The 58752-nt window shown below is 48.2% G+C and overlaps 1 protein-coding gene across 5 annotated transcripts; it reads right to left on the bottom strand.

Moving 5' to 3' along the window:
* Positions 1-542: 542 nt before the first annotated feature.
* Positions 543-57621, bottom strand: KCNQ2 (potassium voltage-gated channel subfamily Q member 2). Of its 5 annotated transcripts, none has more exons than XM_042884757.1 (17): positions 57326-57621; positions 38106-38196; positions 37523-37649; positions 36270-36445; positions 35504-35629; positions 33080-33190; positions 32406-32501; positions 31498-31592; positions 28924-28953; positions 25145-25213; positions 23199-23228; positions 18304-18357; positions 11363-11586; positions 10541-10649; positions 9931-10062; positions 1948-2071; positions 543-1262 (listed from the first exon to the last, which is right to left on the bottom strand). In XM_042884757.1, the coding sequence occupies exons 1-17, from the start codon at positions 57619-57621 to the stop codon at positions 543-545; spliced, it is 2610 nt and encodes an 869-aa protein (XP_042740691.1). The 5 variants fall into 5 exon arrangements, with proteins under 5 accessions (XP_042740691.1, XP_042740690.1, XP_042740692.1 ...); XM_042884756.1 differs by lacking the exon at positions 18304-18357 and adding an exon at positions 7517-7624; XM_042884758.1 differs by lacking the exon at positions 18304-18357.
* Positions 57622-58752: the final 1131 nt, after the last annotated feature.

Genomic DNA, 58752 nt, shown 5'->3' with positions numbered 1-58752 from the left:
TTTCTGACTGTTAATGGCGAACCACAGAGTAATATCGCTCCAGCAATTTTCATGCGACCTAAAATCTAAGCTAGAAACTGACACGTGTTCATTCTGCGACTCCAAAATACTGAAAGGTGTAATCACCAGTGCCACAGTTTGGCAACTGCCATGTGACACTGCTCAATACCACTTGATGTGACCTTCAAAAGCCCTGGCCGGGTGATTTATTCCTGCCCCACATCTCTAAACATTCAGAAGAAATGCAAATTGCCTATCCTGCACCATGAAAGAATTTCACCTAAGGATCTTAGAAAGAGAGTATGAAAGAAATCCGGACTTCACGGCTCCAGTTCGCTCACCACCGTGACCTCTTCCACTCCCGCAGGCTTGGGTCTGCTCATTGCCCCCCCAGAGTAAGCTGCAAGAAAGCATCCGGCAGCTAAGGATGTCCTAGATGGAGGAAACCCTTAGCTGTCCATCTCCTTGAGAAGTTCGACACGAGGACAGCTGGAGCGGGCAGCTGCCGGGACTCGGCCATGGCTTGAGGCTGCACGGGGCCCTCACTGCCGGGGGGCTGACCAGCCCATGTCACTGAAGGGTCCCTCGCCCGTGGCCGACCTGGGAGGAGGGCCACAGGGTGTGCAGAGGTCAGAATCGGTGTCCGATTCCCCTTCCGCAATGTAGGGTCTGATTTTGGCCACGGCCGCATAGCAACCGTTGTTAAGGATGTCCAAATTCTCTTTGGACTGGGAAATACTAAAGCCGCTGAAAGAGCGCTCCAGTTCCTCGTGGTCTACCGAGGGGATGGAGATGGACGTGTCGCTGTCTCTCAGGGCGCTCTCGTGGTGTTTGGTGGTAATGTCTTCGTTCCGCAGGTACTCTGCGCTCGCCCTGTGCCCGCCGCTGTAGGCTGACAGGGAGCGCTCGTGGGAGGGCGGAGGTGGGATGCGGACGAGCGAGCCGGGGTCTCCGACGGGCGAGGAGCCGTGACTCTGCCGCTGGTAGGGCTGCTGCTGGCACGACGTCGAGGGCGGGCACGAGTTGGTCGGGGCCGGCGGAGCTGAGAAGTTCTTCTGACCCATGGAGCTGGTGGACCTGATGATCTTGATGATGCAGCCGTTCTTGTCGATGTGCTCCCTGCTGTCCTCGGGGCTGTGGTAGGGAGGGGCTGGGTCTGGCTCTTTGGAGCCGAAGTAGGCCTCCGTCTCCGTCGGTGGGATACCCATTCTCTGCATGTAAATGTTCACCAGGAAGTCCAGCTTCTTCTCCATCGACTGAACCTGCAAAACACCACATTCCAGCACTACATCCTGAGGATGAGCAGCTTCCAGTCCACCAAGGTACAAACGTGGGCCTGGACTTTACTGCCTACCAACCTACACCAACGCGGAACTTTCAGTACATATTTGTCATATTCTGAAACAACCTTTAATTCTCCTCCTCGTTACTGTGACTCCTTCATCTCCTGTGATCTCTCTGTCACGCATCAAATTCCAGGAAAGCTGAAGGACACTTAAATCCTTCCCCCATCTCTCACTTCCTTGCTGCATCTGGCCCTTGCCTGGGCTCAGGTGCTCAGTGGGATTTCTGGGTCTCACTCTCTGGGAGGATTTCCATGCTCAGCAAGGCTGGCAGCTGCAGCAGCCAGGCTCATGGGCTCGTCTAACAGAGTGGCACCGTGCCACCTTCAAAAACAGATTTTTGGTAGACTCTTCAAAAAAGAAACAGAAAGCCTGTAAGAAACAGACTTCTAAATGCCTGAATCTGTTCTGAGGCTTTGAAGACATTTCACGGCCTTTCATAAAACCCATTGCTTCCTTTGCAAAACATTGTTTGCTCTTAGTTTTGCTTCCAAATGATCATATCCAATTGGAATGAAACAAACAAACAAACAAACCCAAACCCCAAACAACACCACAATGCAGGTAATACCCATTGACAGGAACCCTTCACACCCCAACGTACCTGTTTTTCAACTTTCCCAAGTCTGCCCATCATGCTGGGGTCTTCAGGCAGCTCCCCCTCGGCTGGGCCTTTGGTCCGATCCTTGTCGGTCATGGAGGATCCTCTCCCAACGATCTGGTCAACTCTACCAGGATCAGAAAATCCCCCCACCCCCGGAAAAGGACTGGAGTCAGTCGGAGGCAGCAGGCGAGGGGGCTTTGCTCATCGCGCCTCTGGGGGATAAAGCAGCAGCCTTTCTCCCCGCTAGCACTCCAAATTACTCACAGACACGCAGTGGCACTGAAGTGTTAATTCAGATGCAAAATTCAGAGCAGTATTAGCAGAGTTTGAAATTATCCGTTTCTGTTTATACAGATAAAATCTGGCACATTATGCACAGTAAATTTACCCGCTGCAAAGAATCGCTGTAGCTGGCTTTCTTCCAAATCAATTAGCTTTTTATTTGCACTGAGGCCGTATTATTTTGGGGGAAGATCAAGTTTTCTGTCTAGCATATGTTGGTGGGATTGTTTTTCAGTCTTTGCAGAAGTCTCTTCTCCTCGATGCAAATGTAGGCGCGTAATTCTCATGTCCATGAAAACGAGCCCCTTGCCCTCAGATCCAAACAAACAGCTGTGGTACTGTTTTAGTGGAATTATGCTGAATTTGGTCATAACGCACCAAGCAATACCAAATTGCCTCCATCTCAGTGCTGCTGCAGCTCTCACCTGTATCATTAGATGTTTTCTATTAGCAGGGCTCCACACTGTCAACATCAGAGGACGTTCTTGCAGCATGTGCAGCTAAAGCTACTGGGCACACTGTTTGGTGACAAGTTATTCACACACGTTACATTTGCACTTTCTCCTTCCCAGTCCAAAAATAACTGGGTTCATAAACACCTCAGGAAAGAGGAGAGCAGAGCCAATTTGGAAGCTGGAAGTCAATTATCTGATCCCTCCAAAGCCAGGGAAGCAACCCAGTTTTGGAATGGGTTCTTAATGGCAGCCTGGTTCATAATACAATTCTATGCCAGGCAAACTTTACTCTTGCATAATGCACCAAAAGTAAGGGTGGCAAGGGAAAAGAAGGGTTAATTAATCTGACTGAAATCAAGTTGAGGTATCTTGAGTGGAAAACTCAAAATGCTTCTTACGCAGTTCTGCTGTGTGGGCCATGGGTCCATGCACCAGGAGGAGGAAAAGGAAGGAGCTGAACACAGACAGACGGGAAAATGAACAAACAAAAAACAAGGAAAGGAATGAGATGTGAGGCTATTTCCAACACAAGAGCCATCTGTTTTCTTCACACGTGACAGGGACTTAGTATGTATGTTAGCTGTTGACGTAAAGGGACAGATATCAGTGGGAATAGACCAACGCAGCTCCCTTGGGTTATATCAAAGCGACAGCAGTTTGCAGCACCAGAAGATCTGGCTCAAAGGGATGAAGTGGGTGAGCACATCACACCAAAGACAGAAAATATAAGCCAACCATTGTTTTGGAGTTTATCTTTGATCCCAGAACATCCTTCATTTGGGCAAGGATGCGACAAAATGCCATTCAATTTAAAAAGTCATGTTTGATCCTTTGCTTAGCAACATAAGCACAGCAGTGCAAGGAGCACCAAGTGCTGTAATTACAAGTGTGAGGAATATGCATGCCTTATTTCTCTCTTGTAATGGGAGAAGCAAATTATTGACACGTACAGGAACTCCCAACAAGGGATGCAATTACTGACACGACATACAGCACAAGAAATCCTACAACAACGTTGCTACCATGTAAGCAAAGAGGTATTAAATCAGATACCTCGGGCTACCTTGGTTTGGAATCACAAGTCAAGGCGTAGTACAGCCACTGTATGAACTCCTGTCCTGTATGCACAAGCAAGTAAACTAGTAAAGCAATGAACATGCATTTTTAAGAGGCTCAAAGCCTAATTGCTACCGAATACTGGGGAAGGCCAAGAAAGATCAGGGTACTCTGCCACATCTAGCACAATGCTAACACCAAAATGTGTGTACTAGTGAAAATGAAATGTCCTTCAACAGCTGGGGAGTAGAGCAGGGAGGCAGGACAGTAACACCGAGGAAAACCAAACACGGCCATCTTACTGTATATTGTAATAGCAGAGAGAGTCTCTTGCAACCTTATTTCTAATTTGGCAGAATTTGAGGAAGGACTTCTGCTTTCTTTCACATCTTTAAAAGATAAGCTATCCAGTAAGTGAGCCTCACAGGACCCAAGGGAAGTACAGGTTGGGTGTACTTCACAGATGGAGTGATCAACCACCCCACACAGAGAAGCTGTGTGGCGGGATACAACTTCCTATAGACCTGCTGTGATTCGTAAGCAGAGCTTCACAGAACTCATCCATAAGGCATTCAGAAGCCCTTGCATATCCTTGATAGCAGAGCCTGACAGAACTCCTGTCAGGATCATTCCGTTCCCAGCTATGCCACGATCCAGCCGTAACATCTTCTGCAGCCCTGAGAAACCAGAGCCTGATGTCACCTTAGTCTCATGGACGTTGGGGTGCTGGCAGCTGTGGAACACTGGCTTCAGTGCAGAAAAAGGTGAAGTGAGCCCTGGTGCCTGGTAGGAGAAACCAGGCTCAAGATCACTCATTCCTTTGCTCCTCATGGCAGAAGCCAGAAACCTGTGGAGAGTGCTCCTACCCTCAGCAAAATGGGGAATTTTCCTTCTGCCTTGTCTGATAAAAGAGGAATTTCCTCTTGAGAACCCAACGGTGCTAAGGCAATCTCATCTGAGCACTGCAAAGGCACAGTCATTAGCAAAGGGCAGGTGGCCCTTCTAGCCACTCTGAAAGAGTTTGTCTTATCCAAACCGGGCAACAAAGCTCAAAAGACCAAGAATGGATACATTTCACCTTTGCAAGCGGTGAGGAATAGTGTATATTCTTATGGCATGACAAGGGACCACGTATCTTCCCAGAGATGCCAAACCCCCTTCTGCACTACATCTCACGGGCAACCTTGTGCATTCCCAACATTATCTTGGCTGTGCTGAAGACACGTGTGCAGAGGGAAGCCCTCAGCTGGGGCTTCAGAAGAGGCAGACCCACGCTCTTCCCTTCACAGCAGAAGATGATTCCAAGATTTCTAGCGATGCATGACAAGCTGTGCCATCTGCTGCCTGTGACACGCTCTGCTGGGTCTTAGTTTGGGAGGGGGAGAGAAGGGCGGTTGCTCTTTGAAGTGAACTTTGATATCTTTCCTTCTTTCTCATGATATAAAAAAAATGTAAATTCTTGCATCAGCCACAGTGCAGGTTTTCTCATGCTTCATTATGCTTCCATGCTGACAGTACATGCAAAGAGGTGTAATATGTCACCCTTGGGCCAGAAGCAGACATCAAAAGGTCAAACGGCTCAAATGAGATAAAAATGAAGTGTTTGGGAATATATATTCAATTACTTTCTGTTTTCTTTATCTGTTTTAATTATATTTCTTTTAACACAATCCAGGCATTGAAGCCAAACCCCCTTCATCCATGTCACGTGACTGCTCCTTACCTCCCCATTTTTCAATCAAGTTCGCTCTAGACGCATTTTGACCAATATTCTGTTGCCTATGAATTCCAACTGAATTGCAGCTATTTCAAAACAGGTCTACCTTAAATCAGCCACTGGGAGGAATTAAACCCAATTCTCTGTGTGGGCAACATTTGGCTAAAACAGGGATGTGCTGAAAAGGAAGAGCAACAGCTAAGCCTGACCCAGAGTTTGGACCTCCCCGCCTTGCGCCCATCCTACATGCAGAACATTCGTTTCCACGTGGAAATCTTGCCCAGCCCTTCAAGGCTGGTTGCATCTAAAAGGTTAATGGAGCAAAATCCAGTTGAATCCCTATTTTTTAATTTCATATCAAAACATTGGTCCAGATAAAAGATTTATTTTGTTTTTAAAGATTAGTTTGGGCCTCATCATTTGAGGGAGGGAGAACTGGAGAAAAAATGCTTTCCTGAAAGCATCTTTCTTTTTTTTTTTTCCCAAGCATGAATTTTGGGGCTCCTGGAAAATTCTCTACTTATTTTACTTTATTTTTGAACCTGCTGAGTGGGAAAGGTAAGCTTTCAGTATTCTCTTTACTCACATCCTGCTTGTGAAGATTACTCAGAGCAGCTTAAATAAAATTCAAGAGATTTGTCATGTATTAGCACTTCAGGAGGGCAAGTATATTTAGAAAAAAAATACCTGAGGCTAAGCTCACTGTGTTTGAAAATCACCTACTGTTTGCACATGGAAAATGGCTTTCTAGCAAATATTTCTACCTGCCTTGAGCTCTAGCAGTCTCAATGGTGAAAATGCAGCTATCTGCTGCCCAGACATGAGAATGCCCCAAAATGAGTGGCTTGGTGGAAAGATGGTCCTCACAGCATCAGCTATGAGCATAGCTCTAACTAATGTGAGAACTTAATAAGGGCAACAAAAAAAAGTATTTCACTGAGTGGCTACAGGCTGGATTGGGCTCTTTTTGCAGACCAGAGCAGGACCTTTTTCTGAATATGAGTCTTATGGTGGTAACATTGCAACAGAACTTCTACTTCCATGGTCAGTAGAGCTGCATCAGCAAAAAGAGATTGCTCGGCATGAAACACTTCATTCTTAATTTGCCCACCAAGATCAACTCATTTCACAGTCCAAAGGGCCGCAAACAGAGGCTCCTCCGCTTGATCTTTCAGAAAGTAGATGGTTTGGGTTGCACTGGCTTTGTGGGTAAATATTCCACCTGTTACATTTGAAGATAGTCTGATAAAATATGAGATTTAAAAAAGCTAAATGTCAGCACCAACTTGGAGAGCCATCATAGAATCGCAGAATGGCCAAGGTTGAAAGGGACCTCAAGGATCATGAATCTCCAACCCCCCTGCCACATGCAGGGCCACCAACCTCCACATTTAATAGTAGACCAGGCTGCCCAGGGCCCCAACCAACCTGGCCTTGAACACCTCCAGGGACGGGGCATCCACAGCCTCTCTGGGCAGCTGTTCCAGCATCTCACCACTCCCACAGTAAAGAACTTCCTCCTGACATCCAACCTCAATCTTCCCTTCTTCAACTTAAAACCATTTGCCCTTTGTCCTCCCATTATCTACTTGTAAAGTGTTGACTCCCTGCCTGTTTGTAGGCTCCCTCTAGGTACTGGAAGGCTGCAATGAGGTCACCCCCACAGCCTTCTTTCTCCAGGCTGAGCAAGCCCAGCTCCCTCAGCCTGTCTTCATAGGGGAGGTTCTCCAGCCCTCTGATTATCTTTGTGGCCCTCCTCTGGACTGTCTCTAACAACTCCTTGTCTTTCTTGTACTGGGAGAAGACTGACAACAGACCAGCTGAAGAAACTGATGGTTACCAATGATGGTAGGTATGTCCTTTTTTTTTCCTTTGGCTTGCCTAGTGTGAAAGCTCATTACTGCAAGTAAATCAGATCATACTCAGAGTAGCAAGCCGTTCTGAGTCACGATTTAGCAAGCTGCTAAGTGATAAATGCCGTCATATAACTGGCATGAAAGGGGTTTGACATTAAGCAAATGAAAAATCCAGAGAAAGCGGCATTTTGGTGAATCCTAACCTAGGCGAGTATTGGGGAGATTCTTTGGAAGAATACATGGGTCCTTTGGTTGGATACTTCTTATGCCGGGGAGTTGAAGGGGGCGGGGGACCCACAATCATATCTATCCTGGCAAAGTAAATAAGAGAAAAGACACCAGCAAAATGCATAATGAAGCAACACGTAGAGAAAAGTTGGTCAGAAAGTTGCAGAAAGAAACAACTGAAAAACAGAACGACAGAGAGAAATTGAAAATATATTCCGCTAGAAACAGAAGTTGCTCTCCTACCGCCTGGTTGTCGGTGAAACATTACCCACCCTGGGGTAAGATTTGGAGATTTTTGGCACCACTGCTGTTCAGGAGAATAGCCCCCACCCACCCCAGATTTAACAGATAACATGCTTTACCCTCTGGAATATATTTGCAGCGCTATTCCATCGAGACGGTTGGACATGAAACAACATACATTCATTCTCCTTTCAGTTACACTGCCAGATGATGCACCCTCAGCTAGCTCAGAAATACACGAGCTGTTGGAGTCGGTGAGATACACTGTGGGACTGTGGAACTGAATGAATGGGGGACATCCGTGGTTGGCAAGAGATGAGACACGAGACAGCATGAACACAACATTGAAAAGAGCACATCACAGACACAACACAGTGACAGAGACATTTGTGATTAAAGAGGAAAGTGCAGGTAAACCCCCCAGAGAAGTGCCTGAATGTGCTTTAATCCCCAGCCCTGGCTGTGGGACAACACAGACAGACCCATGGAGCTGAGCAGGCAGGAGAGCACTGCAGTTTACAGGACAGGAGAACAAAAATAAAAGTTCTCCAAGCCGACCCAGGACAGCCTCGCTGGGCTCCACCTATGGGCGCACTGCATTCCTAGATCCAGCTCACGTCCCAGCATTGGCCATGGCCACCAAGGCACATGCCCTGGCTACAGGGTGTCCTTTCCAGTTGGACTGGGCAGGTCATAATAGGGCATCTCTTGGTGTCCTAAGGGGCTACGCTGCCATCTCTATCACTGTTCTAGTTGGTGGGAACAGGGAAACCAGTGAAGCTACTCATCAGCTCTAGATCCCAAATCCAGATTCTTTACACGTGACTTTAAAGAAGATTCTGGTCCTCCTGACTTCCCTGCAGTGGGATGGATGGCAGTCCTAGGCACTGCAGCCTCACTGTCCCACTAGTGAAGTTAAGGGACAATTCAGTTTCATCTTTAAATGCTTCAGTTCCTTATCTCCCTAAAAAACAACAACTTTGTCTTGGCAACACACTGGGGAATGCCAATAGAACTGATGGGGACAGATGGCATTGTTTTGGGGGCTGAGCACTCAGGTGTCCCACCTGGAGCCAGTAGAGATGCCAACCCAATGGCTCACTCCCCACTGCAGAGGCAGTTTCATGTTCCAGCTTATTCAGATTGGGAAATATCAATCCCTTCCTCCTCTTCTTCCCCCTCCAGATTCAGCTGTGCATCTCAGATTCATAATCACTGAATTTGTACTGAGTGGGGGCGAGAGGCTCAGAGAGAGGAAATTCTCTGGGATATTTTAATTTTCATTGCAAGGGAGAATTTACCTTCTGACAGTAGAGCTGGAAATAGGAAATGCACAGCATGCAGCAACACTGAGAAAGTTAGCTCCACTGCGTGAGCATCAGAAATAGCAGAGTTAAAGGGTCTTTGAGAGATTAGGATGAGAGAGATTCCTCTTTTACATAAGACAAATTTCCTATTCTATTCTATTCCTGCATGCATATCTGAAAACTTTTTTTTTTTTTTTTTTTTTTTTTTTTGCAGATTTTCATAACCAAAATGGGCTGGAAATTAAAGGAAAAATTTCCCCAAGTGGCTTCCAGCAGAAGCTGGGCTGCTGCAGTCAACAAGGGAAACGCTTTCATTATACAACTGTTAAAGTAAATGGTAAATGACTCTGACCACAGACAGCTCAATGCCAAACCCTGTTTCCTGCTCTGGGTGTCCTTGTGATCAGCAGAGCTGTGACCACTTCTGCTGAACCAACAGACCTGCCTGGGATAGGGGTCTGATCATTGGCATGGAGCACAGGGGCCTTGGAAGGTGCAAATGGATGAAACTCCTAAAGAAATACCTGCAGGGAGGTGAGCTGTAGATGTCATGGGTTCTGTGTGTGGGGAAAGAGAGAAATCCAGTTCAGAACTGTCAAAGCTGTCCTGAGGTGGACAAGAGGCAGATGTAATGGCATAACCCCAGTGCTTGCTGTGCGTGTGCTCAGTCCTGCTCATCCCCATGGGTCCCAGCCACATGCAGCGATGCTTCCTCTGAACTTTCTCTTAAGGAGGAAAAAGATTAAGGTGTAGCTGCAAGGGAAAGTGTCTCTCATGGCAACATCTGTGTGATGAACAAAAAGCAGGGGCAAAGTGAAGCAAGCAGAGGGGTCTCTTGCCTGGATTGGAGGTTTTTAATCCGGGAGAGCATGTCCAGGTGGCCAGCTGAGTACTGCTCGATGACGTCCATCACATCGTAGGGCCGAAGGCTCTCCTTAAACTTGCGTTTGGAGACGAGAAATCGCATAATGCTGCAAGAGAGGGAAGGAAAAATAAAGTCCCTGACTCGTCTGGTGGCATCTAAAACCCATTGGGAGCTGGAAGGGAACCGGAGCAGATCCACACACTGTGCCCAACATGGCAATAGGAGAAGGGAAGGGGCTGGTGGGGGCTGAAGTCCTGTGAGCACCAGGGGACACCGATGACCTCCAGACTATCAGCTGGGCACGTCTCCGCTCCACACTGCTTTTGTAAATGTCAGCATTAAATCTCAGAGCGAGTGAGAGCAATTGCTTGGATGCATCCCTGCAGGGGATTTTCCTGTTTCTGCATTTTTAATTTCCCTCAGCAAAAATTCCCTTTCTGGCAGAATTTTCTGTGAAGGAGGGCAGGCCACCCAGGGGAAAAGCAGCCTGCAACACAGGCATTTCAGCATTTGCTTGGACTTTGTATTTCATTTTATTCTATCGCTTATGTTTCCAAACCTCTTTCCCCTTCTCCCTCTCTTACCACACTGCCCTGATGCTGACTTTCAGTCCTGGTGTTAAATCTTCTGTCACAAACTCACAGTTGCAGCTTTTATTCTCATCAGGAATGTCTTCTCCAGGCAGGCTTGCTTCTGAGTTTGGAAAAGCAGGAATAAAGAGCAGTGTGTTAGCATTCTCCAGTCGGGCCAGGCAGGGAAAAGACCACTAAAATCAAGTCCAACTGTTGACCTACTTCTACCATGTCCCCAAGTGTTACATCTCCAAATTTCCTAAGCATTTCCAGGAATGGTGACCCCACCACCTCCCTGTGCAGCTGTGCCACTGCATCACCGCTCTTTTGGAGCAGAAATTTTTTCCAACACCCAACCTGGCCCTCCCCTGGTGCAACTTAAGTCCATCACCTCTAGTTCTGTTGCTGTTACCTGGGAGCAGAGGCCGAGCCCCAACCTCCTTTCAGTCACTGTAGGGAGCTATGAGGTATCCCTGAGCCTCCTCTGCTCCAGACTGAACCATCCCAGTTCTCTCAGCCCACTGATCCAGCCTGTCCAGATCCCTCTGTAGGGCCTCCCTACCCTCATGCAGATCAACATTTCCTCCCGACTCAGTGTCATCTGCAAACCTACTGAGGGTGCACTCAATCCCCTCATTCAAATCATCCATAGAGATTAGCTGAACATACCTGGCCCCAATAGTAACCTCTGGGGAACACCACTAGCATCAGGTCACCAGCTGGACTTAACTCTGTTTGCCACCAAATAGGTCTGCTTAACAGGATTGCTTAATGTGGGGTGGTGAGGGAGAGGAATGGGGTTTTGGGATCCCACAGAGCACCCCAAGGCCACACCTTCGGAGTTCTGCCGCGATGCAGCTCCCTTGATGCGGAAAGCCTGCCGGGCTCTGCTGCGGTCTCCGAAGCTCCAGCTCTTGGGCACCTTGCTGGGGCTGTCCTCGATGCTCTGGTCAGCACTGGGGGACCTCCGGATGCCCTGAGCCTGTGGAGAGCCTTTCCCTTTGGTGCCAGCACCGCGGGGACTGGAGAAGACACGATCTTTCAAACTGACCTTCTGACTGTTCAGAGAAACACGTTGAAACAAAGACAAAAAGGAGACAGCAGGAGGAGTCATTCTGGAAACCACGCAGTCCTTCCCCACCAGCCATTTAGAAACCAAGAGCACTTCCAAGCAGCAGTGAGATGTAGTTTTGCTGTTGGCTTTTTAAAAAAATATATATTCATTTCGTTATTGCTTTTTTTTTTTTTTTTTTTTAAATAAAGCGTTGTAGAAATGTTTCCGCCGTAATGAGTGAAATGGGAATGATTTTTAAGAGAGAAAAAATAATATGGACTTAAACAGAAGCCCCTCGTGGGATGCCAGGGCTGGCGGGACAGAATGACGTTAACGATGAGGTCATGAGTCCTTAAATCACTGATCGGCTCCGATCATGAGCGAGGAAGCTTTTCTTTCACAACTGCCTTTCGAAGCCCTACATCCAGTAAGAGAATACCAAGAAAAAAGCCTTGGCCTTCAGTGTTTAGCTTCACTTGGAAACACTTCATTCCTGGTGCTCAGATCTGCCCCTCTTTCACTAGACTCTGTCTTTCCCCCTCCTAAAACAGAAGGTGCCCCTTATATATCTCACAGAGAGTTCATCTTTGCCCAGTCACATATGTAAATACTGAAACATGCAAGTCCTTTATATCCTATGAAGATTTAATCTACAAGCTAACTACGACCTAGCTACAGGTCTGCTACAGGCACCATCACCAGGAAAACACACAACCTCAAAATACGGCACTTAACTGCTGTTTTTCTATCAGAGTCCTATTCTGTTAACAAAGCAAAAAGATCACTCTGAGAAGAAGAGATGATCTCACCGAGAAGCAGTCTGCTGAGCCAGCTTTCATTATTTTACACATTCCGAGATCGGTAATTAAAAGCTTCAATCCAAGCAAAGAGGACAAAATTCTCACATCACGATTTCAAACCAAAAAGCGAGGATGGATCCTTACGAAAAGGCTTAGAGACAACCTTGGGGGAGCCAAACTGCAAACAGTTTGGGATGATTTGATATTCTCTGAATAGCAATGCTTATTCAAGTATACAAATAGAGGTCAGACAACCAGTGCAAGGCATTTTGCATGGAGCTCATATTTCATAAAGAAGCAGTGCAAAACTGAATAAAACTAAGGATAGCTTTTCCAATACTCTGTACCATTGCAGCAGCCACTTATCGCGCTGCAAACACTCGGCCTCTGTTTGCAGGCAGAACACTGCTAGAATTTTCATTTTCTCACTGGGTTTCTAGGGCACCAACCAAAGGTCTGTTTTTCTCCTGTCTCTCCACAGCACCACCTTGAAATTCAGAAGCAAACAGCCCTACTTGCCTTCACACCTAGCATAAGGTCCTGTAACCAGAGGATCTTTAACCAGAACTTGGCGGCTGACGTTTGAAGCAAAGCAAATCCCAGCTCCCTCCCCAGCTGCAGCACGAGACACGTGGCTTTGTCAGAAAAGGAAGAAGATGTGACTTCAAGACACGCAGGGAGCAGATTTGTTGAATAAGAAGGTGCTATTTTTACAAAGTCACTCCACACTGTGAGACACGGAACACAGACCTGGGCAGAAAGGTGCTTGGGCAGCAGTGCCCTGTGCAGGATGGGGCTGCAATCTCAGGTCGGGAGATGCAAACAAAACACGTTCACGTCAAGTTTCAAGTAGAAAAGGCAGAATTAACTCAATTAATGATTCATTTTTAATTCTGTGAAACTGCATAGACAGGTACAGGAGAATTCATATCCCTCATGTGGCGCACCTGCAAAGTGCACCTAAAAGCCAGGGGCCCACAGATGCTGAGTGCAGCTGAAAATCAGAGCGGAGCTAGGACCCCTCTGGGAGCAAACATGTGCCCCAACACCTTTCTGTTTGTAAGCCTAGATTCCTGATGCTACTGATATCATCGCACACAGCCAGACGTCAAAAGGCAGTTCTGTGTTTCGTGCATGAGAAGCCAGATTGAAACCCTATTTGCCATTCGATCCTAAAAAGGCCAATCGGATTTTTGTTTCTGTATCATGGTTGATTTTATGGAGGAACGTCCCTGGGATCTACTGTGTTTCTTCAGTAGTACCAATGCTTCGACCTATGCGGTCCTTTTTAGAAGAAGTTTTACACAAATGAGTCAGCAAAGCACCAGCATTCAGCACTCAAAGCGCCTCACTGAGCCGAGCAGGGCCTTTGCTTGGGGGCTCCTCTTCTATACCCACGAAACAACACGAATGATTCACTGAAGTCCTCCTTCTGCCATGCAGTTCCGTGACTGGGAACAACCCCTGCAATCTCCATGCAATCACAGTCTCTGCAGAGCAGTGAGAAAGAGCCCAGGAGAAACACACCCACACAGGGAGCTGCGAGCTGCCAGCCAGCCCAACATCATCATCTTCAACCTGAAAGTCATGCACGGTGACACAGCATCCCAGAGAAGTGCTATTCAGGTGGAACTCAGGCAGATGGCAAATAGCTTCAGTTCAGTGGCCAACATGACATGAACACGGGGAAGCAGGAATCCAGCCCTACACAACATGAACCAGAGCTTGTAAGGATGACGGCTAAGAGCAGTGTGAGCACACAGCACTGCTTGTTGCAGGGGGAAGGGAGAGAAAATTATGGCTTTCTGATCAGGGATTCTGGAAAGTCGTAACAGCAGCACAAGCTGTGCTTTAATTCCGGGATCTTCGCAGTAACTTTAGGTTGACATTCATTAAAAGCATATTCAGTGACCAAAAAAAAAAAAAAAAAAAAAAATTCCTTTCTACCTTCAGGGAAGATTTGTAAGACTTTCAGCTTTTGGCTTGACTTGAACAAAATATACAAACGGAACTGACTTTTTCTCTGCTGCCAGACAGAAAAATAAGAGCCCATGCTGGATGAACATGTAAGGACCCACCCCAGAGGCAGGACCCACTGCAGCCCCAGCAGCCAACAGGAGGATGCTCACTGTTTTGGCAGGCTTTGCATTTAGGCTCAGTTGTGTCCAACGCCCTCAGCAAGAAAATGCATGAGAAGTGACCTTCAGATGAGTTGCCATCCATCCTCCATAGGATGCTGGGGGCAGGAGCTCCTGCCCAAAACCCTCTGCTAAGGGGTTCAATCCACAGTATTCTATGGTATTAAATCAGTAGCTTTCAAAATGTGGATTGTAACAATAGCAGTAATTTTGGATCAATGTAAATAATCACCTATAGCTTCTCGCTGTTGACTTTAAGCTATCCCTGAGCAATTGTTTCATTCTCTTATTTCATTCTGTAGGCAGCAAACACTAGCCAAGCTGAGTTAGGCTGCCGTGGGCTCAAATCCATCACTGCATACTAGCTCAACCAGTAACAGGGCTCGTTCTCCTGAAAAAGCTATGGCCAGGAGAAAGAGGTCATCTCTTGCTGGGAAATGAGACTGTTTGTCAACCCACAGCTTGCACTGAGCTCATGGTGTCTGAAAAGAGCTTGTTAAAAGCAGGCAGCAGAGCCCAGAGTGAATGATAGCCTTTGTGGATCACTGGGGACTCCAGCAAAGAACACGTCTGTGTGTGCAATGCTCTCCATGGCTTGAGCAGAAATATCAGAGGAGCAGGCTCAAGCCTGATTCATACCCAGTGATTTCAGAAAAGCCATGGCAAAGGTGAATTCAGCCCCAAGAATGGAATTTCTAGAAGCAGAGCACAAAGAAAAGAAACAAACCAAAAAAACTAATCAGCTCATGACCAATGCCTTGATGAGTAATAGAACAGAATAGAATCATTAAGGTTGGAAAAGACCTCTAAGGTCACCTAAGTCCAACCATACGCTTACCACCAATACTGCCCACTAAACCATGTTGCTAAGTTCAACATCTACCCTTTCCTTAGGGGCCTCCAAGGACAGTGACTCCGCCACTTCCTGCCTCTCTTTCTGAGAAGAAATTCTTCCTAATAGCCAATTTAAACACCCTCTGGCACAAGTTGAGGCCATTCCCTCTTGTCCTATCAAAAATAGGACTTAACCTCTCTTCTCTTCCTCATACAAAACCACAGTGTTAGACTCGGGTTGCAGGAGGTCACTGAAATGACAGCTGGAAAGGCTGGAACCACCACAAAGGGACATCAGCTCCAGCCACATGCCATTAACCTTGGTCTTTGGTATTCTGCAGCATCTGCTATACTGTCACCCCTCTCTTTCTAAAACAAAAAGGGTTTTTTCCCAAACTGATGCTGAGCACTGGCAAAAGTCAAACTGCTCGCGTCCTGTGCCTTCCAACAATTTGCCAGCTCAGCTGCTTTGCATTTCAGGAGCAGCACAAAACAGCTAGATTGCATCTTTGAACCTGGCTGATTACTTCTTATATAAGACTTTAAAAAAAACACTGCACCAGACCCGCAATCCAGTCAAAGGCTCTGCAGATTCCTTCCCTTCCCATCATTGCATTTATTGACTAAAATCATTGGTTCAGCACATTACAATGCCCTGGCTCCTGAGGAGCTTCCTATTAATTTACCTACACCGAATTTCCCATGACTGCATCGCTGTTCACTGTTATTTTGTGATATGTATCTCAGGTTAAGCTCCTTAGCACTCAGCCTTAGATGCACTGAAGATGTGCTGGTGCCTGCCCCTAGCAGCGTGCAGCCCTAAGGCTGAGCAATCCAGACATGAACATTATTTTTACATCCCTCCAGGGTTAACATATAGTCTTACTAAAGCACAGAGTGCACAACGTTATACTCAGGATGGATGCAGGCAGTAAAGATGCCCTTGAGGCTACTCCAAAATTCAAGTGTCCTTTGGGACTGGAAGAAGCACAGTCTGTAATCCCCCTCTGCAGGGTGTCCAATGGATTGAGAAGATCCTGAGGCAACAATTTGTTTCATCCTCCCTTACCCTCACAGAACTCAAGATGGGGGAGATGAAATGAGGACCACAGCAGGAAAGAATTCAGTAGAAAATGGAGAAAAAAAACATATACTGGCTTTACCAATTCAAAATTCATGCCTAGAAAGACATGCAAGGAAGATATGAAGATCAGAGTGGCTGATTTTCCAGAAAACAGAATTGGACACAGACAGGTGAGAGGACAGCATTACGAATATCGCTGCTTGTTTTAACCATCGCCAAAACCAACCTGAGCACTGAGCAATGGAAGGAGCCGTTCTCTGAGGGCAATCCCTGCATTATGGTTCGTCCTCTAAGGATAAAACAGCCTTACCTGGCAAATGCAAGCAGCATGGAAGGTAGGGTACATTTTCCAGGTGGACTATTAAGCAAATCTTTGCCTGTTTGTGCATCTGATGATCACCCAGTATTGAAACCAGTCGTTTCAAGGATAAGCTTCTAGGAGTGCTGAAGTACCAACCAAACTCGTAGTGAGGCTAACTCAGAGATGCAGGCTATATACCCAGGAACTGCTTCCATGAAACTAAACCATGCCCCCTGACTCTTCATTACCCATTCAGAGATGGGATTTACCACGCTACTTCTGGGCTTCTGGTACACGCAAGGCTCAGGCATGCGTCTCACTTAGCCTCTAGTCTGACACACAAGAAGAACAGCCAGCAGCAAAGAAAAGAAAAGGAACAACAAAAAACCAAAAAAACAGCAAGGAAGGAAAAGATACAAGTTGGAAAGATTAATGGAGAAAATCAGAGAGACATGTATTTTGGTTTTGTTTCTTTTAACCGCAGTTTGTCGGCTTTCTGAAGGAGACAGAGACTGGTGATTTTGAGAATTAAAACGGACTCCAGAAAAAAAGCATGCAAAAATCCAGTTTCACAAACATGCTGCATCACTCAGTGCCACTCCTGGACTTCCGCCTGCCTGGCCTGGGGGGAAGAGCTGAGGGGGTTCCCCTGCCAGCATTCAAAGCATGCAAACTCTGGGCAATTCGAGAAGGTGCACGCTTGCTGCCAAAAGCAGTGTCTGGGGCAGGGAAAGAGACTCCTTCAGTGCAGGTGTGAAAGTAGATCTATTTATACGTAAGGAATATAATACAGAGATCTGTGTGCCCTCACGGCCATCAGATGGGTGCACTAAGGGATGCTCATTGGGAATTCTCTGAAGCCGCCTAGCAATTGTCAACTGGATGGAAACGATGAAATCACTGCTTGTACCAAACGCTCTGCTCTAGCTGTCTGTTCCCCACTGGGTCTAGAAACCATTCACAAGGTCAATGTCAACACTAAGGAGAACCCGTATCCCTACATCTGGTGGGACAGGCTGAGATTAGTCCTCTAGCTGCGTAGTAGAGGTGCTAGATAGGCAAGCCATGGCTTCCAAAGGCCACATGACTAGGCAAGGTCAATTTGCAGTGATCAGAAAGCCAAAGGAACGGTGATCAGCTGAAGGTGGGAAGCTGGTATTTCTCATGCTACTAACTTCATATTGCTATTCAGTGTAATGTAATTTGCAAGGATTCTCTGGACCCTGAGGAGGGATGAAGAGATAGGGAGGAAGGGGTCTCAGCACTTTTTAAAATTATTTTTGTTGTTGTTGTTAAACTTCAGTTCCTGGCTTCCTTCATTGCTGAGCAGCCGCTGGCTTGCTAGCCCCGACCAAATTCCCCATCCTCATCTCTTTTTGCTCTGCACAGTAAGCAGACAAGGAAGCCTCTGATTTCTGAGCAATGGGGAGATTCCTCCGCCTTATTTTACTCATCTAGTACCTCTATTAAGCAGAGAAGTGATCAGAACGGGTGGTAGCAGGGTAGAGGGAGAATGAGCCGTGCAGCTTTTGATTAGTTCCGTGCGACGCATTTCCCGTGGTACCTAGAGTTTCCTGAGCAGCATCCGCATAGTGACTCTCTGCACGGTTTGCTTTTACTGGAAATGAGGGGAGAGTAAAAATTAGACCCAGAAGCAAATGCCAGACAGGAAACTTTTGATTACTGACTCGGGGTTTAAAGACAGGTGATCTGAGGGCCAGGTCCATGACAGGATTGTTATGCTTGAGCATTACATTAAAAAAAGACATCAAGGGCATTTCTGAAATTTGTCTTGCTGAGATCAATCAATGTCATTACCAGACGTGACACATTCTGCATTGAATTGGTGGCATCAGTTCATCTGCAATTGAACGAATCCGGCAGGAAGATCTTTTTCAACTGCACTGGAAACAAAAAGTACTCTCTTCTTCCTCTAAATAGATTTTTAAAAAATACCATATTTTGATTATCTAAAGTATGGAGAGCCAAAAATTTAACTGATTTCCCCCAGCAACATCTAAAAGATTTGAATATATTAGTTTCTTTTTTCTAATACACATACATGTACCACCAAGAACACTAATTCATCTGTGGATTATTTGCACTTCTCATACAGCTAATAGTATAAGCTTAAGCCTGGCATTAAAAAAAAATACACAGATTAAAACAGAGGGCGGTGCAGTTCCTTATGGGAAGCCATCTGAACATCAGTGCTCAGCACCGAGTTTTGCCCACTCCTTGGACGTCCCCTGTCACTTCTGGGGAGCTCCTGGCTCTGTGGACCCATCCCAGTGCTGCCCACTGATATCCCCACCACCACAGGGGTATTCGTGCCATGGAGCAGCCCTCTGCCTGCGGCAGGTTGACGAGGTGGCCCTGCACGCAGCCAAAGCTGATGTCCCAGCTGAGCTCATGGGCAGTCTGAGGGAGGGAAGGGCACAAAGCCCCACACTCACATCAGCCTTGAGCTCAGCAATGGGCACAGGAGGGACGTGCAGGAATTCCTCCCGCATCCCGCGCGAGCTCAGCCCTCTCCTTGCTGAGGGCTCACAATAGGACCCCACGTCCCCAGGATGCCCCAGGAGCTCACAATGGGTCAGCATGTCCCCATGGAGTGGTGGTGCCACCAGGGGCTGAGCATCGCGGCACGGCTGTGGGGCGCTGAGCATGCAGAGCCTCAGGGTCCCTATGGAAAGATGCCGTTCCTTCTGTGCAAATAATCCGCTCCCTGAAAGGCAACTGATTATTTCCAGATTACTGTCGGTCCCAGCATGAGTCTCCGCCACCAGTTTAACAGGTTAAAGTCAGCAACCCTGGGTTGGCAAGAGCAGGGGTCCCCTGAGTCAACCAAAGGCATCCTCTACTGCGTCCTAAAGCCTGAATCATAGCCCTGAGCAGAGCTATGGAGGTAGAGTGCATCTCAGACAGACACGTACATACACTGATAAAGAGAGATATACGCACAGATATACATACACATTACAGAGTGGCCCAGTCCAGCGTTCACTCAACGTGATGGCCAAGATCTTGCTGAGTTCGTTAGGGCTGGGGACAAACCACCGCTGAGGACCACCAAATGGGGTTCTGGGGACAAACCACCAATGAGGTTCCTCTCATTGCCTACAGAACTTAACTCATGCTGGACAAAGTAATCTGACTTTCAGCTTCCCAGCTTCCCAGAATTTTTCTGTTTCTTCTTCTCTAATATTAATGGATTATTGTGATCATCCAGTTCTTTCATCCTGAGTTTCCTGCCCAACAAATCTAGTCATATACGCTTTCTGATCCAAATCATTTGGAGCACACCTCTTCCACAAAAGCCTCTGCAGCCCTGGCTAACCACCCATCTGCCTTTTGAACATTACAGTCAGATGACAAAATCAAAGTGAATTTTCAACATGACTAGGAAAGGAGCAATCAAATTTCTCCTTGCATGGCATTGGAGAGCTTGGATTTGTGACCCAGACCCTGTGGACTCAGAGGTTACCATTGGTGCAGAGCCCGAAGCAACTCCCAGTAGAGGAGGCTCTGTAAGCATTTCTTTTTTCTTTTTTTTTTTTTTTAATGGAAGGAAAACAAAAATGGCAAAGAAGCCCACGGCACGTAGCAAAAGGCCAGAGTCTGTTCTGTTCCAGGCAGCCCAGCTTTGTGCCATGGGAGCTGAGCTCCTGCCCCTGCAGCAGGTCAGCATGTGGCTGCCCTGTGCTCAGAGATGGATGCAGAAAAGCTCACGGTGGAGAACAAAACAGAGATAACAGAGAGGGATCATAACCTGTTTCCTTGATGGCTGTCCCACTGTACACCAAGACCCAACCAAAGGCCACCAGAATCATTCCAGGCGACCCCAAGTCCCCACCTCACTAACCTGCTCACACCCCCACATCCTCCCAGCTCAGGCTGCCAATCTCCCAGTGCCATCTCAACAGAAATCAGCAAAGCCACAGCAGTACAGGGGGCAGAGGGCATAACTGCGAGATCCCAGGGACTGGCCAGTTCTGCACAGCACGTTCCCACAAGCTGGGTCAGCATCTCCACTCCAACTTCAAATGCTGGAAGATGCAACACAGCAGAAAAGCCATTTCTGTGCTACTTGCCGTAAGGATGTCCTGGTATTCTATTGGTTATGGATATAGGAAATCAGCCACTCCTACAAAGAGCTGCAATAGGAAGAAGATCCAGCTGTGCCCAGATGGGAGACTGGACATTTTGTTACTTTGATGGAAATAGAAAGGGGAAAATGCTTCACTTGCCAAAGCAGTAACAGAGCAGTGCTGGGGTCTGCTAGGAGAAGTGACTCAGCCAGGGAGTTTTCAAACTCATGATCACCAAAGACAAAGCAGAGCTAGAGATACACCATTGGGTGGAATGGCAAAGGAGATGAGAGCACTCCTGTAAGGACAGGATGACACACCAAGAATCAGTGGGGCTGCTGAAAATCAAAGCAGATGGGAGATTTGGGATGTCACTGTGAAAGCCCCAGAGACTTTTATTTGAGAAACAGCTGATTTGGGGTCCCCTGAATATATGGACTTTTGTGCAACATGCCTTCCTGAAGGCAAAGCAGGAGCAGGGAGAAGTGATACTGTCCTAATAAAACAGAGATGGAAAGAACTTTGACTCTGCCCTGGCAACTGAACTGAGCGATCTGCAAAGTCCTCTACTGTCACACATATGGCAGCCACAGACCCTCAGCTTTAGAATGCCTGGGTTCAAGGTTTAGCATCTTTCGTGGAAGAGCATTGTTGCAGGAAATGGACACAGGAGCAGGAAACCCTGATGAAGGAGCCATGTATAGTAAGAGAAACTTTCAATAAGGACAGCGAAAGGCTGTTTTTACTTCTTTCTGTGGCATAAGGCTAAGAAAGCACTGTAGAACCTGAACAGGAAAAACCTGCAATCTCTGTGAAGAAATATGCTATCATTTAACTTACTGTGCTAACTGGTGAGAACGAGGGGTGCAAGAGGACAGAGATGCCTGCAGAAGGAAGACCAGTACCTGGGACCACATGAAGGACAGTGGTCCTCACAGTTCTCCAGCTATGGAGGTGCTGGGGTTGAGCAGGGATTTCTTGTGACAACGCAGTCCCTGATACCAAGGGCAGGTGAACAAGATTTCAGCCTTCCTCTGCTCCCAGAAAGTATTTCCCTGCTTTAATCAAGTTGAATGGAGGCTGCCTTTGTTCTCACCACACCAACTGGGACCCTGAGTGGGGAAAAAAAGAGACATTCTGGCTCGTTGAAACATGATCTTGGTGATTTGATTCATTTGGCAGGGAGTGGATGGAGTGCTATGGAGGTTCTGCTTGCAAAGGAAAAGCTCAAATGAAATACAGGAAAAAGAAAAAAAAAAGAGGAGTAGGGGGAATAAAGGAAGGATGAAATTTCTTTCCTTTACTTGGCGCTGTATCTGCACAGACATCTTTGGTTGGATTTTGTGCTAGGAGAAAATTAGTTTCTGGCCTCTGATAAGCTAAAAGGTACAGCAGAAAGTTTCATCTGCAAAATGCCAGACCACTAAAAATGCATTTTCCAATATTTGCAATATTTAAGCTAAGTTTTGAGATATGGGATGGAAGACCTGAAAGCCAAGCAGATGATTTCCACAGATCATCAGTTTTGCATCCTGGTCCTTCAGAAAAAAATAAAATAAAATAAAATATGGAGATTCAGTCCCAAAATTACTTCTGTTAAGAACTAGGGGAAAAAAAAAAGAGGAAGAAATCCCAGAATTCAATAGTTTGAGAAGGACGAAAAGTCTCCCAGAAGCATCCCAAACACCAGCCCTGTTGCTTTCCCTGGGACATATCAAGCGATAGAAACTTTCCTTCAGGTCAGATTTTTGGCTGGCCTTGGAAGGTGCTCACCACGTCCAGAGGGCACCCAGCGGAGCACGCTCTGCACGTGAAGGGAAGCAGGGCAGGGACTGGGCATCACTCAGAGAGCGAGGCAGGGCTGGGCTGTTTCTGCCATGCAGCTCAGTGCCATGCCAGAGAGCCCTTCCGTGCCTGGGAGATGCCACCTTGGTGACACGGCGATGGCTCTGTGCTCAAAGTCACCTCCACGTTGGATGGTGGTGGCACAGACAAAGCAACACCACCATTGGCACACCTGAAGCCCCTCTTACACCATTCCAGCTACAACTCCAGCAACAAAAGGGGAAAAAAAAAGCAGCGTCAACCAAAGCCTTGCTGTCAGCCCACATGAAGGTCTGCAGCCCTACCGACTGCTGTCCCTCTGCCCCACAGCCTCACTATCCTCATAGCCACCCAGGCAGACTGCAAGGAGAGATGATTTAAGGTCCAGCATTACACGTAGATACATTGGACTGCCACAGCACAGAAAAAGCACATTAATACCTAGGATGCTTCCCTCGATGGTGCCACGACATGGTACACATACATACACACACACAGATCTACAGGTAATGCATGGGGATGGCGTGTTGGCAGTGATACAGACCTTGGCGATGGTTCGGGCTGCTGCTCTTTCCTTTAAACAGAAGCAATAGTACATTAGCATGGTGTCAGGTGGCAACAGATGTTGCTGCTTCACTGTTAAAACATAACGAAAAGACAATACCAAACAGTACAACTAAGTGGAAGTTGTGGACAGAAGAGAGGGAAAGGAGTACTTCAATCTTGGAGTTTCTGTCCTGGACAGGAGATCACTGGAGACTCACACAACCTCAGAGAAGACACATACAATGCACAGGGCTGTACAACTGCTCCCAACCCATCCTTGTGCCTATGCATGACTCAGATACCCCAGGACCGTGTGATGTGGGTGAGAAAGGAGGACATCTGTGTGCTCAGAGAGCAGCTCCTTCCTTTGGAAAAGCACCTTCCCAAGTGATTTCTGCACATAGGGATAGATTGGAGCGTCTTCTGTGAGCCTGGGGTACCTGCTTTTCCCTCCTGGCCAATAGGAAAAAACTGGGAGGGGGTACGGACCCCTGGCCCCAGGTCCTCCACCTCAGCCATCCTTTCTGTCATTGGCAAAGGCTCTGTGGAGGGAGTGGGAACCACAGTTCTTGCATGCAGTTTCCCACTGAGATCCCAAACCACTTGCACTGAAAAAAAACATGGACCTTGAGGACAAAGTGAGGTGAAGACCTGCAAAAGGCTAGGCACAACATCACTAGCCAACCTATGGCCGCACTAAAGAAGTCTCCCTTTTACTGACCAACTTGGTCACTTGGTTGCATTTCCCTGCAGTATGAGGAAAACATGTCCTGCCTTCAGCTACTCACACCTCCTTCACACCAGGCTGAAAGAACAGCCTCATCCATGCAGCTCCAGAAGAGAGTGAGCAGACAGTGAGTGTCAGCAGTGTAAAGGTCTGCATCTCCTGGTTCCTTCCAGGCACCAGCTGGCTATTGGGGGTGGGGGGACAAACTGGATTGAAGAGTCTAAAAAAAAATGCCTTCATCCCCCTGCTCTGTGCTCAGCCCAGCCCCAGCCTCACACATTCACACTCAATCTGTAGTCTGACCCGTCTGTGGGTCTCCAGATCCCTGCACTCTGCAGGGTCACAGCCCAGGCAGGTGCTGTCCCACCCACAACTCACCAGCTCAGCATCACCTTTCTATCCCCAGGGCTTTGCACTGCCCCTGTCACCAAATGGGGTGAACCACCTTGCTTAAAATACATGAAATGATCACTCCTGAGTGCAGACTGAAGCTGCAGGATGCCTGGGCTTATAAGGCAATTGTTGCTATCTCACCAGAGCAAATTTAGCAGGCATAAGGTGGTGATTCTGGCTGACTGATAGCCTCACCCAGAGGATAAGCAGAGCTGCGCTGAGCAGGACGGTTTCCAAACAGCAGGATGCTCACAGCAATGCTGCAAGTCTGACCCACCACTGCCACGTGCTGTGCTCCAGCTCAGCAGGATCTTTGACTTTTGTAACCTGTTTATGGAGCTATGGGAATCTGGGACACAGTGCTTCAGTCAGGGGAGAGAGACCAAGGGAGCATCCTTTTGCTTTTTCTCACCACTAAATCCTGCCTGCTCTTAGGGAAAGATGGAGGGTAGGCAATGAATTAGCACATCGTGGGCCTGAACGTCCTCCGAGGGCAGTGAGGAACAGGAAGGTCAGAGGCAAACCGAGAATACCACCTTGAGCTGACCCTCTGAAAGTACCACTTTGCATTTCCAGCCAAGCACTGTAACGTTACCCCAGAGACAAATTAGGCTGAAGAAATGCATGGGCAGCATGGAAGAGGGGCAGGGAGGAGATTGCTGAGCAACCCGTGGGGATGAGCTGCCAACACCTCTCACATCTTCAAGGTTGCAGACACGCAAAAGGCAGGAATGTGGGGGGAAAAAAAAAAAGAAAAAAAAAAAGAAAAAAAAATGCAGTGAAGAAGTGTGAGCTTTCCAAGCTCTCCTAACTCTGTTGCTGACCTGAATGTCAGTCCCGATTTGCTCTTCAGGTTCCTCAGGAGCTCCAGCTGGTTCAAAGGAGGGATGAGTCTACAGGAAGAGAAAAAAAGAGTGTTAACGTTTGGACAGAGCTGACCCCAGAGCCTCCTCTCCTGGAAGCTTTGCCTGCTGTCCCCTCCTTTCACCATATCTCAGTGCCACTGACTGCAATGGGGCAGGAACTAGCTGCTCTCAAAATGACCATAGCAGGGTGGTAGGAAAAGACTGGGACAGCAAGAGAGAGAGAAAGTGTCTGCTTCCCCGCACTCCTGACCATGAGAGCCTGGCAGCATTTCTGGGCAGCATGGGGGTGTTGTGGCAGCTTTGCTGGATGTCAGGTGGAGCGGGAGGCAGTGATCCAGGAAAGGCAGAGCGCTACTGGGTGGAGATCCCCACGTTCTCTACTGACTGCAGATGATTTTGCCCCCAGTAGAGCCATAGCCCTGTATGATGGCTTTCTGGATCAGGAAAGAACCAGGGGCTTTCCTTTCTTTCTCAGGCTCACCCTATGACTTGCTGCAAGCTCTGTTCTGGGCTACCAGCACATGCTGCTGTAGGGCTACGTGTCATGGCTGTGCTATAGGGTGCAAAGCGAAATCAGCAGCTGCCTCCAATGCTTTCAACAAGGATGGGGCTACAGCCCAAAGAAGCACAGCTCCCAGGAGGGGTCTGTTCATTCATATTGGGAAAGGAGCCACAGGGGCTTTAATGGAAGCAGAATCTGCTCAAAATCCCCCAACCTACAGCTGAGGACTGGAAGGAAAGGGGAAGGAATAGGGCTGTGACAAATTTTAAGCCATTAAGAGACCAACAGGCTCACAGTTTTCCTCTAATAGGAATAGGAAAACAACACCTGGAAAAGCCTTTCCTCCGCACGCACAAATCCCACACTCAAGAACATGGCTGATCAGCAGAACAGATTCAGTGTTCAGAAAACTGAGGCAATCAAAAAAACGTTCCAATCTTAAAGATGAAGGAAAGAGTAAAAACAGGGCTGAAAATTTGGCTTTCCTCCGCAGTGCAGCTCTGCACATTTCCACCCAGAGGCGAGCATGCCCTGAGTAGGTGAATTAATGATCCTCCTCATTTGAGGTGTCAGGAGGAGTCTGACCTTTGTGCACTGGAGCAGTGTGCAAGTGCTGGGCTGACACCTCTGTGCAAACCCACCACAATATTTGCAGACTGATGCCAAGACGGGAGAAGGAGGTGCATTAAAATCAAGCACAAAGTGTACTGCTAAATAAAAAGTGTATTCAGCACTTAATGCTGAGTGCACAACTATTCTTCTTTAGAATCATGGAACATCCCAAGTTGGAAGGGAGCTATGAGGACCATTGAGTCCAACTCCCCCTCCTTTATGGAGTTCTCTGCTTCAAAGAGCTCCACAGGGCAACAAACTCAATTTCTCAAGCCAGGATCACAAATGCATGGCTCTGATGCAAGTCACAGAGCTGAAGACTTCATGAGCTCATCAAATGGAAGGATTTGAGGTCCCTGTTAGCTAAATAGAAAGATTCCGGATCCCCATTAACTACGTGGAGGGATTCAGGGTCTCAGGAGGACCTTTCCCCTTGCATTAGCCCACAACCTGAGGTCTGCACTGTGCAGAATGTGACAACCTTGTTGGTCAGCAGAGATGCTTCCATGCAGAGCTGATGACATAAGCAACACAGAGACTCACTGCTGCTGCAGTAGGTGTGGGCACAGTGCACACGTGGTGAAGAAAAGAATGCTGTGCTGAAAAGACGATTAATAAAAATGGGCACCAACTCAGACCCATATAGACCCCAAATGTGATCCATAGTGACTGCTCAGCCTAACCTGCCCTTACAAAAGCAGCCTAAGAAAATGCTCTGCGTTGCATCACTTCACCACAACCTCAAAGGGAAGCCTGCTGCCTCAGGGCTCTGTGTGCTTTTCTCTCTCTCCTCCAGGTCCTCGTGCCACTTGGTCAGCAAGGAAGCATGTTTTGGTGAAGGGGAGCTGGGTGAGGTCTGCATGCTCCAGGAGCACACACAGCCCATACCACCACTGGAACACCCAACTGCAACCCATCACCTCTTAGGACCACACATAAAAACACCGCACTGACTCCATTCCCCAAGCCAAAGGGAAGGTACAATTGCTTTTCCTGGTAGCACAGACAACGATCAAGCATTTGGGGACAGTGGGGACACCATGCCTCCAGCCAGGACATCACTGAGACCCCACAACATGAGGAGGGAGGGCAGCAGCACACAACAGAGCACAGGAGCACACACACACACAACACACACAGACGGTGATGATTTGTTTGAACAGCCCCAGTATGAGCAATGAGGGAGGGGGTGATGAGAACATGGATACCATGATGAGGACTAAAATGAGTCTCCATGCTGTGCTGGAGTTCTACAAGGAGCTTATCACACTCACCATGACTTTGTCTCCAGTTTAAGTCATTCCTCCATAACAGGGAATACTTATGAGACTTATGAAATATGTTATGATAAGAGCTGGAGTGGAAGCATTCTTATTTCACTTCCAGCAGTAGAAAAATGCCCAGTCCTTAAAGCAGGCTGCTGTCCCAGACAGCACTCGATGTGCACTCAATCACACACTTTCAATCATGGATGCTATTTGCTGTTAATAAACCACACAAAGTAGTAAGTGTGATTGAGTAAGGCAGCAAAACTCGTACCCGTGAAAACTGGAACCAGGTTTGCAAATCAGGCACTAAATCACTTCTGTGTTAATGCACCTAGTGAGGATTTAAACTGCTCTAAGAACTGAGCTTGGCCCACAGTCTCCAAACGTAAGCCATTAATTCCACATCTTCAAATATTGCCTTTACTGCACCTTCAGGTACCCACCTCATATAAAATATGCCTATCATCTGAAAACCTGCTCTCTTCTGCAGAATCTGAGATAATATTGTTTGTAATAAATCTCACCCCAGCCACATACACATCTGTTTGATTGGATTGAAAGTTCAGCTCTCAGAAGGAACAACTGGGACTAATGACTGCTTGGCTCCGGATCAGTTACAGAAGGAAAAATAACTAAAACGTAATTACCCTACTGAGATGGGACACTCCTTTTCCAAGCATCACACTGAATTACTGAGGGAAATCGTGAGCAATCACTTTGGCTTAGCACACTACATTTGATATCCCATTCTCCTTTGAAAAACAGGCACAGCCACTGCTGCAATTTTATTCTGCATTACCACCAATGTGTCCCGTGGTGCCACCAACACCACTCACACCAGCAAGGGCAGCAGACTCAGAGATACCCGGGGTGCACAGCTCCTACAACACTGAGATAACACTGATGGATGGGAAAAGAGGGCTGGGGAAAGGGCAACAAACATGAGTGATGGGAGAGGAGAAATGGAAACATGAATGGGGTGGTATTCTTGTTAAGAGTTGTATGATTTGGAGGAGGTTGGTAAGACCATCAAGAAATCATCGTTAATAAAGCGAGCTTATCAAGCACTCTCCCATTCTCCTTCCTTAAATCATCATTTTGGCAGTTTCCCAACACTTGTACAAACCAATAGCTAAAACACGTATGGAGGCACATGGAGTTAGTCAGCAGGCAGCAGGATGGACGGTCTGGTTTGGGGTTTCACTCATTCTTTTGAAAAAAAAACCAAAACCACCTGACTTTCAGAGCTTTCTGGGTTTGTTTTTTTTTTTAGTTAAAGGCTTTGTATATTACAGTCCCAAACGAAGAACAAGGAGTGACATGACACACGGTTCAGAGTCACATGCATGTCATACCTGGAGGCACCGTACGTTTGCGTTTGCGTGCTTTTCAAGAGTTTTCACCAAAGAAAACCAAAGGGATAAGAGAAAGGAAAAAAAATGGAGGGAGGGAGAAAAGAAACAGAACAAAGAAAATTAGCACATGAACCAAGTGCACTCTGGGAGCAGGTGAGCTGGGACCAGGCTGTGGGTGAGCATCAGCGCAGGCTGAGCTCGCTCCCTGCTCCTCACATCACTGCCACCCATGAGACAGGCTGCTGGCACCTCGCTCCCAAAGCAAACGGGCACCACGGGGCAGGGAAAATGCAGGGGGACTCTGAGAGATCTTCAGGGAGGAATCCTCAGCCCTCAGTGCTACCAGCCAGGGGCTCCTTGGACCAGGAGGATGGCTCTAAGGAGCTCCAATGTTTACTGAAACGTGACATTTCAGTAACTATTTTTTAGTGCAAATATATGAACATAGCTGAAAACAATATCCTGTTCTCTTGAGTGATTATAGAGTAATTTTGGGGGTCTTGTTGTTGTTTGGTTTTGGTTGTTGTTGTGGTTTTCTTTTTCAATATTGGTTTTGTTTTTTTAGATAGGAGCCAGATGTATATTGCAGATTTGCTTTACCACATCTTGAATCTCAACATCCAAGCTGAGATGCTCTCAGAGTCCACCCTATTTTCCCCAGCAGAGAGAAACCAGCTCTCCTGCAGTGCTCTGAGTGATGCTCTGGGCACACGCATGCTCCTCCAAGTCATAGCTACCAGTTTTCCCCACCAAACAGCCCCTCTTTTCAAAGGTGCCTTGGGAAGAGACATAAGCTCAAGTCATGGGGCTCCTGCTAGGAGGAACAAGCAGCCCAATGTTGAGCAGAAAAGGTGCTAAGGCAGCAGTGACTGCAGCTCACCTCTGGCAGAGGGGATGCTGTGTCCCCCTACCCAGCTCCCAACCACAGCCTGCAGCTAAGCTGCACGCAGCAACCAACACCATGGCACTGGGCTCAGGGTGCAGCTGTTGGTGCATGCCAGCTGGCTTGGAGAAGTGGGTAGGAAGGGTAGATGGGCAAAGTGAGAGATGGAAGCGGCAGCCAGAACATACAGTTATCCCCTTTTTAAATTAGGGGACAAGTATTTTGAATGATTTCAGTTCAACACATCCAAACCAGACTCAAAAAGAAGTTCACCACTTGCTTGGTAAAAACCAAAGAGCTGAAGCCATCAGGGCTCACCTCTCAGGTGATGATCAGGTTACCTGTGCACAGATAGCAATTGGAGTTTTAGGGTGAAGCTGAGAGAAGAGAGCCCCATGCCCAAGGAAGTACTGGATGCTCTTATCCTCGTGCCAAAGGGTGCCCCTGTATGTCTGGCTGCATGCTAAGTTTGGGATTTTCAAGAGCAGTATAACCATGACCAAGCCCACTGAAGCCAATGCTGGCATTGTGTGCTCTGCAGAGGGCTTTGGGCCAGGTCCTGCTCCCCTCAGCAGCTGCTCCCAACCAACGCAGAGGTGGGACAGAGAGAGTTGGATGAGTGGGTTTTAATGCTATTGGGAAACAGTTTGGTTCTGTTTCATTGAGTTGTTGTTTTGTTTTTTTCTTAAAGCAAAATCTTGATGTCAGTTCATAAATACCTTTAGGGAACAAACAACCAATCAGGCACACACTGGGAACAAATCCAACGACAACTTACTGACCATGACAATGTGAATTCCAACAGGCTTCTAAAATGGATTAACAGGCTGGCTAACACTTCGAACATGGACTAATGCTTGCCCTGGGAAATGCATTCAAATGGCTAAAAGGCACCAGTAACACAGAGGGATTTTGCATCAGCACCGGCACAACCCAGAGCTGGACAACAGCTCTGCACCATAGGGACTGGGAGCACAAGGAGCCCGCCCCATCGTGCCCCCCAAAAAAACCTCACAAAGCTGCAGGAATATCCAACCAACACCATCCAGACAGATCCGGGCAGTTTCAAAACACACCAGAGAGGAATGCACAGCACTGCCCAGGCAGGAAAAGGGACGGGCAGGGAAAAAAGGAGAAAAGGAAAGAGGAAAAGGAAATTGGAACCAAGGCCAAATGCACCTGGGGACGGCACCAGGGCAGCCCAGAGGGACAGAAGAGTGCTGAAAGGCAGAAGGACCATTAGAGCCTGGTGGAGCAGCACGAATTGCTGCACGCAGGGCAAGGCAGCATTTACCTAGGTCCGGGGCAGCTTGGAGTCTTCACACCTGGGCACGGCACTGTCACAACACAACGCAACTACCCCGGGCTTGGAGAAATAAAGGTGAAAAGAAGAGCACGTACATACACACAGAGATGAAAAGAAGAAAAAAAAAATAACAGGGAAATTAAAATTGAGGCCAAAAGAAACACAAAATGAAACAGCCAAAAAAAAAAACACAAATAAACCTTGAAAGAAAAGACATATTCTGACTATTAAGAGATGTGGAAATCTTTTTTTTTTTTTTTTTTTTAACTTAAATAAATAAAAAGTTTAAATGAATAACAACTTAAATGAATAACAAAACTCTACATCCAGGTAACAAACACGGAAACATGGGCACCACGAGGCAGGCAGCACAAGGAGGAAGTACCTGTACATGGGGACGGTGACGGTGCGCTCGTAGTACTGCCACGTAGAGTGCAGGTCTGTGCGGGACAGGTTGGTAGCATAGAACCTCCATGCAGCCTGGGAGGAGACAGGGTGGAATGGAGATACAGGCTGAGTTTCATAAACTTCCACCAACACCAATTCTCTGCTATCTGTGGGTCTGACATTTTGCCTTCTCTTTGATGTGTGACAGATCTGGGATGCTACCATGATGCCACCGACCTATTTGGCACGTGACACATTTGGGGTGCGACCACAGTGCCAACGATTTACTTGACATGTGACACATTTGGGGTGCTACCACGATGCCACCAATCCATTTAGCATGTGATACATTCGGGGTGTGACCACAGTGCCAATGATCCATTTGGCACGTGACACACTGGGGGTACTACCATGATGCCACTGATCACAGCTAAAGATGCTGCAGGTACCAGGCACTCGCTGTCAGGAGCACTACTGCTGTGCATTGGGGAGCCACAGAATTTGGAGAGAAGGGAGCAGAGGAGTGTAAAACCACTCTTCAAGCTATCCGCCAAGGCCAGCCTTCTGTGCAGACATCTGTTAGCATGAAGAAAGTGCTCCCAATTGTAACTTGGTATCAGTATAAATATTCTCTTTGAAAAAAAATACATAATTGGTGAAACAGACTGTCCCAGTGTATTTGTCTCACTGTGCTGGGCTGAGTTTCATTCCTTTTCTCCCCCAGACTTTCGCATATGCTGCATCCCTATGGCTGCCTTCCTGGCATTTGTTCTCAGACAAGCCCAGCCACCAGCTGCTGTCTCACACTTCAGACATGCAGCACCATTTTTCTCCTCCCCTGCTCCTAGAAGTCCATTTAGACCTCAACATCAGGAGGATGCAGCCCTGAGGCTCCCAGCTCCTAACCTGAATCAGGCCTGCTGCTGGGTTGCGTCTCTTCTCAAAGTGTTTTTGCCGATGCTGCTCCTGAACCTTCAGTGCAAACCCCGAACCTAAAATGCCCTGGGGAAAAGAATGAAATTGTGCAGTTAGCAGGTGTTAGACAAGCTTTGAGAGGTTGCAGCCAGCTTTCATTCCACAGCTTTGTTCCATCTCATTTTTGCTTCAAATGCATCAGGAAAGGAGCAAGGAGCCCTCAACCAATGCAGCCCCAAATGTGGGCTCTGTTGGTGCTTGCCACTTTGGTAAAAGCAGCTGATAAAACAGGAAACATCCATATCATACAAGCATGCAGCAAATCACCCCTATGAGGGAAAATCAGATCCGTGCAACACTGCAATAGGGAGCAAGGTGATTTACTGAAATGGCACAGCCACCCCTAGGAACAGCAGCAGGAATATGGTTTCACTTCAGTAAACATTTTGCATCTCATTTGTGAATAACTACATCCACGTTCTCCATCCTGTTTGCTCATATGCACCATGGCTGTCCACACAGAGTGGATACTTTTTTTTCTTTTCTTTTTTCTTTTTGACTCAGAAGCAGCCAAGCAGTTGAAGCCAGGAGTTCTTCAGGCACATGAAGCCACAGGTTGGTGGTAAACAGGTAATAACTCAGCCCCCCACACTGCCCACACTCACGGCAGGGAGAGCGAAGAAGGAAACACCGATGAGTGTGAAGGTTGCAGCCAGCAGTCGCCCATTCCAGGTCTGTGGGTACTTGTCCCCATAGCCAATGGTGGTCAGGGTGATCTGCAAGAGGAGAACCCCAACCCTCAGTCACATTGCTTTCTACTGGAAATCACATAGCTTGGGTTGGAAGAGACCTTAAAGCCTTTTCAGCTCCGACCACTATCATGGACAGGCACACCTCCCATAGACCAGGCTGCACAGGGCCCATTCATGGCCATGGGCACCTCCAGGGATGGGGCCCCCACAGCTCTGGGCAGCAGTGCCAGAGCCACACCACACTCTGGGTAAAGAATTTTATTTTCTTTTGCCATTTGATCCAAATCTCCTCTATTCTAGTTTAAAACCATCCACCCACACCTTGTCCTAACACTATCTCCCCATGTAAAAACTGCTCTTCATTATTTTTTAATAAGTACTGAAATAAAATAATAAAACAGTAAGTACTAAAATAAAATACTAAAATAATAACATAAAGCAATGCCACCAAAATTCCCTGAGCAGATGGTGGGGAGCAGACAAGCTCGGGGGCCATCCTGCCTTCAGCACATCTCAAAAGAAATCAAGGTTATTTGCACTCATAAGGATCTGATGCTGTTTATTGCCCATTTTCCCAGCAGTGCTCATTAGCCAGTCTCCCCTCCTACTTAAAAACTGCACATTAGCCCAACAGGCTGCTTTGTACAACCTAATTTAGAGGTATTTTTCCCCTCCTCAGAATTAATGTAATGTACCAAGAGAGGCTGGCAAGCTGTTCTGTGTGTTTTGGGGAAGGAGCTGAGAGATCTGCTGGAAACAAATAATCATTGAGCTTCAAACTGCAGCTAAAGGTGATTTTTCCTGCTTCTGTCCAAGAACCTCACAAATGGAGAATGCTGGGCCCTCCATCAAGAATTGAGGAAAAGTTTGGAGAGCCTGGGACACCCAGGACAGGGAGGACCGGCACGATGGGACGTCCTTTTGGAGACTTCTGCCCAAAGGACCCAAGGTCCCTCACCCTCAGCCCCAAGGACAGAGCTGTCTCCAAGGGTGGTGGAGTCCTGATGTAACTGACATGCTGTCGGAAACCTAACGCCTTCAGCCTGGAGCAAAACTGTTTTAATCAAATGGAAGCCCAATCCCAAAGCACCGTTTAATAGCACCCACTAAAAGCCTTATCAATTAGCTGCCATTTTGACAAAGCATTTAGTAAAATGCATCTACGTGGCTATTCTGTGCTGAAATACTGAGCTGAAGCAACACTCACTCCTTAATCACCGCAAAGTTGGGTTATATCTATGGAGACAACTGCAAGGATTTGGAGCCACTGAGATGAAATCAGGATACAAGCTCCTGAAACCGACAGCTGATTTGTTCTGCTCATTTCTTAGCATGTCTGCACTGGACATGTGAGCCAGACAATGACAAAATCTGCTCGTTTTAATGAGGCTGAAATGTCACTGTCAGATGGACAGGAGCAACACCACGTGGTGCTCCAACACCTCCTGAAATGGGGAATGAGGTGGGATGCTCTGCATGCAGCTCTCCAGCCTGGGAAGGGACAGCTCTGCCCATGGCTTTCCTCATGCTGAGCTCTGATCTGGGCCGTCGGCTTTCCCCCATTGTTTATTTCCCAGTTATGTCAAACTGGGCTTTGTTTTTATTTGCTGTCATAACCAAGGGGCTTGAAAAGCAATTCACTGCCTTAGCAGCGTTTCATTCCCTTTACTGAAGAAGAGGAGCTGCTTGATCAGCCGATTCCTCCCCAAGCCTGTTATTGGGATTTGATCAGATCTGGGATTTTCATTACATGCTTTGTAATCAAGGCCAAACCAGCGCTGCAGTGCCAGAGCAGAAGAACAATAATGCAAGGAGATTAGAACGTCATTAATTCTCCCTTTGTTAATCAACTAATCCAATAATTCCCACGCACACACGGAGCAAACTGAAAGTACTGCCCTTTCTCTTTTGTCAGCAAAGATTTGCAAAGCGAGTGCTTTCAGCATTGAAGTTTTCCTGGTACTTAGAATGCATTAATTGCATGAAACATAGTCTGGTGCATTTAACAGCTCAAGTATGATGATAAACGATGGAAAGGTGACAATACTTGTCACAGTGATGACCACAAGGCTTTTATTAGATCTGCCACAATGGAGCCAAGTCCAACTGCTGATCTTCTCTTGCTGTGCTGCCCCAGGTTGCTCAACAAATGCGATCCCATCACATCTCCTACAAGCCTTATTTAAGAAATCTAGCTAAATGGAATAGCCTGAAGCCATTTAATAAAAATGTTAACTAAGCAGTCTGTAAGCTGATTCCTCAATAAGTGATAGAAGATGGGGGGTTAATGGACATTTTATTTTAATAACCAGCAGCTGCTCTACAAAAATTACTTACCAGACCCCACCAGAGTGCATCTGCGTATGTATCAAAGTGCTCATTTTCTCCTTTCTCGGCCAAGTATACCAGGAAAGAGGCCAGGATGAGGCAGAGGAAGCCAATATACCAGGCAGTAATCAGCTCCTGCAAGATCATTAAGGGACAGAATAGAATAAATGCAATCCTGGTGTGCATCTCCGAAAGCTGAGCCGCTTGCTTGCGGTTGGCCTCAGAGCTGAACTTGCTCTGCATCTGTGCATGTTTAGGCTTTGGGTTTCGGCTGGAGATCAGAAGTGCTGATTTTCAATGTAGTGCAGAGAAGGGACATCTGAGATGGGCCCAAGTGCTAGTGGTGCCCTGCAGCACTCGCAGGATGACCCCCCACCCTGCAGAGCACATCGCCTGAAACACCTCAGCAAGTGGAAAGGGAGCAGCTCCAGTATTTAAAGATGTGGAACAGAAATGAAAATATAATTACTTCTCCAGCCCACGCATAAGTTAAAACTGAAACACGAGCCCCCAAATCTGCTGGCTAATTGCTAACTCCATGAAATGAGCTCAGTGTGCAGGTGGTCACTGTGTTCAAGGCATTCCCTGCAAACATCCCAACATCCCTCCCATTTCTGTTCTGCTGGCTGGAGGGCTCCACAGGACCTTGCATTCCGCACATCACCACCTACTGAGTGCCCCCTCCATCCTCCCAAGCCTGGAAGATGTTTTGGGTGGGGAACCAAACCTAGGCAATGAAAAGAGGGGCTCCACGTCCCTGCTGGGGCTCACTCACCTTGCTGTGCGCGTAAACCACGGAGCCCAACAGCTTCCAGGTGCCACCCCGCCGGTCCATGCGGATCATGCGCAGGATCTGCAGGAAGCGCAAGCTCCTGAGCGCCGAGGTGGCAAAGACGTTGCCCTGGGAGCCTGCTGCCAGCACAGCAATGGACGCGATCAGCACCATGATGTCTGCGTGAACAAAGGGCATTGAAAGCTGGAGACGTGCTGCTGGAGCACCACCAAAGGGGATGGCACTGCCACCGCCATTGGCAGCAGAAGGATGTGCGTGGAAGTGCTACTGTAATACATGGTACCAGAGGGATACAGCAGAAGACTTAACTGGACAAAAGGAGCAGCTAGACACCCGATGGAAACATTTTGGTTTTCTTCTCCACACTCATCATTCCCAAGAAAATGTGTTCAATGTCACTTGACTGCATTCTGATCCAGGGCTAGGCTGGGCTAAGTCCTTGCTAGGCAAGGCAAGGACTTTTTCAGCTGCTGTGACACCATGCTGCCCAGAGGTGTGAGCTGCCCTGTCTAAACACCACTGAACACTAACACTAAACACCATAACAACCCCAGGGTGCTCGAGGGAAGAGCAGGAGTCCAAGAAAAGAAGTCATATGCTATAAACCCCAAACCCGAGGATCACAGAAGCAGGTTGGCCTGGGTAGAAAGAGAACTCAAAGACCATCTAGTTCCAGCCCCCTGCCATGGATAGGGTTGCCAGCCATCAAATCGGGTACTAGGTCAGGTTGTCCAAGGCCCCATTTGACATGGCCTTGAGCACCTTCAGGAATGGGGCAGGATCCTGAAACCCTCCCTCTTTCTTTTGCTATGCAATTTTTACGAATGATTTTCTGTGCAATAAATGAAAATCCCATGTGTGACTCTCGCTACTTGCTGGTCACCTGAAAGCAGGCTCCATGGGGCATGGCATGGCTCACCTGTCACTCCTGACCCCAAACAAAGCACCCACTGTGCTCGGATGGCCAACAACAACAGGAGCACCGAGTGCTTTACAAGCAGGAATTAAGTCTCACAACCCCCTTGTGATGCAGCTCCTCAGCACCCAGGAGGGCAAAATGAGGCACGGAGTGAACGAACTGACGGAGAGGTTGGGCAGGGACCTCAGCTCCTCCCTTCCCTTCTCTAGGTGAGTAACAATCCCCAAACTGCAAGCAAGAAATTGCAGCACTGTGCAAGCAAGCTCTTCAATAGCCATCTTAGGTTGGGAAACCCCATGCAGGAGGCAGGTCTTACCGATGACACAAAAAGGTTTGCGGGCAAATTTCAACCTTCCTCTCCAGCCCCGGTACCGACAACAGCAGCCGGCTGCCCAGATCCGCACAAAATACTCCACCCCAAACACCACGATGGTGACAATTTCCTGGGGGAGACAACATGCCATCAGCCTAGAAGGAAACGTGGTGAGCGTGCTCCAGAATTAGAGATCCAGTCCAACAGCCTAAACCCTGCTCTCCTATGCAATGCAGAATTGCCCCATAGGACCATATGGTAGAAAGCCCTATTTTGAGTGATGCTCAGACCTTTGCTGCTGGGTTTTCCCTTTCCTGGGCAGGGGATGAGAAAGAGGAACAAAGCAAAAACAACAGAAAAAGTTCAGGAAAGAGGTTTTAAAATATTACATCAGAGCAAATATTGTGCTCAGATTACTCCTGAGTGCCCTGATACAGATTTCTCCTTTCCTTATTGTGGGTCCCAACAGACACTAACTCTTGCCTGAGTTAAATATCCCCAGTCTTAGGGGTAGGTGTTTTTCTTGTGCATTTTAAACTTTATTTTGATGTGATACTGCTCACTTCATTTGCAAATCCCAACTCACCAGAATATAAAGGGCCCCTTCAGAGCTGTTCTGATACTCATCGATGGTTGAGAAGACAGACAGCACCAGGCAGGAGAAAACAAGTAGAAAACTACAGAACACAAAAAATAAAAAAATACAGAGGGACAGAACATCAGTCTTCAGAGCAAGAACTTTTCACACTCGGTCACACGGTTTGACATTTACACACAGGAGCATTCACCATGCTGCAGCTTTAACACTGTCCCTTTACAAGGATACCTCTAACTGGTGATGAGGAGATAAGAAGTGACAGCAACGAGGCCACCAGGCCCATGCATTCACACTCGGGATCACTCTGCTGATCAGTCGCAGGGCTCACATTTAACACTGGAGGAGAACCAACCAGCAAAAGGGAACCTGGATCCCTGATTCTATGAACAGGAAGGGTTGGGTGTGGAAGGACCCCCTGGACCAGTATCGGTTTGGCCAAGACACCTCCATTTCCAGCACGTGGCTGCGATAGCCTCTGAGATCCCTTCCACGTTATGTCAGCTCCAACAAACATGGAAACACTCCATTGCTACACCCTCATACAGGAAAACTTGGCAACTCTTTAGATTCAATTCCACCAGCTGCTTTCCCAGCATCCCTTGTCCACACATTACCAAGACGGGGATTTAACAGAGATGGGATTTGGGTTTTGGGTGGTGCTGTGTAAAGGCAGGAGGTGAACACAATGATCCCTATAGGTCCCTTCCAACTTGGATATTCTACAGTTCTGTGATAAAACGCACACAGAGGCTGCCGCTGCCAAGAGTCCTCTCCACGTGCGCACTGGGTGCACCAATGCCCATCCAAAGGCACTGATGGGTGGCAGCAGTTCCACTCTCTTCTGACGTTTGATGCCAGCTCTGCAGCCATGGAGGCGTCCTGGCACCTGCTTGTGGCCGGAGCAATCCCCACCAACCTGCCATGCCCGCTGCTTACTCAAAGAAAAGAAGGGAAATTAATTTGCTGCAGATCAATTTACTGAAACAATGAAGTAGGCCAGCACGGGGAGGAACTAAAAGCTGCGTTCTTTCAAAGCATTAAATAATTCATCCGTCTGGCTTTGTCTCACATTCCTACAAACTGACTTTCAAATATTTATAAGGCACGGTCGGGCTGCCGGGTGCAGCTGCTTGGTGCTGTGTAAAGAGAGGCACTGCAGGGCTGTGCCTGCGGCTTCTCAAGGGCCATTAACATCACAGTGCTCAGGTAGAGAGGGGGAATTGGCAGTATTTATTCTGACCACAGGCAGTGCTGAGTCTGCTGGAAGGAAGAGACCTTCAGAGCCACTCCACAAGGGCTGAGCTTTGCCAGCAGCAAGTCCCATTCAGCACAGAACAGCTCAGGACAATCCCCTCATTTCTCCCTTTCTGGTACTCAGGGACCTGCAACAACCCCAAAAAGCAAGGAATTGCCCCTTGCAATCCCACTCATCATCACCCTCACCCAATGTGGTTCTTGCAGGCTGTGCAGTGAGAGGGAGCTGCAAATGGGTCAGGCAGTCCCGCTCCTGGGGTGGCCCAGATTTTGGTGCACACTCCCACATCAGAGTGAGAAACAAATGAATAATCGATGAAAGAAGAAAGAGAAGATAGATCATGGGAAAGGATGGGGGAAAAGAAAATCCTGCATGTTCTGATTGAAGAAATAGGGCGTGGGTTGTGTTTCTGGGACTGAATATCACAATAAAATGCTGACAGGTGCAGAAAGCAAAGTGCTGACATCAGAGCAGACAAGCATACCTTGTTTACTAAGGTGGATACTTCAAATGGATCCAGAACAAAGCCATGCTGAAACAATGAGTCCTGCTGGGAATGAACGCCAGGAGAAAGAGGAGTCCTGCATGTTACCTCTGTCATTAGAAATGTATTGATAGGGCAGAAAAAAAAAGAAAAAAAAAAAAAAGGAAGGAAAAGACATTGCTCTATCATTTCAACAAGAGCTGAAAGCACTACCCAATAGATAAGGTTCTTTGTACAGATGTGGTCCAACATGCCTGCTGGTGAACATCTTCCTTGTGCCCTGTGCAAGCTGTGGCTGTGCAGGGTAACCAGGGCTGCTCCATAGGCAAAACCCAATAGGGTAGCAGCTCCCATCCCTCTGCTCTGTTCCCCCACAGGAAGCTCAGCCAGCAAGTGAGAAATGGTCTTGCCACCATAGGATGTGGGTACTTGACAAGCATAGCAAAATAGCTCCATGGTGATGTATGGGTACTCTGCTCAACTCCAAGGTTCCCAAACCTCTGAGAGGCTGAAAAGTAGACTTCAAGAATGAAACATTTTTTCCACTGGATTCATGGAGTTGGGGTTTGCTCCTGGAAAGCTCCAAAGGCTCTGCAGCTTCCCTCTTTGCATGGGATGGAAGGAGAAAGGTGAGCCATAGCTGTGCTGAGGTGAAGAGCACCCTCTGAGCTCCCATGGAGGGCAGGCAGTGGGAAGTTGACTCTGCTTTCATTACATCTAATCCATCCAGACAGTGCAGGACAGGGCTCCAGCTCATAATGGACAGCAAGGGAAAGGGAAACAGGCCAATAAACGGCATAGAGGTTGGGATGAATCTAATTTTTAAAGCTACATATCTAATCAAAGCAAATTATGTCTGCAGCCTGACTCTGGGTAATGTTAATGTGCAATAAGGAACGTTAATTACGTCCCTTCTAATGATTTTTACATTAAAGATGCCAATTCTGCTTACAGCTGGGCAGAAGACAATATCCTCCCCTCAAGACAGACAGGAGCTGGGCCCCACACAGCAGAGCTAGCAACAACCTCCCCAAACCGGACCAGGATGCAAAGGACAGCGAGTGCTGCTGCATCTCCATCCCTTCCATGGGTGACAGCAGGGACAGAGCTGGCAGCAGCCTGCTGAGGACAGACATTTCTTGAGTTGCTTCCACCTCTGCGCAGCCAAGACTCAGCTGTGCAAATCTGACTTCTGCAAACAGCTGAAAAACCCAAAGTCCTCCAAAGTTTGCCTTTCTGTCCAAAGGTTCATAGAATGGCTTGGGTTGGAAGGGATCTCAAGGATTATGAAGCTCCAAATCCCTCATCTCAGGCAGGGCCACCGACCTCTATACCTAATACCAGACCAGGCTGCCCAGGACTCCATCCAACCTGGCCTTGAACACCTCCAGGGGCATCCACAGCCTCCCTGGGCAGCCTGTTCCAGCACCTCATCCACTCTCTCAGCAAAGAAAGGTTATGTCAACTTTAAACACCCATGGCAAGCTTCTTATTCTGGATTATTAACCTCGGCATGAAACTTCCTTATCCAGATTTCATCTCCATTGCATTTCATATTAGCAGTAGAAGAAGAAATGAGTGAGCTCCCACTCCAATAAACAAATAAGCAAGCAAATAATGAAATAAAATGACTCGAAACGCGAAAGGTATTTTTTTTCTCTCTCTCTGTTTGCTAAAAGTAAATAACAGAATCCTTATGAATCTTTTCAGATTATTAATCTCATTTGCCTTCTTAAAGGCACTCCCCTTGGAACCTGCACACCCACTTACATGGAGCTCCAATGGATCAGCAGCAGTGGGATACCAGGATGTGTCAGGGATGGATGTAATGCAAGGAGGTGGCACGAGGCAATGGGCTCTTTCCTTGCTTTACTGCCTTCCCATGGAAGTGGGGAAAGAATTAACGATTTGCTTAATTAGAACAAGCAAAGCTGAAAAGGAGGAAGCATTTTACTCCAGGCATTTGAGAGCCACACAATAGAAAATAACTTAAAACACTTGAAAATGACTTTGGGGACATAAATAAGGCATTGATAATTGTGCTAAAATAAAACCAAAATGCTTATGGGCAATCCAGCTGTAATCCCAGCAATCCATTTGCAGTGGTCTCTGTAAGATGCTGGCTTTCAAGTTTCCAAAACTTGGATAAACAGACTGTAAAAAACCTTTTAGCACTCAGAACAGGAGTAATTATAGCTAAATTTGAATCTCCACTGAATCAGAAGCAGAACTCTGACCACGCCATGGCTGTCCAAGGGCTTATGATGATGCACACTGTCCCTGTCCTAACCAGGAGCTTCCATCATTGTTTTTCACATAAGGAATCCCACAGCCCAGCTACACATTGACAAGGCTCAACACAAGCCTCAATGTCCCACTCCAGGTTTCCAAATCTCTCAGCTTCAGCCAAAAATCATCACCCAAGGTGACTTGTATCTCCAGCAGAGCTGTGTGACGGCAGCGTGGCACAATAGGAGATGGGTGTTCTCGAGTAGATTGAGTTTTTTAGGATCTTCTCCGATACGCCTGCACAGCTACAGCCTGGGGAAATGAGGGGAAATAAGGTTTCCTTTGCAAGGGAGATCATTTTCTGTTTTTATAGGCACATGAAGAACACTGCAAATGTTCTTGTTTGTAATGCAAAGAGCAGGAATGGCCTCATCTGCCTCAACCCCCCACATCCTTGACTTATGCACAGCAGGAATTTGAGAAGAAAGGGATTTTGTGTGGCAACAAAGTTTTATGTATCTCCACATTTATAAGCAAGACTGACCATAGAATCATACCATCATTAAGACAGGAAAAGACCACTAAGATCACCAAGTCCAACCATACAACCCACCCCACCACGTCCACTATGCACATCTCCACAGTTCTCGTACACTGAAGAGCTTGAGCACATAAGAGCTTTCCCGGATGGAATCCTCAAAGAACAAATGCGATTCTGTGAAATGCCAGCTGCAGAAGATCAGCAATAGAAACCAAGAACTGAACTGAACGTTTACAGCAGGAGAAAGGGCAACATTTCAGCAATCAGCAGCCTGTTTTATAGACTTGCCTGGCTCTAATTACTTAACTTACTCAAGGCACCTAAAACTCATAATAAAGCCGCGTTGCTGATAAAGAACGCATACCAAGATCGAGCTGAAACCTTCCTTTCTGTCCTCCTCCAGCCTGAATCACTGGGAGATGTTCATCTGCACGTTCTCCCTGCACTGTGCTGCAATCTCAGAGCGGTCAGAGGTCTGGAGGAGAACCCAGAGCATTCATCCATCAGCGCACCTGTCCACGGGCTCTGCACTGCAGGGCTGAGATCTGCTGCAAAAGCCAGGCGGGGAGAAATACAGCCATGCAACTCCAGGAATTGTTCACAGGACAGAACCCTCAAGGCCCTGGTGCAATTACGGTCCGTTCAGAGGTAAATTAAGAGGATGAAACATCAGACATTGGAGTAATTCTTAAAATGCTTGTGCAGGCATTTACTCGGTGCACGTTCATTGATCTTAATGCGAGGGAAAGTTGCTGTCTCATGCAATACCATATTATTCAGATTGAAATCTGAGCGCTGCCTGTGCTTCATCCCACAGGGTATTCCCCAAAAAGAATCTCTGCTTCCTCTCCACCTCTGAAAAATTATTAGTAGTAAGCACAGGCACAGAAGCCTTCCAAATTTAACCTTTATCTGTATACAAAGATCAAGTTCTCTCTGCATCTTAAGAGCAAAGCCCTGCTTTTTGGCAATACCTCAAAGGAAAAAAAAAAAAAAAAAAAAAGGAAATAAATTTAAAAACTAAGGGCTACACTGCATGATCTGAGCATGAAGGCACAAAAAAATCCTCTTGCTGACTTGGGCAAGCCACTTGACCCGACTTAACTGTGCTCTCAAATTGGGTTAAAAGCAAGATGTCCCTGCAAAATGTAATGCTGCATCTCATCTAAACATTCCTCGAGGGAATGGGATATACAAAAATAGGCTCCGGTCTAATTGCAGATAGGAAGATTGTCTTCAAAATGTGCAGGGCTGGTTCCTGCTGCAGACAGGAATAGTAGCCAGCTTTCCAAAGGTCTGTCCCAGAATCAGCTATTCAGCTCAAGCCTGAGGTTCCCTGCACACCAAGGACAAGCCACACTTCTCTGAGCATCCTTAGATTTGTTTCCCTGTTTCTGCCTTTGCACTGCTTTTACAGACACAAGAATTAAAGCACCGCAAAGCTGAGCACCCTCACAGCCCCACAGGGAATTGCAGGCATAGCTGCAGGGACCAGCTCAGAGCCTCAGCAACATCCCTGTGCAGCCTTTACCATCTCACTTTCTCCATACCCCAAGCCCATGGTTTATGCTTTCCCAGAAGTGGGGCCACAGAGCCGTGCTCTTGGGCTCCCTTTGCAACGCGACCACCAACAACGAAGGATAGGCTGAGATTTCAGAGCCTGTTGAGGGCAGGTGGCCCAGGTCTGGCCCTCGTTTTGTGCCTTGATAACAAAGACAAGAGAGCAGGGTCTTGGAGCAAGATGATCATGGGTAAAGCCAAAGCAGGAAACACGTGCGTTACCAAAGCACTGCTAATTTCACTTGCTCATCAGTTTTAATTAACAGGCTTGCACAGTACGCGCAATATGGCTTAGAGCTGGTGATCTCCCCACCTGCTCAATTCACCTGCCATCAGCCGGCAGATAGAGGCAGAGGGATCAGAACACATGAAGCCTCCTGTAAAATTTAACCACGCCATACTTTGGCACTTTCTCAGCCTTCTATGCTCCTGGTTAAGTGTTACAAGGCCAGGGGATTTGCATTGCTACCCGTGTTCAAGGGATTCACCAAACCACGCAGCATCGGTGCAATAACAACAGGGCACCACATCCCCTTCCCCACCCCTGCAGTGCAGATGCTTGCAGGCCAGCAATCTGCTTCCATCTCATTTAGGGTCACACTTCCTGAGCCCTGAGCTCAGCACTCTCTGCTACTCACATCCCTGCACCAGCCCCAGCACCACCCAGTCGTGTGAAAGAAGTTCTCTATTTTTATCCCAGTTCCTAAGGCTATGAGGCTCATGTGATTGCCCTGTCTGGCTGCTCCCCTTAATATCTGGCCATGTTGGCCAATTTTCTTCCAATTTGCCAAAGCGTAGAGAGCCTTCCTCTCTGATGGGCAGCAGCAAGGAGCAGGATGCATGTGCTCAGCAAACCCACAGAGCCCAGTCCAGCAAAGGAGAGATTTGTTCACTCTCCTTATTTCCCAGCACCAGTAAACACAACAATAAATAGCAAGCTGCAAGAGGCAGATGATCGTGTAGGTGAAAGATAGAAAACATCTCAAAATGATTTAAAGGAGGGAGGAGAACAGGAAGACAGGACTGCAGATGATGTTCCCCGAGGAGGAGGAGCTCAGCTGGTGGAAGGCAGCAGGAACAGGGAATGTTTTCTTGCCCACCTTGCAGCTCTCTGCTTGGGGTGATGCTCAGGTGCTGCTCCCTGCTTGCACAGGTCTCCAGGATGTGGGGATCCTGCCAGCTCCATCTCAGGATGCTGGAAACAAGTCCAGCGCTGCAAGGACCTGACCCAGGGTCTTTAAAGCTCCCAAATAACAGGGACACAGGACATAGACACATTAAAGCTGAAGAGGATTATCTAGCTGCCATTTCAACACGCTGGTAAATCAAAGTCGATAGAAGCCATATGCTCTGCTGGGAAGCATCCATCTCGTTGCCAAGGAAACATCCTTCCCATTTAAAATGGCAGGCAAAGGCTTGTGAAAATCTGCTGTAACCCGCTTCTCTAGGCACGAGCAGGTCCCCAGGCAGCTCCTGCAGCACCGTGCTGGATGGCTGCTCCTGGGAGCTCAGCAGCTCAGGGAGAGAGCAGCACAGGAATGGCCCAGAAGGAATCAGCCCTGGCCTGACAGCAGTGGGACCCCATTTCCAACTCATTCCCATCATGTATTTCTTGGGAATAACAGGGAATTGCCTGCCTGGGTCCAATCAAACAGTGCTGCTCAGGGATGCTGTATGGGCAGTGGGGCAAAGCGCTGCTCAAGCAAGAGAAAAACAAACAAGAGAGAGAGACGTGGGCTGGGCTGCTGCAGCTCCAAGCCAGCCTCTTCCAAAGCAGCAGGTACCATCCAACTTCCTACAAGGAGCAGGCAAAAATCTGACCTTGGAAGAGATAGCACTCCACAGGCAGTGCTCTCAGAGACAGTGAGAAACTCATACAAGTTGGCTTTGATTGAGAGAGAAGACACAGATTAGTTACCAACGGGACTTTGTGACAGAGAACAGAGAACTGCATATTGTTTTGGAAAGATGGTGCTTCTACACAGCTACTTCCAACCTCAGCCTCTCCAGACGTCTTTTCCTTAAAATGCTCTTCCATTTACTGCAAGTCTCACAAGTAGATGAAGTCAACTCCTAAAGTAGGGAAACAACTATTTTCTCTTCTGATAAGTAGCTGTGTTCTAACAAACTTGGTGATGCATAACAGAGACATTATTTAATAATTCAAAGCCAAGGCCTGGCAGAACAAGGATACTGAAGTCTCCTCGTCTGTGTAGGAAGTGATTACTGCTGCTGGAGGAGGGAGAGGCCATAGTGACAGCACAGGGTGCTGAGCCCTGCTGCAGGGATCTTGTCCATGGTGTGGAATTCCTCCACACTTGGGCTCCCAAATGGGGATGATTCTCCCTAGCACACAGCTCAGGTTTAGCCCGCATGTAAATCCAGCCATGCCTGCAGCCTCATAAATCTTCCTGAAGGAACACAGAGCCCAGCAAAGCACACCAGCATGCAAAGTCTGCACAGATCAGAGCCAACAACAGCATCACACAACAGCTCAAAAGCAGAACAACATCCTGCAGCATGACACCGGGGCACAGCCAACACCATGCAGAGGTGCAAGTCACCCCGTACAATGTCTCCAGGCGTTTGCTACAACGCTCTATCCCCTAAACTCAACAGCTCGTGAGCAGTACACTACTCCACCATCAGGACACGCTGCTTCTGCCCGAGCTAGGAACGATTCACCTTCACTTGGTGGCATTGATGCGTGACCATCAGCCAGCCCCAAAACACAGTGGGGGCATCTGAGAACTGTGTCACCATCAATATCAAATGGCCCTTTTGTGGTCCTGCATGCTCCTCCCCTGCTGCCTTGGCTCGGAGCCTCGCGAGCGGTCTGTGCTGTGCGTAGAGGACACCAGCAACGATGAAAAGCAATGAATGGATAACAGCCAGGTAGTATTTTGAGTCGCAGCCTCATCAGCCTGCTGCTAACACAGAGCAGGAGCAGCTCTCCGTCCTGGTTGTGTAACCCAGCCTCACAGGACGCTCCCCATAATTACAGGGCCTTTCCCTGCAGTCCCACAGGGGCCATACTCAGCATTCATCAGAGGATGCTCAGAGTTTCGCTTCCTCTCTAGTACATTTTTTCAGTCTTCCCTAGAAACAGGGAAAGGAAGCAGGCAGAAAAAAAAAGAAAAAGATTTAATTAACTTTTATTTAATTTCTGCTGCGCTTTCAGAAACGAAATAGCAGAGCTGCCCCAGCAGGTGTGGGCTCAGGCTCAACTCCAGCTCTTTCTGACCCACATCACACCAAGATATGGCTGTGGGAAAGATGGGCATTCCTGGCCAAGAGTGGGGCTCCCAACCCATTGGCTCAATGAGTTTCCTTTGGGTGCTTTTAATAATATCCATTCCCACAGCAAGGGCCGAAAAAGCAAGGTTGGGTAGGAATGCAGCTTGTCTGGGGGGTTCAGCATGTTTCAGCTTCTCTGCAGAGAGCGGGGGCTCAGGGTTATTTTCACTCTGCAGAGAGGTTCATAAAAAAAGGTGGCAAAAAATGGCCAACTGGGTGAAATGCTCCCTAGGCACCCAAGGTCCTGCGTGAGGACAGATGGAGCCAAGGCAGTGCCAGTCTCCCAGGTTTGGCCACTCCAAAGAACAGAGCAAAAACCTGAGCCTGGGACATGTTTCACCCTCTTGTAGTGCCTACATCCCCAAGGACTCAATGATCTTAAAGGTCATTTCCAGCCTTAATGATTCTATGAAGCCATTGCTGGCCTACAACCACATCCCAGCCCTGCATGCTGTTATCTTTCCTGGCTCAGATGCTACAACTACTGATCTGCAGTGAGCCTAGGGCCTCCCAGCATCACTCCCGATGCTCCCAGCACCCACAAGTGGTCAGAGCTCAGCTCACGAAGGCTTCATATTAGATCTGATTTCTGTTGCAAAAGGGAAAAGCAGCAGCAACAAAAGCTCAGTGCAGGAATCCTTCTTTCCCCTTATTAGCTGGCATATTAAGAAAGGATCAGCCAAATAAGAATTACATTAAAAACATCTAGATTCTAAAGCAGAAAATGTGAAAAGCAAGGAAAAAAAAAAAATATCAGTGCCAAATTCTAAATGGCTGCATATCATGTCTGAGACAACAGAAAATTTCCCAACCTCTTTCTCTCTAAGACTTTTTCCTTTTTAATAGAAAATGCCACAACTGTAAAACAACCACTAACCAAACAAAAACAGACCAGGAGCCCCCAGGACGAAACCATGATGTCACAATTAACGAAGTTTCTTTAGCACTAATACAGATTAAATGCATCAGTCCCTCCGGCTACGGAGACAGAGCCCTCCTGAAGTGCCAGCAATTCAGTTAGACAACACAAGGACTGGTCTCTGTGGCTCAGCGTGATGCTTAATGGGGTGTGAAGCCAGCCCTGGTTCAATGCTGCCATCAGCTCTTGCTCAGATGGATGCTGCTCCCTGCAGAGCTGCTGGGGAGAGGCTGGTCTGGTATCCAGACACCTCTCTGCAAGGCCACCAGGACACAGGCGAGGCCTTTCTCCACCCCAGGAGAAACAACACAGCAAAGTCCCTCGTGATCTGGCAGCTCCTGTGCTGCCAAAGTCTCAGAGGAACTCATCCACATTTGCCTGTGGCACTTCCAAGTCTCTGCTCTGATACCAATAGAGAATTACAGCTGCTAGGAAATACCTCTCCTAAACTGGAAAAATAAACCACCCGTTAAAAAGCCAAAAGCATCAACAAATCAACCTGAGGGGTAAAAAAAAAGGAGTTACAAATCACGCTTCCCACTTGGTTGTGAGCCACTGCAGAGCAAGAAGCACTTCTGGGCACCATCATGCAGTGCCCCATGTCCCTACAAGCCATCCTAGCAGCTGGGAGATGCCAAGGAGGACAAATATCCCATGCAAACTCCTACCGGTGTTCAGGACCACCAGGACCTCTTCGCTCCTCCAGTCAGGGACACAGGTTAGCAGCACCTGTATTCCAAACAGCAGAGCCAGAGTTTTGCTGCTCATTCAAGCCTGAATTCTTTATATAGAGTCAGGGCAGGATCCAAAAGCGGAAGAGAGACACCCACTCCCATGGAGTGTAACACACACGCTGCAATAAATAGCTCCCTGCCTAAGGAGATGACTCAGGAGTCTCACTAGTCCCCCAAGCACAAATCAGTGCTAATAAACCCAGGAAACCTGGAGGAAGCCCCAGCGAGGGATTCGCTTGGACAACATCCTCATACTTGCCATGCACAGGATAAGGAGAAGGATGAGCAAACACAGGTGGAACCAGCAATCACAGCACAAGGAGCCTGCTCCAGGAGCCACACATGGCCCTCAGTACTGGGAGAGGTTTTGTTCTTCTTGTCCCTTCTGGATGGATGTGTTTTGGTTTCGTTCCCATACAGATTAGCATGGCAGAAGGCAGCGTGGCCTCACTCTCTATTTGCCCAGCTGTAATATAGAGAGATTTGTATTCAACTCCTTTGCTCTCCTCTAAAGTGAAAGATGGAGTATTCTTGCATCCCCTTCTACATTCCTCAGACCTAGTAACGAAGCTCCAAGCAAACATAAACTCAATGGTCATCCTGAGACTCCACGTCGCGTAAAATCCCATAAACATGCAGGAGAAAAACTCTCCCAGTGCTGCCATTTCACTGCCATGCACAGTACTCCAACAGTGGAGCTGCTGCAAGCACACAGAAGCCATACCTACCTCAGCATAGGGAACATTTCCTGGGGAGATGCTTCCCTCCTCCCAGCACAGATGAACTCTGCTGAGCTCCTGAGTCTGGTGGATTGCCCTGGACAGCCTGTCCTCACCAAAGCCAAGCTGTTTCCTTTTCAAACCCAAGCAGCAGGAATAGCAACCAACCCATCAACTCAAAAACAAAGAAACAACCAGGCAAACACCCTTAAAAAGAAGACTGGAACAAAGCAGTTACCAGCAGTTCCCCAGCACCTACTTTAGGACTAACACCTGCATCCTACTCAACACAGAAAGTCACAAAATCATAAAATCACTGAGGCTTTGAGATCCCCAAATCCAGTCCCAGCCCACCCCACTGTGCCCACTGCCCTCATCCCTCAGTGCCACATCTCCACAGCTCTGGAACACCTCCAGGGACGGTGACTCCACCACCCCCTGGGCAGCTGTGCCCCTGCATCACTGCTCTTTTGGAAAAAAACTTTTCCTACTATCCAACCTGAGGTCTTTAGAGCAGGTATTGAACCTTTTGGGCTTCACGTATAGAAGAGAAGCTCACAGACTTGACTTTCATTAGGGTTGCTGACACGCTGCTATAATATTAATTTTGTTTTCCCCTTGGAGTTCACTGTAACTACTATTTGACTGAAGTTTCTCTTTTCTCTTTTGCACAGCTCATTAATTTCCAACCACACCAAACACAAGTTGCAACAAATGCACGCAGCAGGTGCCCTGACACGAGCTCCCACACTCACACAGGCGATGGAGAAGAGGTGCCTGTGAGTCACCTTTGAGCCAGGATCTCCTCTAGGTTTAATTCCTGAGCACCACAAGAGCTTTACAGGGAGTGACAGCGTGTCTGCAGGAGCTGTGCGAGGAAAACCCATCCTGCTACACTCATCCATTGCAACGTGTGACAGCAGCTCTGCAATTGCCTCGGACAGGTTTTGCTCCCTGGGTTGGTGGAGCTGTAAAGCAGAAGGTGGAACTTGAGGCACATTGGGGTCTGTCTGTAAACGCAGCACCTGGGAATCCCTGAGAAAGTCCATCCCAAAGGCATTAACCTTTGCCTCGTGCAATCTCATCCTAGGGAAGCTGAGAGACTGCTGCAGTGGATAGACACACACAGACACCATCCTCAGCCCCCACGCAGTGAGGACAGCTGCTCCCCAGCACTCTTCATCCTCTCGTTCCCTTGCCCTGTGCCCCTGCCTGGGATGCATTCAGTGTCAGAAGGAAGGTTGGCCATCCTGCCAGGCACTCTGCTCCCAGAGCCCAGATGCAACCAGAGCTGCTCTGAACAATAATCAGTGTTAATAAGACTTGATTACGCTCTAATTCCCTCTGGGACTTGGGTTGCAGGTCCACAAGATGATTGGGGTTTGCTGTAAAAGTTCCTTTCTCAAAACTGCTTCTTAACAGTTGCTGGCTAAGTGTGGAGCTCAGACTGCTGTCATTCTGCTTTGATGTGGATCAGACCCACCTCCCACCTTCATGTGTTGGCACATCCACAGTGCAGTTCTGGCTCTGAACACCACAGTTCCTAGTGGCTGGGGTGGGAGATGCTTAGCACTGCCTCAGCTCACTCCAGTTTTCAGTTTGCAAACAGATGCCAACCTGTGTCTTCTCAACTCGTTTTTGGGACTCATCTCATCCAGCTTCCACCCAAGGTGCACAAGGGAACTCAGGTTCACTTTGTCATAAAAAGAGAAAAGGGCATCTCCAGAAGGCAGACGTGCTCTGAGTATCCTATGGGCTTTCTGAGAGGAACATAGGACACAGTGCTCCATCCAGCAGGCATCTGAGCATCACCAAGCTCAATGTCTGAGCACGGTCCACACTAACACAAACCAGGAAGCTCCTGCTGCACCCAGCACTCCTGATGCCCCATGGTAGTTTAAAGCATGCCACTACAGCAGCAAGAGGGGTGAGAAGATATCACAGATCTCCCATTCCCTGTGCACTGGGAAAAGCTGCTCTTTGCCCAACACCCAATCATAGACTCATTCAGGTTGGAAAGGACCTCCAAGATCCTCAAGTTCAACTCCATCCCACCCCACCATGCCCACATCCCTCAGTGCCATATCTCCACAGCTCTGGAACACCTCCATGGATGGTGACCCCACTGCTCCCTAGGCAGCTGTGCCACTGCATCACTGCTCTCCAGGGGGAAAAAAAAAAAAAACACAAATGTTCCTAACATCCAACCTAACATCCAACCTGAACCTTCCTGGTGCAACTTAAGGCCCAATCCACCCAAAAGAAGTCACCAGATGGATGTTAACCAACACCAGAGCTTTTCACACATTTAAAAAGCACATTTGAGGTTGGAGCGATACTGCAGACAGATGAGAGATAGGCAGAGGAATGCTCCGGTTTCCCTCATTTATTGGCACTCAGGAAGCCCAGAGGCTGCAATAAAGCAGCTCTCATCATCCCAGCCAGTGACTTCTGCTCAAGATACTCCCCAGCAGACAGCTCTGCACATAATTAATTCAGTGCTTTAGAACAGTTGCACATGACCTCCCCAAACACCTCCAGTCTGTGTGTCAGAGCTGCTGCATTCACAGCTTGCCCAGAACAGGGCTGGGAGAAGCGTGTGGGAAGCTGAGGTCACCAAGAGCTCCAGCTTGTTCTTTCTGTCTGTGTGGATGGGCACATCCACCAAAAGGCCAATTTAAATACCTGCAGCATCAGCAGGGCCATCCTCTACTCTAGATGATGTCAGAGGAGCCCAAGTGCTCTTGGCTTACAGCCCAGCTAGGAACAGTTTGAACACATGGCAGTGATGGACCAGGTGTCCTCCTGCACTACCTGGTCCTGCTGACACACACTCGCTGCTCAAACCACCTCACAATGCATGCATTCATCAAATTCAGCCCAGACCACCCCGATCAGCCAGTTTTTAAATGTAATTAATTCAGTTCTGATCACCTGGTGGCTAAAAGCCATTGCATTATCCCATAGCAACGCAAACCACCATGGGAAGAGGCTTATCCAGCTCAGTGCTGGAGATCTTGTCTCTGAAGGGGACGTCTCTCACGAACAGGCTTGCATTTCCACAGAAGCATGCTGTAGTTTAATCCTCTGTAGGAATCACCCTCCATCCTCCTCTGCTCCCCTGCTTCTTCTCCGCAGGAGATTACATGGCAGGAACTGCCACTGTAATTTTAAAGAGGAATCAGTCCCTCAAGAGCCCACAGAGAAACCAGCTCTACGTTTGGGCTACCTTAAACAGGATTATGCAGGGTTGAGCGTTTGCTGCTTAAATCCCAAATGCCACATGCAAAACTTCTGTGCTTTTTGATCCCAGTAAGCCCTGCAAAAACCTGACAACAGCCTGCCATCCTGCTTTACCAACAGACCATAGAGTCTCATCCCACCACGTCCTCCATCTGCCGCCAAGTAAAAAAAAATATGTATTAAAAAAAATAATAATAATAATGTGGTTTTCACAAATTGCATTTCTTTGTTGAAGAGACACCCATCTCCCCTTTAGTAGAGGATTTGGGACTTGCTTTGGGGGTCATTCCTTCTTAAGAAAGATGGAGGCTCAGCTGTTTGAGGCGCATTGCATTGCAGAAAGGAAGTCACCCAGGGGACCGACTTGTTTTTCCTTTTCTGAATGTCAGTGTGGGGTGAATACAACTGGAACGTGACGCATTAAATCGGGTTGCTCCCACCCAGCTCTGACTAAGCAGGAGCTGGTGAGGCATCGCTGCATGGAAGTCCCCAGGGAGGACAAACTGCACGGTGAGGGCATCGGTCTCCAGAGCCCAACAGCTCCATTACGCCCAGCACATGGGATTTGTGTTGGACTTTCATCCTACACTCTCAATAGGATGTGGGGAGGATCCTGCCCATCACTAGTGGGTTGGATGGGTTTGGGGTTGTTAAAGGCTCACATGAGCATGCAGAGAAACACACGTGAGGGTCAATTTAAACTTTCTCTTAATTAATCAATGCATTGAAATAGGTATACAAAATTAACCGGGGAGAAAACCAAAACAAAACGCACAAGCTTTCTGAGAGCAGAAAAATACCTAGGGGTTCCCGAGGGCATTATATCAAAAGTAAAAGATGATCTGAGAAAGAAGATCTCCATGCAGTAACCACATTTTCCTGGTCCCTAAGGGCTGGGAGGAGTCACAAAAGAGGGCACTTCTGCACCAAGAAACCCCACACCTCTAAGGAAGAAATTGCATCAACTCTTCATCTTCCCAATGCTCCATAGCTGCTGCCACAGAGAACAATAAACAGAACGTGAAAATTACATTTGCTGTAGACACACAGCTTTAAAAAGGCTGAACATAGGTCCCAAACAAGAGCAGCTCACCCAAAGGTCAGGAACTACACCTGCAGACACAGAGGGCTGTGGGGCACCCAGTCCACGCAGTCAGCACAGAGCACAGCATCCCTTCTGGAATAGGATGCACCACAGCACCATCAAGCACGGGACAAGTGATAATAAGCAAGGTAAGAGGATTAGAAGGGAAAAGATAACCTAAACCATTAAAAAAAAAAAAAAAAAAAAAAAAGGAAAACGGAACAATTTTGAAAGCAAAACGCCTCTCTGTGCAGAGAGCTGCCGTGAGACCTAAGAGCTGCCATGTCCCTCAAAAGGCATGGCTTGCTGCTTAGACAGGGCTCAACTTTTCAAGTTTTAGCTCAACCTTGAACAGAACGAGGCCATGTGCTGCAGTGCTATGGCTCTGCCAAAAAAGACAAGAAAAAAAAAAAAGAAAGAAAAAAGAGAGAGAGAGAGCTGAGAGGAGGAAGAGGAATACCAGGAAAATATGGGAGGTGAGATACAGGAAGCCCAGAGTCCATCTCCAGCCACACTCCAAGATGGGATCCATGAGACTCAGCTGTCCATAGAACTGTGCAGAACATACATACCTGTATAATGTACACATACACACCATGAGTGGGTCACCCACTTGTGTCAGTGTGGGAAGAGCTGTTATGCATAGAAATGAATCACAACACAGCAACATGAAATAGGGAGCACTGTTTTCACGGAGGGCACAGAGCTGTTACAGAGGCAATAGCTGGGCTGAGTCTGGAGGGATGGAAGCTCCACTGAATTTCTCTGATTTGCACTGTGTGAAATGGTGCAAAAGGGAAAGAACAACGACAGAAGAAGAAGGGAAATAGATCGATGGATGCAGCATGAGAAACACTGCCACTTGCGTGGGGATCTCCAAGCAGCTCTTCCACACAAACTTCATGACCTTGAGGCAGTCCCTTCGCCCTCATGTCTGTGCAGAAGCAGCCAGCAGGCTTTGTGCTGTCCTTGTTGGATTATAGACTTTTTTAGCTACAAAAACCCAGAAAAGCCCCCACCTGCTCCATTCTGATACACACAAAGCTGGCACTGGTGGGGTCTGGCTGACGGGCAGCAAAGGGAGTAGCTGGCACTGGGCTTTTCCCCAGTGACTTTGTGAGATGTTCACTGTACCCTCCAGCTCTCTAAATAACATATTACTGACCTGCCAAAGCCAACCTTATTGTATGCATGGTTCAGAAGACTGGCATTCACAAAACATCCCAACGCACTGTAAAAAATTAATCACATTACTAATGCTTCACAGACCTCAGTGCAGCTCCTACCTCAGCCCTGAGCACTGCCTCCATTTCCCAGCAGTGTGGGTCAGGGGTGGTTTTGCAGTGTTTCCTATTCAGGCGCAGCTCCTGGCACAACCAGGTGACACACAGCCACGGGCCCAAAGCAAGATGCAGCTGTGGGCTCTAGAGGAATGCACTGGAAATGGGGACTTCAGGAGAAGGTGAATCCCAGAAGGAGGTAGCTTGGGATACCCTGCTTGTGCCCTGTGATGATTACTGCCTGCCCGAGCCAATGCCACTGCAGAGAGCGACGTAGATCAGAAGTCAAGACAGCAGCTGAAGAAGCAAAAGAAGCTTACAAAGCCCTCCCAGGCAGGGCTACCCCTTGCTGGTCATTTGGCTTTCAGCCCCTTTCAGTGCTGCCATTGCCAGTTCAAGCTGGGTTTTCACCTGTGTACAGCATGCACCGTGTGCTCTTAAATACAACCTCATCCTCACTGTAAAGCCAGGCGAGCCCCTCCATAAGACTTCGCAGCACCAAGCACATAGAATTCCTGGGCATGGAGAATGCTCAGGACCTCACTGCCATCACATCCATCACTGAGCTCCAAGGATGCTCCCAGGGACACCCAGCTCTCTACAAGCCCCCAGCCCTCTGCAGTGCAGGGTGAAGCTTTCCCTTCCTCCCAAACAGCATCTTATCACCCGGACACAACACACCTCCCTGGGAGGCCTCAAGGCACAAAATGGCTGAGGACCATAAAGCACATCCCAACATCTCATCTAAGAATGTCATTAGCAGCAAAAGGAATAAGGGAAAATAACAAAAGGCCCCAAAAATCTTCTCGATTGAGTTGACGGAGGCCCTGGCCATAATGAAGAGCACGCAAACAAAAAAATCCATTGGCTCTAAGGGCGCAGGAACCCAAACAGGGCTGTGCTGGAGCCCAGGACCGCAGAAGAGCCCAGTGGAACTGTGGAAAGTCCCAGAGGGAAGGGAGTTGCAGTAACACAGCGACTTATCCTGACCCTCCCTTTGCAATCCTAATAACGAACAGCCAGCTGCCCTCCTCCTGCAGCATAACCTGCAGTCAGGGGCATTTTTTCCCCACCCAACGTAGCCATTCCTGCCTAAAATCCAGGCTGCCGAGGGGAAACGCGCACCCCGGGACCGCTCCTTTGTTCCCTCTCCACCCCCCCCCAGAAAGCCCCAAACGCAGCTCAGCATTTCTTTGCAGATATTCCCACCCCACTGCCTCCCACGGGGGGCACAGAAGAACCTCCGGACCCCGGTGCGGAGCCGCAACCCCCCGGCCCCACATCCTCCGCAGCACCCCGCAAAAGATGGGGCCGGAGGAGACGGGGGGGTGGGGAAGGGAAAAAAGCCAGTTCCCGAGCAGCGCTTTGTGTTCCTCAGCTCGCAGCATTGCTATGGTGATTTCAAGCAAGACGGAGGAGCGCTCCCTCCCCATCTCCCCTGCATGCACCCACCACAGCCCCTTCCCCCACAAGCGGGGAAGTAAACGGGGGTGCATAGGGCCGGTGCATTGCACCTCCCCACCGGAACCACCCCCAGCTCTGCAGGGACAGCTTCATTTTTCCCCCTCACCATACACACACCGCACATCCCTTCCCCAGGTGCACCGTGCCCGGACACTGTAGGGCTGCGGCAGCTCCGGGAGGGGCTCACAGTACTCTTAGGTTCCCCAGCGAGCATATCTACCCCCCCCTCCCCCATCCCTTCCTTCCCTGCAGCCGTTCTGCAGCTGGAGCATCCCCCACCCACCCTGCACTCCGCGATTGGCGATGGGTGGCAAAGAGAAATTTGGGGCTAGGGGTAAAAAGGGAGGGGGCTGCGCTGTACCCCCCCCACACACACACCACCACCTTTTTATTACTCACACGTATGCGTGGTAAATGAAAGCCCAGCCCCGCGGTCTTTCCAGCACATTGTAGAGAAAATTCTGCAGCTTGCGGTAAAAAGCATTCCTTTTGGGGGGCTTCCCGCTGCCCGACACCCCCGAACGGGGTTTGCTGAGGATGCTACCCCTCTTGGTGCTCTCGGAACCGGCGATGAGCAGAGCCCCATCCCGGCTGGAGTCCGGAGCTCCCGGGTCCAGCCCTACGAAGCCCACCTTCAGCTTCTTCTCGGCGGCGGGCCCCGGGTAAACGCCTCCGTTGCGGGATTTCTGCACCATGGTGGTGGCCGAGGGCGGCGGGGCCGCGGGAGGGGGGTGGCAGGGGAGGGGGGGCTCCACCCGCGCTCCCCTCCGCTGCTCCGCGCCCGGCGCTGGAGACGCCGCAGGAACGGAACGGAACGGAACCGGCCGCAATGGGCTCCGCCGGGCCGCGCCCCGCCCGCTCCGCCCGCCCCGTTAACCCTCAGCTGTGCGGGGAGCGGCTGCCGAAGTCCCGCAGAGAGCATCCTTCAGAATAGGGGGCTGAGAGCTCCCCGCTCTCATAGAAAGGAAAAGGGAAAAAAAAAATAATGAAAGAAAGAAAGAAAGAAGGAAAGAAAGAAGGAAAACCACCCTAAAAAACATACACACACGCTAATGGAAACAAGTGCAAAGAAAGCAAGTTCTGGTGTCCCCCCACAAAGCAGGCTTCAGTATCCTCTCAAAAATTCAGGATCTGGCATTCTGCCCCCAGAAGAAAGCTCCAGCATCCTCTAAAACCAAGCTCTGGCATCTTCCCGTGGCCTAAAGTCACCCTCAGTGTCTCCCTGCTTTGGCTTCTCCCCATAAAGTCACTGCAGGTCCCACAGTGTGAGCTGTTCTGCTGGGGCTGCCCTGTGGTGGGGTGCCCATCCCAACAGCTCTGCCACAGTCTGGGTGGCAGCAGGCACAGGCAGTGCCACGTAGGTCACAGGAGGGAACCAGCTCCATACCCACTCAGCTTCTGTAACCCCATGACAAATCCACTTATGCAAAGCCATTCCCTTTGCCCACGCTTCCCTGAGGTCAAACCTATCTTCTTCGGGCTCACAAACCCTGTACACCTTACTTCCTGTGCTGAATCTTCAGCATGATGTGGGTACGAAGCTCCCACTGTAGGAAGCCCTTTACTAAGCACGCTGACCCAAACCACCTCTTTGTCACAGCCTGTAATTATGACCCAGTGTTACCATTTTCTCCCATACAGCACGGCAGGCTTCTGCCCCATAGAATATTTCCTCCTGATGGACAATCACAGGACTCAGAAGAACACGCAAAAGCCTGACATAAGAAAGATGTAACTTCCTTCACCATTACCCTCCATGGAAAACAGCTCTGTTTTTCATAAGTAGGCAGTGCTTTAGGACAAGGCTTGTGTGAAAATAGAACTGT

The sequence above is a fragment of the Lagopus leucura genome, unplaced genomic scaffold (assembly GCF_019238085.1).
Source record: "Lagopus leucura isolate 7727_CA_CO unplaced genomic scaffold, USGS_WTPT01 Super-Scaffold_100045, whole genome shotgun sequence".
In the NCBI taxonomy this organism is placed as follows: Eukaryota; Metazoa; Chordata; class Aves; order Galliformes; family Phasianidae; genus Lagopus; species Lagopus leucura.
This window is presented reverse-complemented; position numbering and strand designations above follow the sequence as displayed.

What these genes read in the sequence shown, in the direction of transcription:
- KCNQ2 (XM_042884756.1), bottom strand. Translation starts at nt 57,621, where the DNA reads ATGGTGCAGAAATCCCGCAACGGAGGCGTTTACCCGGGGCCCGCCGCC. An exon ending in CAAACGTACGGTGCCTCCAG is followed by an intron (nt 25,214 to 28,923) that starts GTATGACATGCA and finishes CTCTTCCTGTAG; the next exon opens with ACTCATCCCTCCTTTGAACC. An exon ending in ATCGCGGCAGAACTCCGAAG is followed by an intron (nt 10,650 to 11,362) that starts GTGTGGCCTTGG and finishes TTCCAAACTCAG; the next exon opens with AAGCAAGCCTGCCTGGAGAA.